A 72089-nucleotide genomic window follows, 5' to 3' on the forward strand; every position below is an offset into this window, starting at 1 on the left:
TTGAAAACAATATAGTTTACACACATTCATTAAATATAAGTGACATGTGACACTCACTGTTCATGATCGTTAATGATTTAAACGTGTTCTGGTTCAGAAAAATAATAAATAAATTCTCGGACCCGACTACTCGAGATCACAGCAACTGGCTCAGTTTCAATCCACTTTGTAAAATACTCTACAGCCACAATCAAAAACTTGAATTGTCTCACCCCTTTAGGAAACGGTCCCAGAATATCTATTCCCCAAGTGTGAAAAGGCCAAGGTGTATTAATAGAGTGCAGCACCTCTGGCGGAGCACGACTCCAATCGGCATGTTTCTGACACGATTCACATTTCCTGACATACTCCACACAGTCATTCTTCATAGTGGGCCAAAAGAACCCTCCCCGAACTATCCGCAACATCAATGCTCTCCCCCCCAACATGACTCCCGCAAATGCCCTCATGAAGTTTGGCCATGAGCCGAGACGCCTCCCTCCTTCCTACACAAATCATCAAAGGTCTGGAAAATCCATACCTAAATAAGTGACCATCTATCAGCGTATATCGACTTGAATTTTTCTTTATTTTCTGCGCCTCATTAGGATCCTCAAGTAATTTGTTATCTGCAAGATAGCTTCTTAAAGGTGTCATCCAAGATTCTTCAGTCGTCAAAATCTCCAAAACCTAATGCTTCTCCCGCGTATCTACCCGAGGAACTACCAATGTCTCTCTTATCACCGACTTATGCTGCCCCGGTTTCGAACAACTAGCCAACTTGGATAACAAATCAGCTCGGCAATTTTGTTCCCTCGGAACATGCACAAATTCAAAGAGAACAAAATTCTTCGCAACAAATTGGACGACCTCTAAATATTTGGCTAACTGTGGGTCACGAGCTTGGAATTCTCTGGTCACCTGACCTGTTACTAATGCGGAATCACTTTTGACCAACAGCCTAGTGATACCCATCTCTTTAGCCAAAAGCATCCCTGCTATCAAAGCTTCATATTCTGCCTGATTGTTACTAACTTTGAAAGCAAACCTCAACGATTGTTCAATTAATACTCCTTCTGGCCCTTCCAAAACTATACCAGCACCACTACCTCTTAAATTAGAAGCCCCATCCACTGATAGGATCCATGTTATCTCCCTTACGCTCTGATCCACAACAGGTGGTTCAGATAACTCCACCATAAAATCAGCCAAAAACTGAGCTTTGATCGGTCCTCGTGATTCATATTGTATTCCATACTCCGAGAGCTCTATTGCCCATTTAACCAACCTGCCCGATATATCAGGTTTTTGTAATATGTACCTGATCGGCAGATCCGTCATCACCTTGACACTATGATTCTGAAAATAATGCCTTAAACGCCGAGCGGACACTACTACAGCCAACGCGGCTTTCTCTATAGTGGGATATCTCACCTCAGCACCATGAAGCACTTTACTTACGAAATACACCGGTTTCTGCTCCCCATCGCTCTCTCGGACTAACACCAAACTGACTGCATGCTCGGTCACCGAAACATACAACGCTAGATCAGCGCTCTTTTCAGGCTTGCACAATACTGGTGGTTTGCTTAGATACTCTTTCAATTTTTGGAAAGCTTCCTCACATTGATCGGTCCATTGAAACTTTTCATTTTTCTTCAAGCATTGGAAGTAGGGAAAACCCCGATCTCCACTTTTAGCAAGAAAACGGGACAAGGCCGCCATCCTCCCCGTCAGTCTTTGTACTTCTTTAACATTACTTGGACTTCTCATATTTATGATGGCTGCACATTTATCGGGATTAGCTTCTATCCCCCTCTCGGTAAGTAAGAAACCCAAAAACTTTCCTGCTTTAACCCCAAAAACACACTTCTCGGGGTTAAGCTTAAGTCTGTATTTGTTGATTGTAACAAATAATTCCTCCAGACTCCCTTATGCTTCTTCTCTTCTACTGAAGTAACCACCATATCATCCACATACGCGTGGACATTTCTCCCCAACATGGACGCCAGAATTCGGTCCATTAACCTTTGATAAGTGGCTCCTGCATTTTTTAACCCAAATGGCATTACCCGATAACAATAATTAGTTGTTCCTCCCATAAACGCTGTCTTATCTTCATCTGATGAGTGCATCTTGATTTGATTATAGCCTGAATAAGCATCCAAGAAACTTAACAAAGCACAGCCCGATGCACTTTCAACTAAGGCATCTATATTAGGCAAAGGATACGAATCCTTTGGGCAGGCATTATTCAAATCCGTGAAATCCACACACATCCTCCACTTTCCATTGGACTTTTTCACCATCACCACATTTGCTAGCCAAGTCGAATATTGTATCTCCCGTATATGAGTCGCTTCTAATAACTTACATATCTCCTCAGTAGCTGCCTGGGCACTATCTCCGCTCAACCGTCTACGCTTCTGAACTTTAGGTTTAGCCGAAGGGTTAATGTTAAGCTTGTGACATAAAAAATCGAGATCTATTCCCGTCATATCCGTTACACTTCAAGCAAATGAAGAAAGGTTTTTCTCCAGTACTTGTATAAGTTGTTGCTCTTGCTCTAAACTCAAATCCCCTCCAATTCTTAACTTCTTACCCTGTATAAGCACCTTTTTCACCTCTCCTACAGGCTGAGGTCTTCTCTCAGGGTGTACTAGTCTAGGATCTAACTCGAGATCTATGACTACCTCCGTTGTGCTTACTGAATATGCAACTTTCCTCCTTAACCTTAGACTGTCTTCATAACATTTGCGAGCGACCTCCTGATTTACAGATAAAGTGAGCACCTTCCCATCATCAGAAGGAAACTTCATCTTCAAGTGTACCGTCGATACCACTGCTCCCAATTTATTGAGAGAAGGCCTTCCCAACAGTAAATTGTATGATGAAGGAGCGTTGAAACCTATATACCGTATAAATATAGTTTTTGCATCTTCTTTGTCCCTAAAGGTCGTTCGAAGATCAACATACCCTTTAACTTCCACCTGATCTCCTGAGAAACCCACAAGTACTCCGTCAAATGGCTTTAATTGGTCCATCGGTATTTGCAACCCTATAAAGGTATTCCAAAACATCACATCGGCAGAACTCCCCTGATCAACTAGCACCCTATGAACATTACTTCCCATCATAATCATAGACAAGACTATGGGATCATCCTCATGTGGGATTACTCCTTTTAAATCATCACTCGAAAATATTATAGCTGGAACTTTCTTCGGCCTGTCAATCTTGGCTGTAGTCATGACACTCCTTATATATCGCTTCCTAGCCGAGCTAGTCTGTCCTCCTCCCGCAAAACCTCCTGCTACCATATTAAAATCCCCCAGGACAGGTGTCTCATGCAAATCGGGAACCGTGCGAGTTTCAGATGGTTTCGCGTCTGTATCCGATTTCATGAATTTCTCCAGAAGTCCCCTATCTGCTAACATAGAAAGCTAATTATTTAAAGCATAACACGAATTTGTGTCATGGCCTCTAGCCTGATGAAACTCACACCAAGCATCCAGTCTACTGCCGAGTGCCCTCCCCGTGATATTAGGATAGCGCTAATGTTTTGATATTTCCGCATCCTCCAGTATTTGGGCGAGAGCCACCCTGAAACTTGGGATTTTCTGAACTCGTCGATACTCGGTCCTTGTTGTGCTACATAGGGGACAAAACGCCGATCCGACTTCGTCCGGGGTGGAGCCCTTCTCCTTCGATAAGCTTTCACATCTCGTTCACTCCGGGAATGGGCCAACGTTCTTTTGTCCCCTGCTTTTTTATGACGCATGGCCTCTTCGGTCTCTATCTCCACAGCTGCCCTTTGCCTAATCTCTGTTAAGTTCCTTGGAGGATATCGGTACAAGGATTCACCGAAAGAACTGGCTCGAAGTCCCTTCACGAAGGCCTTGACGAGCAAACCCTCGTTAGGGTCAATTAACCTCATACTAACATTGGTGAATCGATTGGGGAACTGCTTCAGTGTCTCTTCAGTTGTCTGTCGTATATCAAACATGTCTGCCATCTCCACTGGTTTGGCCCTGTTGGCTGAAAATCTCTTCAGGAAAAGACATTTAAAATCATTAAACGAGTTGATTGAAGAACTCAGTATGGTGTTAAACCATTCCAGAGCGATCTCGGCTAGCGTGCCCACAAACATTTTACAACGTATTGCGTCATTACCCCCCGATATCATCATCCGGGCCTGAAACGCTTTTTAATGTAACTCGGGATCAGAATTCCCTGTGAAAGGCGTGATTTTTGGAATTACGAAATTCAGTGGAATTGGCTCCTCCATGATCGAATCTGCTAGAGAACTGGCATCACCCACATCGGGGTTCAACCAACTAGCATATCGGAAACCAACCCTGGTGGCCTCCAATCGGTTTTGCATTTCTTCATTTGCCTTCCATAGCTGTTCTTGTTGCCGAAGCGCCTCTTCTAATCGCTGATGTGTTTCTTCGGCCTCTTTCCGCAATCTTTCTCTTTCTCCCAAAGCCTCTTCCCGAAGAGCCTGTAAATCTTCCTCTGCCTTCTTACGAGTTTCTTCTCTCTCCTTTTCTAGTTGAACCTGATCAGCCTCTGCCTTCAGTCTGATTTCCTCATTCTGTCGTTGCAGCTCCAGAATGCTTTGCATTATCTGCTGCCTGGTAGGTCCTTCACGCGCCGCTCCTCTGCCTCTATTCATCCTCAAGTTTGTCTCTTTTCTGCTTGTTATTCTAATGGGGTAAGGATCGAGTTTTACCGAACCCCACGGTGGACGCCAATGTTCTGGTTCAGAAAAATAATAAATAATTCTTCACCAAAACAAAAAGAAAGTTTTTCAGACTTACTTAGGTAAAAAAAAATCCTTCCTCCCTTGATCATGGGAGCAACCTTCTTATTTATAGAATAATCAGTTACAAAATATTAAATTCTAAAAATACCGAATAAAAACGAAATCTCTGCTTCCTAAAATATCTCCAAATATATATAAAAAACCATATTAGTTCTCAAAAATCCCACCAAACACGGAATTCAGTTAATATCCTCCTCCCTCGGTACTCTGCCGACCCCATCTATCACACGCTACATCCATCCTCTCGGCCTAAGACCGAGCCACCCCCTCTGGACCAGTACAAAACAGTATTAACAAAAAAAGACAAAATTAAACAAAATTGACGAAAATTACAATCTATTTGAGCACAAAAACAAATTAGAACTTATTTAACAAAATTTGACAAAAATTAGGACAAAAAAGTATTTTAAGCATATATATATATATCAAAAGTTGAAATGAAAAAATGAAATCCAGATTTTCTGCTAGATTTTATAGTGTGATCTTTTCTCGAACACTCAAAATATATCGATATATTAATTTTTTTGAATATATTTTAAAACATCCAAATCAAGTTCATAACTAGAATATATGAACCTATGTGCACATTAAAATGACTTTCTACTGGGCATAATCCATCAATAAATGAAGTTCATTATGACCAAGATTCAAAAATAATGATACATGTGTTTTTTAAGAGTGTTTTTAGTCGGTTAAGGAATTAATAGATAAACCTCCTCTAGATGGCTTCTGAAAGGAAAGTATCCTTGCACATCTTTTACTCCATAGAGTACTTTAGCAAGGTGTGATGATTTCCTAGTTGCTTAAAAATCCATTTTCCCTATAAATAAAAAAATCCCCTTCATCTTGTTCTAAATATTCACAAAACTCCAGCACCATATAAAGTAGGCCCTGACACCCTTCATGCATGTTGATTAAACTAGGAAATCACAAAAACGATAGATAAAAATACAGTACATGTTCATTCTTGTATCAGTGTTTGTGCTAATGGGTACAACTTTGTTTAACCGGCTGCATATAACAATGGTATAAGAACTAGCTGTTAAGAAACAATTAAGGATTTTAATTAATTTCTTTTGTTCTCTGCAAGAAGTAACCTATCACTACGACACAAAGCGCCATTTATTTTTCTGACACTGGAAGTTTATGATATCCCATAAAATTCTTTTAAGCTTTGTACGCCAAAGCTTGAAGGTTCACAGGAAGATCAAATAGTTGGGAAATTGAATCATGATATTACATGGACCCTTCGTCTGCTTGTGATGCAAACAACAAATCTGCCTCTGTTCACAACCCATGTCTGTTCGTGAAGCAATTTCGTCCGTCAACCAAAATCCCCAATTGATAATAGAGAAACTAATAACAACTCAAATTTACAACAAAGAGACTACACACAAAAACTCAAACTTACAAATAACAGAACTAATAATAACTCAAACTTACAACACACAAATAGATAATAACTCAAACTTACAACACTAAAACTGATTACAACTGATATTAACAATACAAGGACTAATAACAAATTGAATTTCATTAAAAGAAACAATACATAATAGACACATTTCATCACATGTGTGAACATCCTTGATGTTGAAACCCCGTTTGCTACATAGAATAAACTTTAATGTTGTAATTAGAGACCAAAATAGAAGGACCAAACAGCTCAAAGTTTTGAGTAAGAACCATTTTCAATTTTTTGTAATACTTTAGATACAAAAAGTATATTTATCCAAAAAAAAAATTAATACAATTAAATTAAAAAGATTATATTTATTTATTTTTAAAGTTTGAAAATCAAAATATATCAAGGTTTTTTTAAATGAATTTTATGTCAAAATTTAGAAATTAAAAAGTACTTAACCCTAAAAATAATACCATCTTAATATTTTCTTATTGTCATCTCTAGTAGGTTGAACCATTGTGAAGGTTAAGCCTTAAAAAAAAAAAAAGATAAGCCTTAAAAGAAAATAAAAGAGAAGAAAAAGAAAAAGAAAGCATGCAAAATGTGATAACATAATGGGCTCAATGGTTTTGCTGCACGTATCATGTTCCTTTAATTGGTAATTTCAATTCATAGTTTTGTTTGTTTCTTGTATCGAATTCTTAATTTGATATTAATCCAGAAAATCTTAATTAATATAAACAATTTTAATAACATAATTCTAACAATATAAATAAAAATAGTAATTTTAATTAATACCAATAAAAATTATTGATAGACATATACAAATCCTTTAAGGTTTGACCAAGAATATCGTAATATTAATAGAAAAAAGGTTAATTAATATTAATTAAAAAAATCAACTAAAAATATATAAATTAAAGAACAAGTATTTTAAACATGTGAAAAAAAGATCGTTAATGTTAACTAAAAAACTTAAAATATGATAAATTTTATTATGAAAGAAACTTTTAACATTTACTAATAAAAAATAATAACGTTATTCATTGATAAATAATTTTAAAATTATGATCTCAAATCTTAATGAAGCCAACAATATGAATTTTAATCAAGTTAAGACAAAATCAAATGAAGCTAAAAAATTTTAAAAAGAAAAAGTAGATTTTCTAACTTAGTCATTTCATTAACTAATCCAATTACTTTTATAAAATTATAAAATTTCTTTTTCCTTTAAAATTCTCATCCAAACAACATAATATATCGTTAAAGTTCTCTAATCAAACATTCTACGCCATCGTAATTGAGATATATTTTTTAAATTGTGACATTTCAATACTAGTGTATTTTATTTTCAAAAGTCAAAGCACATTTTTTAATTTAATAAAACATTAAACATTAAAAGAATTTATTAATATTTTTCGATAAGCTATTTAAAATAAATTTTAAAAAGAATAAAGAAAATAGAATGTATTTAAAATGTAAGTCACTCCATTTTGAACTAATTTTTTAAAATTAAGTTTACAAAAACAAATGTGCAAAATGGTGTAGTTCTCCCCGTAGTAAACCATCTTTTTAATACAGACTAGTAAAATCACATAATGAAAAGGGGAACTGAATAACATAAACTTCCCTCACTTAAAAAAATGGAGTATTTCTACCTCAAAATCTTGAGATTTTAGCTTTGTTTGACGGGTCTGGGAGGTCCAAAGTAGTTTGTTATCAATCCCATTAGAGAAAACCTGAGGTTCAGATTAACATAAAGTCAATAATTTAAAACTCAAGAAAACCTGTCGAACTTTCTATTAGATGGAAATTGAGGACAAACTATTTTATGTTCACATTGCCACAGAAGAATGAAGAAAAATAAAATGCTGCAAATCACCATGTCTGTATTTGTATGTATGCATGTAACTGTTAAAATACTATCACTTACTTTTAGAATACTACTTCAGCAAGTTAAACCTTTGGAGAATTTCAACATACCCAAATCGTATACTTGTAAAAAGGTGCAAGTAACCAAACTGCATGTGTTTAGTATATTATTATGGGAGATTATTTTCCTAGACGACCTGTCTTAAAGAGGATCTCTTGTCCTTCGAGTTTTAAGGAGACGTGAACCTATAAGCATGATTGATGAACCACAACTATGACGAAACTTCCATCTAATGCTAGCTCCAAAGAAAAGCAAAATGACATTACTATCCTACCAGTTTCCTAAGCTCTATGATTGCATTTATTCCAAACAATGTTAAACTATTCTCCAAAAAAGCAAACAACACAACATTCTCAACATTTTGAACAAGTTTTCACAATCTTTGGGGCATTTTTTCTTTCTCCAAAAGTACAATTCCCATGTTTTCATTGACCTTTAACCCTGCCATTATGGACGGATATGCAGTTTTACCATGACATGGGAATGCAAGTAATTTTCTGCCGGACTATTGGCTTCCTCACTTCTTTATACTAGACATTCTTTCTCCAATTATTTGAATTCTGAAAAAGATTCCTAAAACTACTAAACGCTATCCATATATACTCATTTATCCAGATGTAACGTTACCTGTCTTATAACTAGACATTTCCCTCCAAAATCTCTATGTACTTCAAATACCCCCTTAAACATGTGCTATCCATCTCTAACTATTGTTCTGTGTTGCTTGGAATTTAGCCATGTCATGTGAGAAGTATCAAACTCAGGAAACAAATTCAAGGGCCAGCCATTTTTTAAGTCAATGAGAAAAAAAATTTCCGTCATCAGGGTTTATAGTAAAGAACGTGAAGAACTTGCACGCATTACAACAGATAGAAGCAGAATAAAAAAGAAAAACCTTGAAGAGTTGAAACATGCTTCAGAAAGTTGCAGGGTCGTTACAAAGGAAAAGAAGTTTGCACCACATATAATCTTGGTTACTTTTTAACAGTCCATACACAAGAATGTTGTTATTTGATAGGAATACCTACATAGTAAGCAGTTAAAAATAATGACGATGCACTTAAATGACTATGGCCCGCAATCCTATAACTATTTTAGGTGAAGGAAACACCTGTGAGAAGTAGATGTCCTATCTACTCGACAGAACAAGATTCAACATTTACTCAGTTTTTGCATTGGAGCAAAGCATATACTCCACTAAAGTAAAAATTTCTGCAGTAAAAGGAATCTATCAAGAGTATTGATTGGAATGAAAAAGGTTGGGAGTGCCCTGAAGAATTGAAAGAAAAAAAATCAGAAGCTTGTCTTCTCTATGTAATGGGTAGAGGGAAACAAAAATGACACTGAAGGAAGTTATGAAATAGGATCTCATGGTGGATAAAATTCATGAGAATTTAATTTTTTGATAAAGCCCAATAGGCTGTTATTCATATAACCTATCTGGTGAAATAAGGTCGTCGTTGTTCTTGTTGTTTGTTGAGAGCTATGTTTGGAAAGCTGGAAATAGAGTGAGTAATAGAGGGTGAAAGGGAAAAACATATTTAAACATAGTTGTGGAGTTAAGTAACAGAAGGGGGCGGAATGGAAAGGGAGAAAATTCTACTCCCGTTCCTAGACAAAAAAATAAGCAACCAAACAACAGATCAACATGTTCTATTCCATTGCATTCCATTATGAGCCATTCTTCTTCTTTTCTATAAAACACCTAAACATTTTATTAAAATGCATTTTGAATTGAATTGAAATGGATTAGTAAAACATACATCATTAAAACATCTAAATTTTATAATCAGTAAAATGAGAAAAGAAAAATCAAATTCATCATCTATGACTAGTTTGATAAAAAAAACCTATATTGTATTTTATTGTTTTAAAATATTTTTAGAAAATAATGTTCGATATTTATATACATTCTTACACCCTAATAGCCTTTGAGTCTCAGACTCATTCTCTCTATGTCCAACAAATGAATTTTGGAATATCTGATGCTGATCCAATGGATTATAAAGCATGTGGGATAGTTGGTGGTTCACTATCCATGCTGATCCGTCCTTTTAGTTTTATTTTAGAAATAGATGGATTGGTGAGACGTATAAACACCGGCAAATAATTTCAAGCGAACAGTTCAGATATCAGAGGCCTGATTAATCTCATCAATTAGCTTGTCGAACATCTAGAATTCTACATTAAACATCAATTCTCTCATCATGATCCAATCCCTAACAAAGGCTAATATTGAGTGTCATCTGTTTAGCAGGTTCCTGTCTTCAAATCAAGACTGAATCTTATACAAAATTAAAATTTCATTTGATTCTACTACTGGCACTTCTGGAACAAATGACTAAGTAAAATAATACTAATTTCCACAAAAAAAAGGAAGGGAAAGATCCTCACTGCTGATTTTAGTTTCCTATTCATCAAGCCATAAAAATAAGCCTCCAAATCTGACTTAAGAACGGATGTGCCTATTCTTTCGAGCCCTAAGTCTATACGAAATTCAGAAACTTGAAAAAGAAAAAATAACTGAAACCGTGGAAAATACACTACCTCCCAAACCTATGGACATTTATTCAACCTTTTGCTACGCTTCTATTTAAAACAACGGCTCCCGCAATCAGATCCACAAATAAATCTCATAAAGAAAAAGCAAACAGGAATCGAACAGAGGAAAACGAAGAAACTCACATCATAGCCATCATAACTTGTTTGAGATCGTTCTCGACATTCCGCATGTTCGCTACGGATTGCGCGCAGAATATGAGTGCCAGCCAGGAGCTCAGTTTGTACTGATTTCACAAATAAAAGAATAAAAAAAAAAGTGTTAACGCATCGAAACGAAAATTCAGTAGTGAGATCGATGGCGAAGAGGTGCTTCAAATACAAACCCTAAACATAACGCCGGCAACGCCAAATATGACGGCGATGAATCCGGCGTAATCGATCGGCAGATCCTGCGGTGCAATCTGCGGTGCCACGTAGGGTCTCGCCGCCGATGGCTGACGGGGATCGTTAGTGTGCGATGACATCTCCGATTTCTCTCTTCGCGTGCCAGAGACAGGTGTGGACGAGTTTCTCAGTAAATTTTTATTGTTTAATATTTATAGTGTGAAATCTGCAAAATATAAAGGATTAGATTAGAAAATATTTGATTAATTAATCTGTAATTTTCTCTCTTATCTTACATATCAAAGTAGGATTTTATTTTATTTTTTCACTTTAGAAACCCAAAATTTGTTATTTAACTTTTACAATATTTCATTCCTTATACTTTAGTTAATTAATATAATATGTTTAGTCAACCTTAATTAAGAGTTGGTTAAAATATTTTTTTAGTTCCAATTTTATTTATGTTTTATCAAATAAGTCTTAAGTTTGTTTTTGTGTTCAAATAAGTCAAAATTTTCGTTAATTTTATTCAATTTGATTCTTTTTTGTTAATATCGTTTAAATCGGTCATGAACATTTGTTAGGTGTCACTTCGTGATTTTTTTTAATTTCTAATTATTTATTTAATTTTTTTTAAATGTACATATGTCAATCCAGCAATATGTCACGCATAAGTCAATGTTTTATATTCAATTTAATCCCTATATTTGTTATTTTTGTTCAATTTAGTTCTAATTTTGTTTAAAATTGACCAATTTTGTCCCTCTCACAGATAAAATCAAATTTAATTTTTATATAAAAGTTATAATGATGTGAATTTTAATATATTATATAAAATAAATAAATAAAAATGTGAATTTTAATATAAAAAATAAATTTAATTTCAATTTGGAGAGAGACAAAATTGGTTTATGTTAACACAAATTGAGACTAAATTGAACAAAACTAACGGAACTAAATTGAATATAAAACATTGACTCTAACATGTGGCACGTTGTTGGGTTAACACGTGGCACGTTTAAAAAAAATTAGAAAAAAAAAGGAAGTGACACGCGACAGTCCTATTCGTTAATGATTTAAACGGTATTAGCAAAAAAGAACAAAATTGAACAAAATTAACCAAAGTTATGACATATTTGAACAAAATAAAATAAAATTATAACTGATTTGACAAAACTTGACGAAAATTGGGACCAAAAAAATATTTTAACCTAATATAAATAATTTTAATTAATACTAATAAAAATTATTAATAGACATTTACAAATCCTGTAAGGTTTGACAAAAAAAATTGTAATATTAACTAAAGCTTAAAATACGATAGGTTTTATTATGAAAGAAACTTTTAACATTTATTAATTAAAAAGAATAACGTTATTTGTTGATAAATAATTCTAAAATTATGATCTCAAATCTTAATTAAGCCAACAGTATGAATTTTAATCAAGTTAAGACAAAATAAAATGAAGCTAAAAAATTTAAAAAAAAAATTAATATATAACTATTAGTATTTATAACTATTAATAAAGATTATAAAGATGATTGGTTTTGATAATTGTTTTGTAACCATATTTTTAATATAAACTATCCTTATCAAGTGTAAACACATTTTTTTCGTACATAATTAATTTAATTTAAAAAATATATAAATGTTATTGTTTTAATTTAAAATTAGTTTTAAATTTATCTTTCGGATGTTTGTTTGTGTGTTTATTAAAAAAGATTTAAAGGTTGAAAAAATAAATAATAAACATTTTTAAGTTTAAAATTAAGTTTTAAATGAAATGAACTTGAAAAATGATTTATAGGTTTAAAAAATCAATTATGTATGTAAAAATGTAAAAAGTAGACTTTGTAAAAATATAAAAGATAAAATGTGTAGAAATATAGGGTAAACTCTCTAAAATTACAAACTATATACAAAAATATATAGAGTGAACTCGCTAAAAATACAAATTAGTGTATGCACTGACTAGTTTAATCTGTATTGTTGTACTCGTTTAATTAGTGCAATGACATGTTGATATAATATGTATTGCTAAATTCATCTAATTGGTACATGGACACACTCGCTTGATCAGTATATGAATACACTCGTCTAATGTGTATTACAAAACTCATTTAATCAAAGAATGAATATAGTTTGACTAATGTATATTAATATACTCGTTTAATATCTACTATGTGTATGAACAAACTCACTCATTTAATGTATATTGTTAGACTTGTCTAATCAATGTATAGATAAACTCATTTAATGTATGTTGTAATACTCATCTAATCAATGTATGGAATGAATCGTGTAATATATATTCCTAGATTCGTCTATTTAATGTATGAAATGAATCATCTAATGTTTTTCACTAAGTTTAATCAACGTTGGACATACTCCTCTAATGTATATTGCTATACCCATATAATGTCTTTGAGTACACTTGTCTAATTCATGTATGAACATACTCGTCTAACGTGTATTACAAAATTCATCTAATCAGTGAGTGCACACACTCATATAATGTGGATTAATAAACTCATCCAATGTATCTAGAGACAAACTTGTCTAATGTATATTGCTAGACTCGTCTAATTAATATATGAATGACTTGTTTAATATGTATTGTTAGACTCGTCCAATCAATGCATCAACATACTCCTCAAATGTTTTTCCTATACTCATCTAATTAATGTATTCTTAGACTCGTTTAATCGACGTATGAATGACTCATAATTTTTTTCTAATACTTGTCTAATTAGTGTATGAAAAATTGCATCTAATGTGTGTTACTAGACTTGTGTAATGTTTTTCATTATACTCATGTAATCATTATAAGGAAAGCCTTGTCTGATGTGTATTACTAGACTCATTTTATGTGTATTTTAAACTCATATAATCAATGCATCGACAAACTCCTTTAACAGGTATGCTAGACTTCATCCTTCAGATTATAGTACTTGAACATTTTCCGAATTGGACCACGAAAAATCGTTGTTGCATTATGGGTCACATGAAACTCAAACTTGAAAGTTTTAGAATTTGGATCAACAAACTCCATCTCCTGGTCAAAAACTATTTTCTTCTCCCAAAATAGGTGGAAATAAGGATCCAAGCTAATTGTAGACTGCATTCCGAAAATCATACAATATTAGACTAAAATATGAAATAGTTATTTTTACACAAAACAAGAATGATAAATGCTACACATTTACCTCTTTGGAAGTTAAGAGAATCCTGAAAGAAGACAAGAACCTAGACCACACCAAATCTTCCTCTGCAATGTAACTATCAACTAGACCTCGGTATTCTATTTCAGTCCATTGTAGGTCGAAAATCCTCAGTCGAAAATATCTATCACCACAAAATACAGTACAAACATAATGTAAGTCTCTCAGTTCATAAAATTCCTCGAAATAAGGTGGTATTCGAAAAATTCCCTTTCTTATCAGATCTTCCTCAAACTCTAAGTTCATAACATTGCCCATTCGGTCAGTAAAATAATTGGTCCCAAGAGTCAGTTTGTTTTCCCATTCAAGCATAAAACCATCTTCAAAATCCCCAAACCCCTGCAATGTAATATATGCGAGGAAACGACAATATAAGACATGCATGTAAGACAAATTAACAAATAATGCATCAATAATATTTCAAACATCAATACAAACAAAATACAAGTACCGATCACAAAATAAAAACTCACAAAAAAGCTATATAACTATAATAACGCAAAATCAACTGCAAAAGTTAAATACTACTTACATCACTCGGATACAACAAGAAGATGGAGTTTTGGAACAGATTTTGAAGCTGTATTTACCCGAAAATGACATCTTCTCCCACACCCACACAGCGGACCAGACAAGGCAAGAACTGTGACTGAACTGGGAATGAAAGCAAACAAAAAGTCTAATGTTGTTCCTTAAAAAAACTGAAGCAAATATACGGTTCCGAAAACATCTGATAATAATTAATTACCTCTTTAAATTAGAATTATATTATTTACAACGAAAACAAAAAAAAAAATTATTTATTTTTAATACTAATTAATGCAAAACTATGATATGAAGTTGAAATTTATCATGCATAATTATATTAGGTTCCTTAATATAATTTTAAAAAATAAACAAAATGCAAAATATATGATAAGTTGAAATACACACATTAGTAATATTTACTTTTATTATACTTTACTAATTATTATTATTTATTTTTATTAATTAAAGATTACTACTTATTCGTTTTATAAGAGAATTATTATTTTTTGTGTCTAAATATTACTGATCTAAAATAACACATTTAAAAAAGGTAACAATTTTTCATACTATTTATCATATAATGTTGTCTGTTATCTTAGAATCCAAATAAATATAAGAATTAAATATCTAAATTCCTATAAAACGAAATTTAAATTACATATTTTAAAACATAACTACGACACTTAAATTCACTTTAACGTATAGAGTTCATATATATTAATTTTCCCAACTATAATATTCTGTAACGATATTTATGGAAAAAAAATACCCATTACATAAAAAATTAACATTTTTTTCTATCAAAAATACAACACTAAAAGAAAAAAAACCACAAAACACCACCCGTGGTATATCACTAGTAATTCTTAAAAATATAATAAATATAAGATTGTTTTCGAGTGATTCAAAACTAAAATCATATGTATTAAAATTTTCAACATAAAAATTATAAATCATTGTCATCATAAAAATATTACTAATTAATAGATTAGATATTTCATAAATAAGTATCAGTAAAGTATCTTTTAAATTTCAGAAACAGATACATGTTGAACTAGGGATGTCAACGGGGCGGATAGGGTACGGGTAGTAGCTCCCCCGTACCCTATCCGCTGGATAAATATTCACTCCGTACCCGTACCCATATCTGTCGGGTATCCGTTATGCGGGTACCCATCTATTTTTTTTCATACCCGCGGATATTCATGGGTACCGCGGATATTTACAAAATTATTTAAAAAATAAATATTTAATCATAAATTCAAATAAAATACATAACTGTCATAAATTTTAAATAAATTTCAAACTAACTCAAGTCCATACAAGTTCAAATAATTGTAAAAATAAATATAAAATGACGTTCAACACAATGAAAATTTTTTAATTAGTGTTTTGATCAACAAGCCCACTCTCTCAAATTGATTCTTGAAAAATAATAAAATAATAAATCTCAACTGTCACGTGCCAAGTATTCTTATTTTGATTTCATCATTTGACAACAAGCATACCATAAACGTCACTATCTATATATGGTTTGATGTATATGTCCAATTTCAAAGAAGGGAAAGAGAAAAATGTCAAGGGATGTACTGGGAAGAAGACAACGTACCAACACTTGAAGTTGGAAGAATGAAGACAGAAGACAAGATGTGCAACTTATAAAAAATCAGGACAAAATGTTTTTTACTAATATATATATATATGGGTATTTTTGTGAATTAAGGTTTAGCGGGTACGGGTATCCACGGGTACGGATACTATGATACCCGTACCTGCCCCGTTAACATGCGGGTATCAAAAATATTCGTACCCACGGGTAACGGGTATCCATTTTTAATATCCATTTCCTACTCAATACGGGTTTTATCCGCAAATACCCACGGGTACGGATATTTTTGACATCCCTATGTTGAACATTGATACTTGATCTAAATTGAAATATTGATACTCCATAACTTGGAATGAATCAGACTTAATCCAAAGTGATTAATTATCGTAGAAATAAAAATGCTTTGAGAGATCAAGTAATATATTTCGGGTAATTTGAATTGAACTTGTATAATTGTATGGACTTATTTTCCCTTTAACTATTTTGTTTAATTATTCTATTTTAATATCTGATTTAGTATGTTATTTATAATATTTTTAATAAAGAATTTTTGCAATTTTATACGTCAAGTTTGCAAAACTTTTACAAATTTTTATAACCCGTCAAGTTTAACAACCTTTTTAATGATAATTCACATGTCAGATACTATGATATATCAAAAAACGAATAATTAAACACTTATACGTATACCAACAAATATCATTAAAGATACGAGATCTTAACAATTATAATAATTATAAAAATATACAAATAAAGTTAAATATTTTAAATAAAAATAAAACAACTTGTTAATTATAATTTAAAGTGTTCATTTTATTTTCTAAGAAGTAAGTGTAAGATATATTATCTATAATAATTTAAAGAGATAATAGAATATTTTAATAATATATATAGTTAAAATAATATTTTAATGTAATGATTAATATATAATGTAAAATATTAAATGTTTTAATGGAATATTTTAATTTATAACAATATATAAAATAATACATTTTTTGTGTCCATATTTTATTATTTTAATTTTATCTTTAATTATTATTTTAATAATTAATTATTTTATAAATAATTTATTTTTAATTGTTATTCTAAAAATCTATGTAGTCTTTAACAGTTATTTTGAAAAAAAATATTATGTACATAATTTATTTTTAAAATTTTACATTTAATTATTTTAAAAATTAATTATATATATTAAATTTTTATGAAAATTAAAAAATACATGTGCGATATGTTTTCCCTAGTATACAATAAAGTAATATATAACATAATATAATAAATATATACATAATGTATAAACGTATATTTATATATTTTATTATATGTAAACTTTATAAACGTATATATTGTATTATATGTAAATTGTAGTGTGTAATATATAAACGTAAGTATATATTTTGGATGTGAGATTTGTTACTAAAATCTTAGTTAGTTTGTTATAGTATCTTTTGTTCCTTAAATCTTAATTAGTTTGTTATAGTATTTTTGTTCCTTAAATCTTAATTAGTTTGTTATAGTATTTTCGTGCCTTAAATCTTAATTAGGTTGTTATAGTATTTTTGTGCCTTAAATCTTATAAGAGATAAATTTGGTTAAGATAAATTTGGTTTCTTAGTTTAAATGTTACCCATAAGTATAGTAAATTGGGTGAAAGTTAAAACATTCAAATAATTGAGTATTCAAATTGGTTTCTTAGTTTAGACGTTACCCATAAATACAGTAATCTGATCGAGAGTTAAAGCATTCAAATAATTGAGTATTCAAATTCAAGATTTTTAAGTGGTTTAGAAAGTGAAACATAAGGAATTCTTTGAAAGAGAGACATGAGTCTTTTAAAAATTAAAATGAGTTATTAAACTTTGAAGTATTAAGGTAAAGAGAACTAACTATTTTAATTGTTTTAATTTTTTTAGCTTGTGTAAAGTTGCTTTGTATCTTAACGAGATTTGGTGAGAAAGGTCTCCTTTGTTGTGCGTGTCTTTTTGTTTTTGTATAGTTTTTTAATCCATTAGACAATATGTTGAAGGACCATCTGATGGTTAGAACAATGTGTTTTTGAAGAGATTTTCTTCAAGATTTTGTTGGTGTATTGGTGTCTGAAAAGCCTTGTATTGGTAGGAGATGATTGTTGACATGTTTGTACGTGTGTCAACACGAGGTGAAAGACTCTAGAAGTAGTTTTATGATATTTTTTTTATGGTTTATGCATGTCTCTACACATTAGTGATTCTTTTAAATTATTTAAGTACATTTATCCTTAATTTAGTAGTTTGTTATTTTATGTAGAACATGAGTTTGTTATGATTTAGTGGCTTGGAGATTAGGAGTGAATTTGTTATGTATAAGCCTATAAAAAGGCTTTCATCTTTCATGAATAAAACAAGCACTAGCTTCTTTCAATCTAAGCTCTCTTTATATTTTATATTCTCTATCATTCCATTTAATAGAGCCATGGTCAAGAGTTAAATTCCTAGTAAGCAATTTTCAAGGGGAAAATTGTGAGTTGCACAATTGTCATGTACTATCAGAAAGTTTGTTGTTTGTTATCTTCCACCTGCTATCGGACCACTATCGAACTACTCATTAATGTCTAGTCCCACATACCAAATGTATATATCTTGACATGTGTTGGAAGTCCTACATTGACTGGTAAAGCAATTTCATAGTATATAAGTGAATACAAACCTCACCTTATAAGTCAGTTTGTTGGGTTGAGTTAGGCTTAAAGTCCACTTCTTAGCAATTGGTATCAGAGCCAAGGTCACAAATTTGATTTTTGGTGGGCAATTGTTAAGGGGGACCGTGGTTGCATAATGGTCACGTGGCAAAGGCCAGGTGAGCCTAGTCATAATCCAAGAGTGAGATTCCTAGTAGGACAATTGCTGAGAAAGAGATTGTTACACATGGCATCAATTGTCCCATGGCAAAGGTCAAGTGGGTTGGATCACAATTGAATCATGACGCTTGGGTTGCTACACTCTTAAGTAAAAAGAGTTGTATCATGACTAATGACTATAGTTTTTGGCTTAATGATAAACACTCGATCCTAACAAGTATAAGGGGTTTTAGCTTCGAGGGAACAAATGACTAGTAAGCTTTACATAATAGTATGACAGATAAACTTCGTTTGTAAGTCTTTTTAGGAGAGCAATAAGGAGTGGGTTTTGTCCCTAAAACTTTCTAGGAGTAGTGATAAGTTCTATCTTTAATGGTAAACAAATGATTGGTAAGCTACGTGCATGAGTTGCAGTTGAAGTTGCAGTTGAAAACCTGATATTTGCTTAATTCTCGAGGAGCAAAAGATTGAAAACATTGTAATAAGGTATAAAGCTACAAATCAATCATGTCAAATACTCTCAATAGAATTCTTAAAATCTAGCATCTGGCTTCATCATCACTAGTGTAAATTAAATTATCCACAATAATTAAATCATCATCACTAGCACTTTACCTTCATTGCTCATCTTGTTGAATGAGGTCTGATCATTTTGGACACTTTTGGAAACCATCATTAATTAAACGTGTTTCAATATGATTAAAAAGCCTTTCAAGGTTGCTTACCATACAAAGTTCTGTGAAGCTTGTACACGTTACGCTCACTTCACTTCTTTTCGCAACGCTTTGGCAGCCCCACATATAAATATCCTTGCTCACCTTGGAGAGATGTTGATTTAATATTTCATACTGGTAAATCTTCCAGCTCCTCAGTGCTGCAAGTGTCAATATCCTGTTTTGCGTCCATTCAAGCCATTTAAGTAAATACTTCAGTGAAATGTACTCCTTGTTGTGAAAATACCCTTTGGTCACTGAATGAGTCTTGTACTTGTCAACTTCTCCAACCTCATTCAACTAATCTTTTAATAATCCATTTGACTCCAATGGTTTTGGTTGCTATTGGATAAATCTGATTTTGTCAATGGAATTAATTTCAGAATCCAGAATCCATTGCTAATTTCCACTTCGAACCCCTCACGGCTTTTAGATAATTTCAGAATGGATTGCAAAAGCTACTAAAGGCCACATTTAGCTTAACTTCCTCCTTGGATAGACTTTCACCACTCACAAAGTCCTTTATCAGAGTGCGGACCTGTGTGATCATTATTCCTTTTGTACTGAACTCTTTTGTATTCATAGGATTGTCATTTCATGTATTTTGATCTTCTCTACTACCTTCATCAATTGACTCTGGTGTTTTCATCCATTTATACCTCAAGTTCTTCCTCTATATTAATCTCAGCATCACCCCATTCAAGATCTAATAATATTTGTTTTTCAAAGCTTGCATCCCATTCCTATTGTTCATCTTACTCAAATTACATCTCTACTAGCCACCATCTTAGGATCATTCACCCAAATACACGTTCTCGCTAATTCCTAAAATTACACACCCAAACTCTCGTTCTCAAGCTTGGTCCTCCAACCATACGGTACATGAACATGTGACATACATCCTCAAATACTCAAAATTGGTCCACTAAAGGCTTCACCTTGGACCATGATTCTTCTAGAGTAACATTCTTCATAGCTACCGTGGTACTTATATTTAGAACTATTAAGATATCTTTAATATCTTAATTTCTATTTCTATTGTTATTATTCTTCGTATGTATTTTGGACTTAGCCGATATGTTCTTTATTATAAATACAACCTCTATGTGTATTTTCTACACAAATGAGATTAATCTTAAACCATATTTTCTCTATATTCAACATGGTATTTAGAGCTTAAGGATTTTTTTTTCTGCCTCTGTCTCTGGTCCACTGCCAGCGCTGCCTTCCACCGCTGGCCGCTGTCCACCACCACCGATCGTCATCCATCGTCGTCCACCATTGTAGGCCGCCGGCCACCGGCCATCACCGTTGCCGGAGGTTCAATTTTGATCGGCGACCACACGATTGTACTCACCTCCCCCTCAGCGTTCCAGATCTGGGCTTCGTGTTTCCATTTGAGCACTTTCAATTTTTAGGGTTTTTTTCTCTCCTCCATGGCATCTTTCGCTGCTGCTTCGTCCACTTCCATCGCCTCCATGTTTGATTCGTCCATTTTTCCTCCAAATATCAATGTGTACTTGCCCATTGATAAATTAGATGGCACGAATTATTCGACATGGGCATTTGACGTTAAACTTTGGCTTGAGAGTCAGGGGTATCTTGATCATCTTACCCTCAAAGTGACTAATGTTGATACCACTAAGTTTCCTCGTTGGAAGAGAATTGATGCTCACATATGCATGATTCTCAAGAATACGATTCACACTTCTTTGAAACCATTGTTTCATGCCTACGACACATCTTATGAAATCTGGGAACAGGCCAAATTACTATACACCAATGACACTTAACGTCTATATGGTGTTTGTCACAACCTGCTTAATGTGGTTGCTTCTTGTACTCAAGACCCTGTGGGAGATTATGTGGGTAAGGTGACTGATCTTTTTCATGAATTTAATGAAGTATTACCTCCTACCTCTACTCTTGCTCAGGAAATCGAGCAATGATCACGCTTCTTCATGGTTGTGATGTTACACGGACTTGTTGAAAAATATATTCATGTTTGTGATCAGATTTTGGGTTCACTGTTATACCCAATTTTACCTCTACTTGTTCCACCCTTTTGCATGTGCCTTGTCAACCTTCCGTTGATCCACCTGTCCATGCCAATGATTCCTCTACTTTGGTATCTCAGCGTGATGATCGCCACCGCTCACGCAAGCTGTAGAAAGGGCATCACAAGTGTGATATGGCAAGTTCGACCACAAAATTGATCGATGTTATGCCTTACATGGTTGTCCTCCTCGATCTATAGTTGTTGCGCACACTAATCCTTCGTCACAACCATCTTTTGTGGATCCTCAATCTTTTGTTTTCGCCAGCAACAAATCTACTATCTTCAATGAATTTCTTAAATGGAGTAAGGATCGTAAGCTTTCTAGTTCCACGGCTTCTGTTGCCTACATATGTACATCTTTTGCTGGTTTGACTTAATCTTCGTTTGTTGGTCCTTGGGTGTTCGATTCAGGTGCCACTGATCACATTACTGGTAACAAATCTATGTTTTCCTCTTTGTCCTCTCTAGATAATTTACCCTCTGTTACAATGGCTAATGGGTCTCGTGTTTTAGCTCATGGTGTTGGGACTGTTGATCTTTTTCCTTTTTTATCCATTGGTAATGTTCTTTATGTCCCTGAGTCTCCTGTTAATTTATTATCCATTAGTCGTCTAACTCGATCTCTTGATTGTGTTATTTCCTTTACTCAATCATCTGTTTGTTTATAGGACCGGAGTTTGAGACAAGTGATTGACACTAGATGTGAGTCTCATGGTCTTTATCATTTTCGCCCTTCTCATGTTGGCGCAGTTATGGAGTCTCCACATCTTCTTCTTCATGCTCAATTAGGCCATCCTAGTCTTGCCAAGTTATCCAAGTTGATGTGTTAGTCGTGTCAGTTAGCAAGCATAGTCGTAGTTCTTTTCCTCGTAGTATCACACACAGTGCTTCATCCCCTTTTGCCTTAGTTCAATCTGACATTTGAAGACCTAGTCATGTTGCATCTAGTCTAGGTTTTCAATACTTTGTTACTTTAATTGATGATTATTCACGGTTTACTTAGTTATTTTTAATGAAGAATCGTTCTAAGTTATTTCATATCTTTCAATATTTTTTTAATGAAATTCAAACTTAATTTGGTGTTCCTATTAAAATTTTGCAAAGTGATAATGGTCATGAATATCTTCCAATTCTTTTAAACAATTTATGGCTTCGCGTGATCTTTTGCATCAAACTTCTTGTGCATATACACCTCAACAAAATGGGGTGACTAAACGGAAAAATAAACATCTTATTGAAACCGCTCGCACTCTTTTAATTCATAGTGAGATTTCTCATTCTTTTTGGGTTGATGTTGTTCTTACTGCATGTTATCTTATTAATCGCATGTCTTCTTCAATTTTAAATAATAAAATACCTCATTCCATTTTATTTCCTCATGAACCTCTTCATCCTTTACCTCTCAAGTTTTTAGGTCTACATGTTTTGTGCACAATTTTAGTCTTGGGCTTGATAAATTGTCTCTTCGATCACACAAATGTGTTTTTTTAGGGTTTACGCGATCCCAAAAAGGATACAAGTGTTTTTCTCCTTCAATGAGTCTTCATTTTACTATAAAAGTTCTTCTCATTCCATTGAGTCTCCATCTAATACCGTCGATTTTCCTAGTCTTGTCAATATTCCTATGATTTGTGATCTTCCAAGTGTGCCTTGTACGCCATCAATTTCTGTTCCACCACCTCTTCAAGTTTATAGTCGCCGCCATCGTCCTCAACAACCAGCAAGTGACTCACCTCAAGTGCCAACTATTGTGTCTCCTCTAGATCCGACAACTGAGTCTCCCTTTCCACCGAGTGACCTTCTAATCGCACTCAGAAAAGATATATGTTCTACACGTAATCCTTCTATTCATTATATTGCTTTAAGTTACCATAAATTATCTTCACCTTTTTATGCATGTCTTTCGTCTATTTCTTCTATGACCATTCCAAAATCTGTTCGTGATGTTATAGCCTATCCTGATTGGTGTCAAGCCATGCTCGATGATTTGAGTGCTCTTCATAATAGTGGAACTTGGGAGCTTGTCTCATTACCGTCTAGGAAATCTATTATTGGTTGGAGGTGGATTTTTGCTATTAAAGTTGAACCTGATGGTACTATTGATCGTCTCAAAGCACGTCTTGTGGCCAAAGGTTACACCCAAATCTTTGGGTTGGATTATGGTGGTACTTTTTCTCCAATGGCGAAGATGGCTTCTATTCGTTTATTTATTGCCATGGCGGCTCTTCAAAAATGGCCTTTTTATCAATTGGACGTTAAAAATGTTTTCCTCAATGGCGATTTGCAAGAAGAGATTTATATGCAGTAACCTCCTGGATTTGTTGCTCAATGGGAGTCTTCTGGGTTGGTATGTTGTCTTCGCAAATCTTTATATGGCCTAAAACAGTCTCCAAGGGTCTGGTATGAAAAATTTAGCAATGTTGTTCAACAATTTGGTATGACTCAGTATGAGGTAGATCATTCAATTTTTTATCGTCACTCAAGTGCTAGATGTGTCTACTTGATAGTGTATGATGATAACATTGTTCTTACTAGCAATGATAACCATGGCATCTCTCAAATGAAACATCTTTGTGATCATTTTCAAACCAAAGATCTTGGAACACTGGATTGATAAATTCAAAATCTATTGACACACCCATGAATCCCAATACTAAACTTCTACCAAATCAGGGGAAGCCTATGTCAGATCTCGAACAGTATAGAAGATTAGTTGGGAAATTGAATTATCTTACAGTTACTCGTCCTGACATTTCCTTTGCAATCAATGTGGTAAGCCAATATGTGCGAAGATCATTAGAATGAAGTCATTTGTATACTGAAGTATATTAAAGGATCTCAGGGTAAAGGGTTGTATATGGTTCTAATAACCATGCAAGAGTTTTTTGTTATTCAAATGTTGATTGGACATGATCTCCTTATAACAGAAGGTCTACATCCAGATATTGTGTCTCCATTGGAGGTAACTTGATCTCTTGGAAAAGCAAGAAACAAAGTGTTGTGGCAAGGTCTAGTGCAGAAGCAGAATATAAAGTCATGGATTCAACCACTTGTAAGCTTGTTTAGCTTAAGCAATTGCTCAAAGAATTACAATTTGTAACATTAATCAAATGATACTTATATGTGACAATCAAGCTACCTATTATATAAGTTCTAATCTTGTCTTTCATGAGAGGACTAAACACTTTAAGATTGACTGTCATTTCATTCGAGAAAAGATTATGTCTAGAGACATCAAGACTGAGTTTGTTAACTCAAGTGATCAATTAACAGATATTTTCACTAAGTCTTTACGGGGACCGAGAATTAGTTATATTTGTAACAAGCTTGGTATATACGATTTGTATGCACCAGCTTGAAGAGGAGTGTTAAGATATCTTTAATATTTTATTTTCTGTTTCTATTGTTATTATTCTTCATATGTATTTTAGGCTTAATCCATATGTTCTTTATTATAAATACAGCCCTTATGTATATTTTCTACACAAGGAAGATTAATCTCAAACCACATTTTCTCTATATTCAACAAGAACATATTAAATCCAATTTGTTGCCTCAAGCCACAAAGTTTTGGGATAAACAAACAAAATTCACCATTATGCGATTCTTTATCTCAATCAATCCATTCTATTACGGAGTGCAAGCATTGCTAAGATTCCCTTTAAGGCCACTTTATTTACAAAACTGAAACTCTCGTGAGTGGAATTCACCCCGTCGACGTGTAGGCACTTGATATATATACCTATCTACTTCTCAACAAGATTCTTGAAACATTTATATGGTTAAAGCGTCTAATCTTTCTACTAAGTAAACCATGCTTTTCTGCTAAACTTGATATAATTTGCCTCTTTGTCTCATGTAGGACATCATACTAAAAATGGCCAATTTGGTGATATAGATAACATCCCACAGTGGCTTTATTAAAAGCACAAGGCCCTCTTTCTCAACATTTTCCTCTGAAATTTTCTCTACCATGTGACCTCTTCCTCCATTTCTTCACCGATGGGTCACTTTCAAGGCATGTTCTTCTCCATTGCTCCAATGAAACTTTTGTTCATGCACTATGAGTGAACTTTGAAATTCAACAATTGTGAGTGCATCAATATCCTAGATTATTTTATTGAGACTACAACTTAATTGAAGTTTTCCGTCTATGTTCTAAGGATTTTATCGAGAATAGAAACATCTTTCAATTGTTTTCCACTCACCCTTATCTTGTTTGCTACTGCCAGACTCGAGCAAAATATTCATTAATGCTCTCGCCTATCTACATTCCCAGAATTTCAAAATATCTCAAAGGTTGACGAACTGAGCACTTCACCCTAGCACTCCCTTCCAATATAGTTTCAAGAATGCTTGTCAATTGATTGGAAAGGCAGTTCCTCACCTTAAGATTCAATTCAGTTTCAGTTCCACAAGGCTTTTAGTTGCACCTCTGTCACAGCTGCTCCCGCTGCTTGCCCCTCACGCCCTGTGTTCAACCAAACTCCAATATTCTTTCAACCTTAAGATCTCCATAAGCATATTCCAATGGTCGTAGTGACCATCAAAGAGCAGAATAGCTGGTTGGATGAACGACCCCTCACTTGACATCTCCATGAAAGCCACGTGTTTAAACTCTGGTGTCTGCAAGTCAAACTTAGGACTGCAACTTCCTTTTCTCACAAGCCCAGTTGACGTTCTAACAGTACTTACTAGACACATTTCAAACAATCTACAAGCTCAAATGGAGAGAATGACTTGTGTATGGCTTTATAGCCACATTACAACAGCAAGATAAAAGAAAAAACTGCAGTAAACATAGCATTATCTTAGCTGCACAATTTACATAACAAACTAAATAAAATATATTTGTAAAGACTAGGAGTTTTCAAAACAGAAAAATAACCAAGTAAACCTTAATTTAAAAACAACAAACTTCTTCACTTGGAGTAATTGTTTAAATTGATATATCCAATGACTAGATGTCCGCAAGACAATCATCTGTACACAATCAACTAATATTAATAATTAAGTGCCAATTTTTATCCAAGATTATTTTAGAGACAAGTTCTATGAGTAATAAATGGAGATTTAGTAACAGCAAATTGGTGTATATAGTCGTCAATCAATACTGATTAAATACCAAAAGTAAATTATGTCCACAACTTTTGACGCACTTACATTTGTTGATGGCAATGTAACATCCCTGTCAAAGGGGTTTTGCAATGGGAAGAACTACAAGGAAAGTGCAGAGAAAATGATTTGATATTGAAACAAACAAAAATGACAAGTGAAGACCTATGCTTAATCAGACAAAACCAAGCCAAATGGTATGGTTAAACCTTAATAGACTGCATATATAATTTGCTATATACAAATGGCTTGGAACCTGAAAATCATAAGATAACTAGATTGAAAAGATCTACACATACATACAAATATATAGATTGCAAGATCTACAGCCTCCGGCGATTGATGAGGCAATCTAACATACCATTCTTCCCCTACATTGCCAGTTGTATGGTTCTATGGTGATGAAGTGCAATAATAGAAGTTGAAAGAAAAGGACCAGAAACAGGAGGTTGTGGAGTCAGTTGATCAAAAAGGATAGAAAAATGAATTAATAAATTATCAAAGTGAGAGACATTGTACCCTGTCTGGGAGATTCCTAGGCAATGGAACTGCAGTAACATATTTAAGGGGGAACGATTTTTGAGCATTAGTATTTGCATCGGAAGATGAGGCCTCTGCCCCATCATTTTGTCCCCGCCCATGGAACTTCGCAAATCGATTGATGACTGAATATCTTTCCAAATCTTGACATTCCAGCCTCAAGTCCAAAATTGAGGCCTTGTTATTTAATCTACATCACCAATATGAAATGACATAAAAATAAGTACAACAAATTGTAGCTGTCATGTAAAGATTAATTTAAGAATTAGAATGAAATACAACACAATGATGTAACACTAGCAGCAGGTAACCAACTTAGAGGACAACGTGACGGCCAAATTTTCCACATGCGCTCCATGAGTTATAGATATTGATATACCACCATTAAAAGGGTAGGGAGGATTAGGACAAAGAAATTTTGAACAACTTCATGGTGTAACAAGTTACAAAAGCATTAGACATGAAGAGAAATAGACATGAAATTTTATGTAGCTAGATCTGTGGCAAAAGATTGTAAGCCTAATTGTACAGGTGTCACGGAAAATTAATAATATTAATGTAATAAGTTATGGTGAATAGCTTCCCAAGCTCATGCAGAAAACAAAATACTCTATATAATGATCCAACATTCAATCACAGATATCATAGTATATATTTTCAATAGTAGTCACTATCACAGATAATAGAGGGGAGCCCCCAAAATCACTACAGTGAGATGCCCACTACAGTGAAAATAGACAAACTACGTATATATTTTCAATTATTTAACGAATAATGTATTTGCTTAATAATATTTTATATTCTTCTGCTTATTATTATTATTATTATTATTATTATTATTATTATTATTATTATTATTATTATATATATTTCTTCTTAGTATATTAGATATAGTTATCAATTTATATACATTCTGTTTATATATTATTTTATACTATATATTTGTCTCTATTACATAATATTATGCTAAATATCTTTTAAATATTATAATTCCCTATAGTTTTTTAGTAGCATAATATATGGGAGTAAGGTTAAAGTGAAACACCTTGAAAGGTGGTCCATTATGGACCTCAATTTAGAACTGCTGGATTAGAATGACAAATCTATGCCAACCTTCAAGAGTTCAATACCAAAGCACATGCTCATATTTGCATGCATAGAAAGATGAACCCATGCATCAGGTTTGCTACTTGTATAGACCAGACACCCAATGTAGAAAATAAAAAAAATGGGTATAGAGCATAAAAATATATACTACAATAGTACCTCAATATATCGTCTTCCAGTTTCCTTGTTCTACCGACAAAGTCCGTAACTTTCAAAATGTACTCATCAATTTTATCAGACGACTTACTCTTTTCATGTAGTCTACAGAAAACATCAATCAAAAATGTTAATTGCTATATAAGGTAGAATGTAAAGTAGAGAATATTCGGTTTACAACACATCATTCAATGACTATATTAGAATTTGATTTTCTTGACTTACAAATATTGATCTATATTAACAGGAACTTCCAATCCTATGGTAAATTTTGGGATAAATTAGGAGGTATAATGTTATCCGAGTGATTGACCTACACCAACGTAAACACAGATCCCTTATACATCCATCATTGTTGTCAATCCTAAATAACAGTACAGAGTGGCTGATCCCGAAAGTGCTACAGCAGGTAGCGGGATGGATCTTACCCAAACAATTAGAACACAAAGACAAAAGCCTTCCCAGCAGGTCAGGTCAGCTACATGGATCACAATACACCATTTGCCGAGGTTAAAAACCAAAGCTACAGGAGAGATGCTTAGAAGAGACCATATGACAGTGAGATAAACAACCTGGAATAAAGACTGAAAAACCAGACCAACACTAGAACAATACTGAGTAAGGCAGCAAAGGTCATGGTTGGCCAGAACCAAAGACAGGTTCACAAGAAAATGGCCACTACAGTCTCGGGGATTTCCAGAAACTACGGAGAACAAAGGTTTGGGTAGCCAAAAACTGTCACATATAGTCAGAAAATGCTAGAAATGCTGCCACAGATGGGTAAATGTTTGTCAAAAAGTAGAACAGTATACTTCATAGGAGTCAGCAAAAAATAAAGTTTCAGTTCTGATTCAGAGGGCCAAGTCCTGATTCGACCACCTAAAACAGCCCTAAATGACACTGATTCATGGTTAAAATAGGATTTTTGAGATCCATTCAAATAGTTCCCCACTTTATTTCTCTAGCAAACTCCAATCAACAGAACCACTATTTGGTGCTATTAACAACTATGGCATGCATACATAGATGCACAAGGCTTGGGGGGTCCACTTACAAGTTCTTACTGCCGGGAGCCAAAAGTGTATCACATCTGGACCATGAAATTGAACTGCATGCTTCTCCTGAGGCTAATCTGGCAACTGAGTAGACCATACTCTCATGATGCAACTTCACATCTGCTATAAGAACTGAAGCTGGAGGAGGACCAAGTAGCTGCTGCATCAGCTGTGTAGTCAAGACAAGCCTTCTTTTCGACTTCACCACTGCTGACAAATCTTCAACTACCTCCACACTGTCTTCAACCTATAATTATAATTGTACAGAGTAAAGTGAACGTATTAATTATAGAATTATAGATTCATGAGTGTAGACTAATTTTATTGGAAACAAACCTTCTCAATCAGTCTGTTTGCACTTCGCGCCCAGTCTAACTCAGACTCGCTGCCAAAAATAAGATAAGAAATTTAAATTATGGGAGAACAAAATACTTGACATATTAATAAACATACAACAATATTAAATTAGTCACACTACCAAAGGAAGTACTAGGCATTTTTCTCACAAAAACAACTAAAACAACATAATATCAACCAGTGACACATGATCTTTTCCTACTCTAACAGCAACAACAAAAAATTAGCACATTAAATCACGTAGTTTTGACAAGCACCTAATATCTCGAAGCCTTTCAGAACCTTCTAATATTTCTTTATGCCATGGTATAAATTCAGATGTGGCACTTTTTCGCTTCTTTGGCCTCACAAAAAGCAATTCAGGCTCACTGGCAGGAGTCGATAACTGAGAGTCTACAGGCTTACTTGCAACTGACAGAGACATTGAACTTTCCCTTGGGTTACTTATCAGAGAATCGCTAACATTTTGAGTTTGCTCTATTGATTGGTTTGGTACAATGAAAGGCTGGTCCATAATCTTAGCAGCAGTAATCTTCTGTACATTATACATTGGCAACATCTTACCATTCTTATAAGTTCCATATCGCTCAAACCATGATGGTGCCATCTGAGGATTTACCAGAGAATAATCACTTTTAACAGAAGTTGCTTTATTACTGTCAGCAACCTCAGCTTTTTTACCATAACCAATCTCCTCTTGAGAAGATGCATTAGTGTCCTGTCCGTCAAAGGGCTTTGTTGGAAAGCTGAGCATATTAGGATTTGGTGATAACATGGAATTATTACCTGTACCATCTTTGACCACACTATCATATCCATGTAACAGTTGTTGCCCACGGTTGGAATCTACCAGCTGCTCATCCACCACATTATCAGATACTTTCAATCTCTTCACATCTCGATTACTAGGATCAGCCTCTGTGTTTCTTGTGGGTTGAACTTGATCCAACAATGAGATATTATTATTCAAAACAATGTTTGCTCTTAATGATCGACCAAAAGCCTCAATATCTCTGGGAGTAGCACCTGGGCTAGGTTGAGTTGCATCAAATGTATGTTTCCCAGCAGGTTCCTTCAGGTGTGATGCACCTGCAGCCTCTTCAGCAGTAACATCATTCTCAGGTAATGTCTGCTGCACAGAAATTTCTTTAAGCAAGTTTACCCCAGAGCTGTTGGAGTAAGCAGCACAAGGACCGGTATCAGTGACATCATTACCATCTTTCTCAAAACCATCATCACCTGGATTTTGTGAGCCAGTGATCATTTCACGATCATTAATTTGTTGGGGTGGGGATAGAAACCTCGAAGCATTAGGATGCTGCTTGCTAGAAAAACAGGTCCATGCATTGTGTGTAACTTTTGAAACAGTGCCTTGTTGAGATGCACTAAAAGTAACAGAAGATTGAGTGGCAGCCTCAGCTGTCAAAATTTGGTTGCCAGGATCTCTAGGATGATCTTGGTCTATACCATTCAGCTGCGACATATCCTGAGCAGGAGCCAATTCAGATTGACTAGTTTGAGCTTTTTCACAGTACTCATCGGTATGATTCATGGAAGCAGTGAAAGTTACATTGGCAGATTGAGTATTTGCTACTTGTCCACCAAAATTTGCCAAACTCTGATTTTGAGAATGGACCCTGGAGAAAGGAAAGCCAGATGTAAAAGCCTGGGGAATGCTTCCCAGCACATCATATTGTGAGGCCTTATCAAAAATATTTCCTTGCGTGCTAGAAATATTACTCCTAAGCTCCCCATGAGATGGATCTCGAGAAGTAAAAGTCTGATTAGTACCTAACCATGTTTCATCCTTATCCCTGGTCTCAGACATGTGTGGCGCAGTGTGATCTTTCTCTATTGAGCTACGAGAAGATACCACAGGAAGCCTTTGAGTAGGAGGAGCCAATTGTAGACCAAAGCCCTGAGACAAAAGACTTTGATTCTGCTGATGATGTGCAACCGACCCATCAGAAGATTCAGTTTCAGGCCCCCTGAAAAATAAATGGCAGTTAGAAAAACTAGTGTTTCTTGCAATTCCACGACCCTTGACTGGTCCACTTAACCAAACATCGAGAATATTTTTACTACAATAGTTTTAAGAAATTGAAGTAAACAGCTGATCTAAGGTCATCTCAGTCATGCAATAGTAGGTGAAGGAAAGAAAGGAAATGAAAAACAGGTATCAGCACCAACTAGACCTAAAGTTTAGCACATGCAAATGTAAAAAAAAAAAAAATGCATGTCATGATTACCTTTCACAACAGCAAGCAGAATTTTTTACCAAAAGATGGAAGTGGTAAATCATCATTGTTATTTGGCCTCCCAATGTTGGCACCCCAAATAACAACAATCATTTGCAGCACCCCAAGTACCATAAAAACAATTGAAAGAGTTATACAAGCAAGAAGGGGGAACTAGGCCAAAAGCCACAAAGAAAACCTACAACGTGGCAAATAAAATCTGTCTTTAAAGAATTACATAACTTGAGAAATCAGGTATATTATCCCACCAAGCAAATAATTTTAACAATAATTAAACATACCACATGCAAAAGTAAAAAGAATGCATACCATGGTCACCTTTCATGACAGAAGAGATTATTTCAATAACAATTAAGCAGTATCACATGAAGGCACTGAATTTATACAAGTAAACTAAAGCATGAAGAATTTTTCAACATTCAACTACCTGGGCGAAATAATCTTCTGTGAGGCATAATTCCCAACACTTCTATCAAATGAGGTTATTTTTTTTGGCATTTGACCCGGGAGTATGCTTTTTGAAGCATTTTTATCCAAGCTTATTGAGTCACCCTGAAAATTAGGTACGTGTTTCAGACACGTTGTAAAGGAACAGGATACAATCGACTCAGGATTTTTCAAGACAGGAAATTTTAAGCAAATAATAGGGACAAGAATAAAAGTATATAACAAGGTAACTAACAAAGTACCTTATTTATTTCATTATAATTCCTGTCAGAATGACCATAATTTGACTGTCCAAGATAGCTTTGGTCCTGACCTTTAAGCCCTCCAAAGGGCTGATGGGCCATAGGCTGTGAATTTATGGCACGCTTGTTTCCATAAGGTTCCACTTCAACACCCAGATCCCCCATTGGGTGATACTGAAATTTACGAGTCACAAGAGGTCTTCGATTACCCTGACCAGATAACTTTGGACTATGCAAATCATTGCCATCAAAACTACTATTTTCTCTCATACCACCAGCTCTAGGATGCGAAGGATTAGAGCCAAGACTATCTGCTGATTTTTCCTTTTTGTTAGAGTCCTCTAAATCATGTGTCTCACCATCCACCTTTCCATTCTTTGATGATTCCAAAACTAAGGGGTTCTTATCCATATGATGCTTATACTTTCCTGAAATCTCATTTCTTCTATAGCTCCCTGCTGACTCTGCATCCCTCCATACATCAACATTAGGAAGCTGCTTGTTGATATGCTGGCTGAACCATGGAGTGCCAGAACTTGGCAATCCAGCAATACCATTTGTGCCAAAATCCTCCCCACAAACCTGCATATTACCAGCAGATTTTACATGTTCCATTCCAACAGAGGAATTTGCATCAGAATCAGGTTCCCATATAGCAGGAACTTGGCCCATCTCCTCATGCACGGCCTTCTCATGATGAGGTTGCAATGAGTTTTCATTTTCATGGACTTTGAAATTTGAACTCCTGTCAAATGGTGGTGATTTCATAATATCCCATCCATTAGATTTATTGAAAGGATCACCACTACCATTTCCTGACAATATGGTTTGTTGGTTTTTCTCGAATCCTGAAGAGTTAGCAGCATTTCCGTATATATGACCACCTTCTGCAATTCGTTTTTGCTGAGGACTGCAATCTAACCATTTGCCTCTTTCTAAAAACTGTGGCATTGATCTCGAGGAATTACTCGGCAACCTGTTATGCTGTTCATGCAAAGTATCAGAACCTGACTGATGAAACCCAGAAACACCAGAATAAGTTTCAGAGGCATTTGGCCTATTAACATCATCAGGCCGAAGGAAAGGTCTTGAATTTATGTTGGGTGCAGATGGCACGTTATTGTCAGTCCAAACAGATTGTCCTTTGCTGCCATCAATAGTTGAAGGTCGCTCATTTCCATATGACCGTCCTGTATTCTGGAAACTTAGGCCACTAGACTCCTCTTGTTTGCCTATGTCACCACTAGAAGATTCTGCTACAGCAGACTGCATAAGTGCACTCCAACTCCCACTCTGAATAGATGGAAACCCGCTAAAACTATCTGTACTATCTAGCATATTGAAAGCACCTGAATTCCTGCCAAATCCATCCCACAGGCTGTCATCTGAACCAAACAAAATCTTCTCTTCCGTTGGATCTAAGGTAGCCACATTCTGGGAAGTAGGAGTCTGCACTAGCATTTTGTCCTGTGACATTTCCACAGATCCAGCAAGTTCTTGTCTCCCATGAAAATCTTGCATTGGAACAATTCGTTGCTCAGAATTCATTTGCTGCAAGTTCTCCATATTCAGTCCACTACTTATACCGCTAGAAGTAGAACCAAACATACTTTTCCCCTGAAGATCTGGCCTTGAAACTGAAGTCCCATCATTTGTGTTAATTTGGTTTGAAAATGCAGCATATTGATGAGGAGAAAATGAATTATCACCAGCTGATATGTGCTGCAGTGCAGGTTTGTCCCCATGAACATGAGAATACTGGTGGGGTATGGAAAGCTGAGGTGCTGCAGGCTTATCTGCTTGAACATGAGAATACAGGTTAGGAGTGCCCCTTGAACCAGAAATTGGAACCCCATAAAGAGACTGATCACCCTGATTAGGAGACAGACCCATCAGACGCAATGCCTGTCCTTGTTCAGGGGATAACATAAGTCCATTTGAGGCCCCATGAAGAATTGGAGAGGCACCATGCTGGAGCCAATTAGCATTAGTTGGTAATACTTCAGGCTGCCATATAAGGTTAGATGTCTCATTAATGGGAATGCCACTGAGAGATGCAGAATGGCTTCCAACTGCCTGTTTTGAAATGGAGGAAGTAGGAGTCATAGAATTTTGTTGCTTCGCTTCTATTTGATGAAATTGTTGTTGCCTCTGAAGTTCATGCATCTGGTTAAATACTGCTTGTTGCTGTAATAAATGCATTTCAGTTATTCCTGACTGCTGTCTAGGTAAAGGTTGAAGCATTGCACCATGTCGTCCAGTCATTTGCTGTTGACCTCCAAAAAAATCAAAATTGACTGGAGATTCAGTAGCATCATTCCTAGCCAAGTTTTTCTTGTAGAGTTCAAGACCACTCCCTTGGGACTCCAGCACTGGAATTCCCCTTGACAAACTATGCCAATCAGATTCTGTTTCCATTCCTAAAATGTTAGCTTCATTCTGCCTGGTCTGAAAGACCTGTTGTCCCTGTATATAGCCATTCACAGTTGATTGCTGGTTTCGCAATAAATTTCTGCCAGACTCATGCCTAAAACTGGTCTGCGATAGGTTCAAACCATGTCGCAAATGTGGAGAGCTTGTGTCCCCCTGCTCAGGATCTTTGTTCCAGGAAAGATAGATTGATTAGCATTCAATAAAGACAACCTCAAAAACACAAGGAAAAGTCTACAATTACTTATATAAAACCAATGAAATCATACAAAAATGGAAAATACAAATGGATAAAATATCATCATCAAACAAATTGAAGCTAAAAAGTCAAAGTTCATTGAACCTTTACCTGATTGTTGTTGATTAAAATTCTTCAAATTGGAAATAAAAGGCCCACCAATCGGTCTCTGACTACCAGCCCACAAATTGTTGCTTAGTCCTGGCCAGTTCCCATCAACCGCTTGAGAATGATATTGTCCCTGGGACAAGTTCTCTTGACCAAAAAAATTATGGACCCTGTCTCCTACTTCGTTTCCAGGCATAGATAACCCAGCCCACAAATTTTCAGCACACAACTATTTATATGAAGGTATAACTGATCAAGGGAAAAAGTTTAAAATATTTGAAAAACTACATAGCAGGAAGATCAAGAAAAGTATCTCCAAGTATGTATCATGCTGTCCAAAAACACACCTCTGAGCATCTACCATTTAACCCTTGAAATTATTAAAACATTCCTGCAGGTAAAAGATCATATGGAGTAAATTAACTACCGGAATAATTGCACAGAAATGTGACAGGTTAAAAATAACATACATGTCATACTTGGGGCCTTTTAACCAAAGCTCTTTAATGCATTATGTTAAATGTAACAGGCTTTAGGCCCATGTCATTTTATTTTCTTATTTATAAATGCATATCCCTATGTGCTCTAAACACATTAGGGATTTAGCCTATGCGTCTCTCTCTTGTAGTCAAATACACAAGAAAGAGTACATAGGACTATACACAACAGTGACACCTGGCAAGCATGGCCAGTAATATTAAATGCAAAATTAGCTTTCCAAAAGCAATGTTTCTAATCTGCACTACCTATTAGCAGCCTCTGCCCTATATTTGGAAATGGGTGTTGTTATTAAAGTTAATCAAAATAATTCATGTTATTTGATTCTGCCACCCACTATATATATATATATATATATATATATATATGTGTGTGTGTGTGTGTGTGTGTGTGCATATTTATATACATATACATATATGTGCATATTTATATACATACATACATATATTTATATACATACATACATATATTTATATACATATATATATATATATACACACACACACACATTGTGGCACCATACTACCAGGCAGCTGTTCTGCAAATAGAAAATCAAAGCTGCAATTAATTGCAAACACATAACCAGTTAACAGCCCTCAAGGAGTATCCAAAAACTTCAAATCAGCCAAAATCTCCAAATTTCCCCTTTTATACTGCATGTACACACACAAATGAAGAGCAAATATGAATAAAACATTTACCAAAAGCATACATCATCTCTGTTCATACTTAACTAATTTGTATGGCATCCAAAGGTATCAAATTTTAGGAACAAAACCTATTTTTAACAACTAACCCTAAATTAACTAGATGTATTCTATACAGTTCAGATGAGTTAATGTTTTAATCTTAACGACATGGTCATATAGATGAAATCATGATAATATCCAAAGTTGAGTAATGTTCTAAAGCCATCATTTTTCACGTGTGTTGAAAAAAAAAAAGGTCATACCAAGTAGTTTTACATACGCATATTTCTGTGTGAGTATGCACATAAAATAGTTGCATGTTTCATTCATACGCATACCAAGTGGAGTTTAAACCGAATTCAACCCCACTATTAACATGGTATCAGAGTCATTGTTTAAAAAAAAAGTCTATCCTAACGAGATTTCTTGCACACTCTGTTTCACCCGCTATCGAGCCACTAACGGACCACCCATTAATTTCTAGTCCCACGCACGAGTTGTATATACCTCGACGTGAGGAGATGTATTGGAAGTCCCACATCGACTAGAGATAAATAAGGTGCAAATCTCACCTTACAAGCCGGTTTTGTGGAGTTGAATTTGGCTTAAAGTCCACTAACATATGCTAATAGGTACAGCAAGCACTAATGTCACAACTCAGCAAATGACTGAACTTGCCCACATCTGCTGACTAGTTTTGAAGCTAAGCCAAACCAAAAACTCAATACATGTAGAATAATCATACAAAATTTTTAATAGCTCCATGCAATCATTTCATGTCATTGACATAATCTTCCACCCAATCTCAATTAGTAAGAAAACTGCAAACCATGCAATTCGACCAAATGACTGAAGTTGCACCAGTATTGTATTCAAAGACCTTCTTCTAACCCTATTTCCTAAGTTGTACCACCAATATAACAGGCGTCCAGAAGAGACAGACAGAAAGAGTAAAGCAATGAGCGAAGTTGCACCAGTATTGTATTCAAAGACCTTCTTCTAACCCTATTTCCAAAGTTGTACCACCAATATAACAGGCTTCCAGAAGAGACAGAAAGAGTAAAGCAATGACCGAAGTTGCACCAGTATTGTATTCAAAGACCTTCTTCTAACCCTACTTCCTAAGTTGTACCACCAATACAGCAGGCGTCCAGAAGAGGGAGAGAGAGTAAAGCAAGCAGATATATTAAAGCTTCGACCTCTAAATTTGTTATTTCAAGTTCTCCAAATTGAGCTGGAGAAAGTACCCCATAAATATCTTATAGAATTCTAAAAACTCAGTATATAAATTGGCATTAGAAAAAAACCATCATCACAGAAACAAAAAAAAAAAATCAAACTTCAAACTGCACGGTGTCATCAGAACTCCTATCCAATATAACCTTATCATATCTAGAGATAGGCTTCCATGGGATGCCAAGAATTGGAAGCAGCAAAACAAAAAGCAATGAAGGATCCAGCGCCAAAGCTAAAATCTAATAAAACAGGTCATCAAAAGTGATTATAATTCCATTTCTTTCCTTCCAGCTCTCCTCGATACAGAACGGGCCGAAACACACCAAAAAACAGTGAATTACAAATTTACAATTCCTCCTGTGAGCTCCTGCACCAGCTGAGCTGAAACCAAACAAGAAAACGCACATTCACGCTACAACACGCAAGATCGGAAGCACGTGCACAATTCCATTTCTAAAGCAGCATTCGAATCGACACCACCGCGCAGAACAGCTGAATGAGCTTGGGAGATTACACACGCGCACGCGTAGATTCGCTCCGTCTTTATTTTCATACTTTTCTATTTTTCTATGGAGAGAGGAAGAGGTAGCTAGGGTTTCTAGAGATAGAAAGAGAGGGCACGAACTCACAGTGACATTGAGAAGCTCCATTGAAGCACGGAGCTGATCCTCGAACGGCGAGCATCTAGGGTTTGCAGGAGCAGGAGCAGGAGCAGCAGCACCAGCACCAGCACCGAGGAGAGGGACGCTTTGTTTCGTTCTTGCTCGGACAGATAAAAAGGAGTGATCGAAATAGTGAGTGAAATTTTCAACGAACAAGAGGGGGACAGGTTCGGAGAAAGAAGCTGGGTGCTTCGGATCCGAGGCTGGGCCGTTTCTCGCAATTCGGGAAGCGTTTCAAAACGGAAGAGGGTGTGAGAAGAGTTGTTGGGGGTAAATTGGGTAAATGGAAATTCGGGTAGCTATCCAATTGGCTGTTGACAGGTGGCACCAATGTGGAGGGACCCGCTGCACCGTTCTTTCTCAACTGGTCTTTGTTTGTTATTTTTTTAATTTAACTTACATATCTAGCAATTTCTTACATAATAAAATTAATTTTTTAATATATGTGCATTATGACTAAAAGAGTAATGGAAATATATTTTATTTTTTTACATTTTAATTATCATATTTAATAATCATTCAAATTGTTTTTTATAATTTTAAAAAATATGAATATGCAATGTGACACTACCTGAACTTTCAATGGTAATAAACAAAACAAATTTTATTTTTGTAAGTAATTGAGACATGAGTTATAATTTCGCATCCTATAAAAAATTTAATCTGTAATATTTTGACATGTTAATAACGAATTCAGAATATTTTAAAATTATTCAAACTTTAAAATAAATTCATAAAATATTAGTTAATTTTTATTTGGTTTTAAAAATCAATTAAATTTATTCTGATATTTTTATTAAAAAATGTGCATAAACAAACACAATTTGAATATATATATATATATATATATATATATATGTCGAATGTTCTAATTTCCATCAAAAATAATTTTTTTCTTCATTAAATGTCAAAATACTTCATTACAATATATATTTTACACCTTAATATATTATATTATAGATATTATTTCTTTATTCTGTAATATAATATTAGTCCTTAAATTGATATTACTAATTTTGAGTGTGATCAAGTAAGTCTCATCTATTATAAAAGTATAACATGTCTATAAAGTGTTTGAAAAAAATTTAAGAGAATTTTACATTTTTTTATGTGTTAGGATAAAAGTTATTGAAAAAAAAATGAATAGGTTTATTTTTAATAAACTATTCTTGACAATAATGATCTAATACAATTTTGATCATATTTGTTCATTTTACATATTTTAATCATAATAAATAAAATTAAGTTGAGTCACTTTATCCAAGTGATTTATTATCGTACAAGACAATCTATCAACTAGTACAAGACAATCTATCAACCTTTGAAGTTGTCAAATTATCAAATTTTGTGTATTTTAAGTCAATTACAAGAAGCATTGAAAGACAAAAAGACTGAAAAGATGAATTTCTTATGCATATGAGATGCGACTTTGTTTAAAAATGTTTAGAATTGTTAAATAGTTTAATGTTTACTAATTTTAGTTGAATGTTGATTATGACACATTAGCACACTTAATGGTCAATGTAAGGCCATGTTCTTTTATGCCTTTAACTTATAGGGCTGTCCCAAATCTAATGGGCCTAAGAACTGGCCCAAAGGATAAAACTGACCCTAGTCTGCCCTAATGCGTACGCTTTCACTCTTTCAGAAACCAGCTGTCATCCCCACTGCTCTCAGAGGTCTGCTAGGGTTTCTCCCCAAGCCATTCTTTGAACTAACTTAAACCCAGTTCTTACTCCACGTAAGTCATCTTTCAGCTCACACTTCTTCTCCATGAGCATCTGTCCGTTTATACTGTAGGGTTTCACCGTGAGCTTAGTTCCTAACTCTGTTCCACTGTCTTATTCAGCTCGCAAGTCCCCTCCTTGAGCTGTCGTGCTCCGTTGGTTAGAGTCGAGGCACCTTCTAGCTACTTCCAAGTAAGGGAAGTTAGAACCCTATTTTTTGGTGCAATGATGATAGTTTTGATGGTGTTCTGTGATTTTCGTGCTTATATGTGACTATGAGTGTATGGAATGATTTGCGTTGTTGTTTGGGCATGAACTGTGCTGATGGCAGTGAGGAATAGTGGCGAAGTCTGTTAAACTCGCCTAAGCGAGCCTGCCTCGCCTAGGCGAGATTAACAAGGACTCGCCTGTGTATTTCTCCACGAAGGGTCGCCTAGGTGACCCACTGTACTTCTTGGGCGAGCGAACGTCTTGCTTAGGCGAGGAGGATCTCGCCTAAGCGAGAACGCGTGCAGGGTTCTCATACTGAAAGTCGAGCTCTCGCCTAGGCGAAGGGAGCTCACCTGAGCGAGGGTCCTTCTCGCCTGGGCGAGACCTTTCTGCCTGAGCAAGATGCTGGGCGAGAAAGGGGTTGGTCTTGATATTTCTTTGATTTCAAAAAGTGGACAACATGCTTATATGAGTATTACCTTTAAATTCATGAACTAAATGGCCTGTATGAATGAGGTGGGGTATGAGTGTGATTTATTAGTTTTAACATGATGTGAACATGATAATTGTATGAGATGATTCATGAAATTGAAATTATGAGTTTGGTATGAGTTCAACATGAGACATGAAAGGGTTGGTATCAATGTGGCATGGTAATGGTATGAGACAGAGCTCCATATTTTGGGTTCGAGAACAATGAGTTGGCATGGTTTGGTTGGGAATACGAAAGAGGTGGATTACGAGAAATTTTATGTATATGTATATAGGTTGTGTGTATGCATGCTGAATTTGTTTGGTTGATTAAGAAAGTTTGGTCTGTGTCAGTGCGTAAGTCCTTGGGGATCTCTAGGTGAGATTCTCAGGGCCGCGCTTCAATAGTCGGGACGTAATTCCATGGTCCCTGTTAGTGGGTGTCCATGGTGGTGCCCCATTTGTATAACTAGGTAAGGATTCAAGTTAAGGTTGCATCCTGACACTCTAAGGAGTCAGTTAGTCTCACTTAGAGCGGACTGACTCATGTGGTGAGAGTAGCAGGAGGCCCGGAATTCATTAAGGGCTAACCTTGTGGTGAGGGAAAATTGATTCGTTGTAACACTTGTAACACATAGCTCGGGGGTGAGCAGCTCGGGGGTGAGCAGAGGTATCCACCACAAGTGCAAGTATCCGCTGAATCCGACCAGGTTATACGTATCTGGATGAGCCAAGTCGCGTTGTAGTGTATCGATTGAAAGTGATAACATGCTTGGTTGTTGTATGGATATTGAATGGTGAAAATATATTTGATTGTATGATGAGAATGTTGTTGGCTCTAGCTTACCATGTTTGTTGTATGGTTGTCTTGTATGTGGTTATTCTTTCATGTTCATCAATTTAATTGATGGGAGCAGATGGGCAAGGTTCCCGCGGTCAGCAAGGAAATGGCGATTCCGCTGCTTAGCCATCTGGGTTGGACTTTATATTTCTTTCCTTCATGGTTTTCGTTAGGGCTATGGTCCATGTATTGTTTTACGCCTTGCTACCCTTTTTTCTCTTTTGCTAGACTTGTATTTGGTTTCCGTTGGCATCGTGGTGTGCCGAGGTTGTAGGGGTTGTGTTAAGGACCCCATGACTATGCTACAGTACTATTTTGTGTGACATTTCCTTTAATTCCGCGCTATAATTAAATGGGACGTTACAGTCAATGGATTCTGCATGTGTATTGATGAATGCACAAATGAAAACCAATAAAATTTACAAGAACCTATCTTATCAAAAGATAATATTTTTAGAAACATATAAAGACAAAATATTTTTGTTACAATAAAAAAAGTCTTTATTTCCTTTATTTTGCATTTCTTAGACTTGTATTAATTGTAAGTTATTCATTTTTATGCACACATATATAGTAATTTGAATAATGGGACTTATTCGGTTATTACAAGTCCAAATAGAGATACGTTGTGTGTATATGAAATGTACTTGGAACTTGGTAGGTCAAAAAATAAAATAAGGAAATGATAAACAAGTATGCTCCTTCTAACTTGACTTGAATCACAATGAGTAGAGATTTTAGTTTCAAAAATCAAAATTTTCTCTCCAACTCTAAGTCAAAGTGGGATAGATAACTATAAAATAAGATATTTTATTATATTACATTATGATTAGCATTTGAATTTGAGGATGACTTCTTCACAAATAGTCATGTATAACTTTTGTAAAACAAGTTTGAGGATATTAAATGAAAGAGTATTTTTTGTTGGCACGTGGAAGCAATTTTAATATCTTATCTTGGAGGAAGCATGCAGTTATATTTCACTTCAACAAGTGACACCATTTTTTTCATTCCCTTTTGAGGTCCTTTCTTCATTTCTATTACCTTTTTAATTCCATTTAATATTTTTGCAGTTAAATTTGACTCTTGTTTAAATTTATATAATTTTTTTGTTCTTACTATATTATACATCATGATTGAAATCATTGATCCTAAGATGATCATGAAAACAAATAATGATATCATCATTTGAGGAGATTCAACTCTTGTTCAGTTCATGTTTATGTGCATATATGTTGTTTATTGATATATGACACATACCAATGTGTATGCTGAATTAATGTATATACAATAAAGGAATTATGGAAAGGAAAGTTAATTCATGCATAACAATTTGAATGCACCATACAAAATGACATCATGAATGTAAAGTTCAAACACAACTAAAGTTTTGATTAACTAATGTTATTTTATCTAAGTAATATTACATTAAGCAAAGATGTCATCTAGAAAAATTAATTTGCTCTTTATTGGACCCTCAACTTTTAAAATGTTTGTTATATTTGGGACTTCTAGATTACACTCATAAGAAACTTACTATAATACCTTACTTCTAATAAATTGTACTATTTACTTTATCCTTCCTTTAAAAATAAGAGTTAGAGAAATTTGTGTTTTTACTGATGTTTTGTATTATATCTAGATATAATTTGAACATTAAAAAATAAATCAAGTAGTTTTAAGAAATATTATAATTAAATAAAATGAAAATAATAATAAAAGTAAATGATAATATATATATATATATATATATATATATATATATATATATATATATATATATATATACACACACACATGTGTGTGTGTGCCATGTGAAGTAAATAAATGAAGAAAAAAAAAGACAAATGACACAAAGAGAGAGAACGAAAGAAATTGAAGTAAGACATTAGAAGAATTTTTAACTTTCTAAAAGTATTGCTAATGTGTCCCCCAACTAATAAGGTAAGGAGATAGTTATGTTAACTCATTAGTATTATATTAATATTTTATTTATTTGAATCACATATTATTTTATTTACTTCCATTTAACTTATTTTTATTTAGGCTTAAATACACATTTGGTCCTTATTTTCATTGTGTTTGTTCAATTTAGTCCTCATTTTCGTTTTGCGTTCAATTAGATTCTCATTTTCGTCACATTTTGGTCAATTTGATCATTTTTACTAACGGTGTTAGTTCCTCGTTTTTTTTATTTTTTTTTTATTTCAAAAAAATTGACCATGTGTCAAGTCACAATTGTGTCACATGTTAATGTCAATGTCATGTGTCAGTTTGTGGTTGTATTTTGTCTTCTTGTTCAATTTAGTCTCGAAATTCGTGTCATTTTGTGTTTTTTTTTAATTTTTTTTTTAATTTCAAAAAAGTTGCCCACGTGTCAAGTCACAATTGTGTCAAGTGTCAATGTCAATGCCACATGTCAGTTTGTGATTGATTTTTTTTTCTTGTTCAATTTAGTTTTGATATTCATTATATTTGTTAAATCAGTCCCTATATTCGCTATTTTTGTTTAATTTAGTCATAGATTTTGTTAAAATGGAACAATTTTTTCCCTTTCGGTTGAGACCAAATTTAACTTTTTATAAATATTATACATTTATTTTTTAACTTGACATTATTATTAGTTATTTTTGAAATTCAATAATAAATTATAACATTTAATTATAAATTGAATATAACTATTAAATTCAATTGTTAAATAAAATATAATTATTTAAAATATTATTGAAATATAATTATGAAATATTTTAAAAATATATATTAACATTTCTAAAACTGACATTTAAGTATAAAATATTTAATATTTTTATTTAATTTTAGATATTAAAATATAATATAAAATATTTTTATTTTTATTTTATAAATATTAGTTTAATTTTCTAAAAATTTTCTAATATTTGAAATATGTTTAAATATCAATTTTGAAATTATCAGTATTTTAGAATATAATTATTAGAAAAAAACATTTAATAATTATAGTCCAATAATGTTTTAAATAATTGTATTCTATTTAACAATTAAATATAAGAATTTTATTCAATTTATAATTAAATTTAATAATTTATATTCAATTTTCAAGAATAATTAATAAAAATGTCAATTTTAGGAAAAATATTAATATAATATTTATAAAAGATATTAAATTTTTTGTCAATTTGAAATGGACAAAATTGATTCATTTTAATACAAATTGGGACTAAAATGAACAAATATAACGAATATAAGGACTAAATTTAGCAAAAATAATGAATATAGGACAATACCTCAAACTGACACTGACATGTGACACAATTATGACTTGACACATTGGACAATTTTTTTAAATTAAAAAAATAAAAAAAGAATCAAAAAGGCAGGAGTTGACATATGGTATGTAATGATGTAATGTTAAAAAACGTTAACTATTTAAACATTGTTAGTAGAAAAAAAACAAATTAACCAAAATTTGATGAAAAAAAAGACCTAATTGACACAAAAAGAAAATGAGAACCAAATTGAATAAAAACAACGAAAGACTAAATGCATATTTAAGCATTTCATTTATTATCCTCTTTATTTATTTATATTTATATTATTTGATTCATCTTCATTTAAACACCGGTCTAATTTAGTTATTTACTTAATTTAATTTACCTTTAGTTACGCAATCCTATTTATTTATTTATGTATTGGTCATGTTTAATTATTTATTTTAATTTTTCGACAAATACGCACGGGTCCAATTTATTTATTTCATTTAATTTATTTCCAGTTACGCACGGTCCAATCTATTTTCATTTATGAACTAGTCTAGTCCTATTTATTTATTTCATTTAATTTATCTTTAGTGACGAATTGATCATGTTTATTTATTTAATTGCATTTTTAGTTAATCATTGGTCTTTTATATTAAGTTATATCTGTATTATTATATTAGTTTATAACATTTTAATCTATATCCATTTTTATTTAAATTTTTTTGCTTTGATTCTTATTTTATCATTATTTTATAATTTGAAAAATATAAAAGTAAAGTAAAATTAAATATTATTTTATTCAATGAGCTTGGATAAAATAAAGTTACATGTATGTTTTATTGTTATTTTATATTCTTTGTGTATGGTTTATATAATGACATAACGTGATAGTCATCACATTTTATGATCTTTGAAAATGTCAAAGAGTATGTCAGTTAAGAATGAGTCTTAAGTTTGGTTGCCATGAGTTCAGACCAAACCAATGTCAAAGTATTTTGTATTTGGAAAGTCATAGTTTGGTACACTACGTGATGAAAGACAAGGACCATGGTGTGGTCTAAAGAAGTTTTACCAAGTAGGCGAATATCTAGATAGTTCAGAATAACGCCATGGACTAGGATATTCATAGGTCAAACTTGGGACTATCCGATACCTGCTCAGCATCGCCAAGGTTAAGTAGTAAGTATATATCTCTTTTATGAGCCGATAAGTGACTAATATTATCAAGAAATAAATAGTTATGAAATTACCAAGGTTTTTATGAGAAATAATCAACTACCTAATCACTTCCCAAGTAACTTTTGATGTTCATAAGTATGATAAAAAGTGGAATATGGATACATATGTTTGATAAAAAAATGAGATTGAGTCGTGTGGTTGTAGGTCCAATTATAGGCCCTCGATGTATGTATTGTTTGTTGAATTTATTATTTAAGGCTTATAAAGACCTCATTCCTTTCATACTTTTTTTTTTCTTTCACATGTATCTATTGTACGAGTAGAAGAGGAACCTGCTTAGTGAGAGTTGTTTGAGAAATTATTGGGGGATCTTTTGAAGATTGACTCGTGGATAATTTTCATTAATATCTTTTGGAGATATTAAAAATTTAAATAATCTTCTATTTTGATGCAGAACTCTTAATGTTATACAAAATACATATTTTTGTAATATTTTAAGAACAATTACAGATATGTAAATTATTGACACACACATATATACATACATATACATATAAATATATATATATATATATATATATATATATATATATATATATATATATATATATATATATATATATATATATGTATATGTGTGTGCGTGTGTGAATATGAAGTTATTTTATTGTTATTGTTCTCTCAGGTAGAATCTTATTGCACATAAAAAAAATCCATCTTTTTATCAAATAATAATTATTCATATAAAAGGCGGGGCGTTACACTTACCATAGAAAGACACAATGTTCAAGATACGACCAACATAATAAGATGCAAATTTGGCTTTCAATTTGTTACACCATCTTAAGATCCATCAATGGTTGACTCATGAATCCCCATTTATGACTTTGACACAACAGGTCAAACTTCTATGATATTATATGTTGAATTCGATGATGCCAATACAAGAAAAATATGTTCAATACAAAAGGTAGTTTAAACTTAATAAATTAAGTGTTATAAAGACCAATTCAACTAAAATGTTACCAATCTGTAATAAAAGTAGAGATCGTAGTAAACTTAACTCATTTTAGGTTAGGTCATATAGTAGTTGTAAACATTATTTAGTAGAGCCATTTGATAGTTATAAATGTTGCTTTTACAACATGGTTATCCAATGAGTCAAAAGTGTGGTCGTCTATAAGTATTAATTTAGGTAATTAAATTTTCATTTTATACATATAACTAACTTGTAACTATTTTGTAGCCTTTTATCATAATGGGTAATGTTTATTCCATAAATACGCAACAAATTAGAGATACATTACAATGTAATAATTCTCGTAGCTAAATGCAAAAGACATTTCATTCTTTTATAACTTTGAATTTGTTATTTGTTCATCATTTCTAGTTGATTTGATTCGCTTATTTGTATATCACATTCCTTCATTATCAATGGATTTGTTTGTTGGCACTCTGATAACAACAAACGTGTATGAAAGCCAATTTTTTAATATTTTTTCATGTTATTGATAAGTTTTGGCAAGAAGATAAGTATCAATTACAAAATAAAATACCTCATTAGGAATAATAGTTTAAATCACTAAAGAACAAATTGTAAGGATCGGTGAAGGAGTAAGATGTGTAGGTCCCACCTTTTGATGGTATGTTATACATGGGGAGAGTTGCTCCAAAGTAAATGAAGGAAACCATTTGATGATCCTTCCATTGTTGAGAGATGATGTCCTTTATGAAGTTGCAAAGGAGAAGATTTGAACAACATTATGGTTGAGGTTAAAGAAACTTTTCATGATAAAATCCATTTGTTATAAATTGTTGTTAGAGAGAAGAATATTTGGACTATTATAAAGGATGATACACCACTCAAGACTCAACTTTATTTTATTGAAATCCTAAGATATAAATATTAAAATAGAAGTTAAGATGTAATTATAATTTTGGTAAATAGTTAGTCCATGAAAACGTGTTTAGATCATTTCAACTCTAATAATCTATGTGTGCCAATTTTGTTATTCAAGACCTTTATCATTTTTTATTATAATTAATGATTTGATATGGTGTAGTTTTATTGCTTATGAGGTAGTAGTCAATGGTCCCTACAATGTCTCAAAAGTTAGATGTTATGTCTTCTTTTGATCTTATATTGTTTGTAAACTTGTCCTATTTTGATGTGTAAAAGAAATTTGGTTTAACCAAAACATGCATTGATAATTTTAACCTATAAATGTAGGCTATAAAAAATCTAGCAACATTTTAAAGTTGATAACTTTGATCATAATGTAATCCAATAGATTATATAATTGATCAATTGAATTGGTAGTGTAGTGATTCCAAACATTCCCTTTCACATGATTTTCTTAAAATCTTTTTGGTTACCTTTTTGTGAATCCCAATAATGTGCATTATCCTCTCACCTTTTTCCTTCTCGTTTGTCTTTATCATTAAGGTCACTACTCATTGAATGAAAAGACACAAATGCAAAAAATAAGGGGAACTTATTATTGAAAATAATTACACAAAAACCTTTATATAAAAGGCAATAAATAACAAAACAGAAAAAATAATCATAAACAACCAAAACTGATATAAGCCTAAAACAGGAAGCCTAACCCCCACCCCCCACCCCCGACCCAAGATGGGAGAAAAATGTAATAAATTCTCATATTGGAAATGGTAGAGAAAAAAAGTGTGGTATTGGTAAGGATTGTATGAAAACATTAACAATTTGATGATGTCTTGATGTGAGTAAGCTTAATAATGCCTTTGTCAACTTGTTCACAAACATAATGGAATGGTGCGTAAGGTTAGATGCAATGATGATAGATGCCTTGTTGTCACATTATATCGCAATATAAGAATATGAAAATCGATAAGCAAAATTCGTATCCAAGTAATTTAAGTTGTAACAGATGCAAAAGATTCGTACTCAACTTTAGCTAAAGATTTGCTAATTGTTGTTTGCTTTTTTTGTTTTCCATGAAATTAATGAATTGTTGAAAAAAAAAATCAAAACCTAGTAGTGGATTTTCTATTTTCAAGACATGGACCTCAATCAACACCCACATATGCATGTAAAGAATAATTAGAATTTCATTTAAATAACAAACCTTGATCAACAATATGCAACATTCACATGTTTTAAAGCAAGGATTGGAGACAAATTGCTTGTTTTATGAACAATATAACAAATATCAAGTTTGGATATAATTAAATAAAGTAATTTATATGAGACGTCTATAAATACTTGAGTAAGGCAAAGGATCACCTAAATTATAATGGAACTTAACATTGGCCATCATGGAAATGAAAGTTTGCTTACAACCCATCATGCCACAATAAAAAATAGGTTTAATTACTCGGATGATACCTACTTTGGTAAGAGTGTGTCAATTTGATACCCGCAGGAAAAAAAGTGTCAATTGTGTTCCCACTTCTTCAAAAGTGCCTCAAGCAGGTCCTTTTCAGAAAAATATAATTAATGTCGTTAACGGCACACCACGTGCCACTCTCTGATTATTTTAATTTTTTAATTTTTTATAATATTTTTTTGCAAAATTTTGTTGTTGTCACGTGTCAAGTCCCTGTTATGACACGTGGCAATATCAGTGCCACGTGACAAGATAATACCACGTGTGACAAATGTCATTGTACTGATTTCAATTTAGTACCCGTATATACTTGATTGTTTCAATTTAGTCCCCACTTTTGTGCCTTGGTTCAATTTTGTCCCAATATTTTTTAATAATTGTGGAACATTTTTTAAGTCATTTTTTATAAGATTAAAAATAATTAAGTATAAATATTTTTACAACATTAAGTACTGATATTTATATTAAAATTTAGTTGTAAAAAAATGCTATACTAATAGAACAATATAATCATCAACGTTTTTTTTCAAAGTAAAACAATATTGTTTTTGTCCAATTCAAAACCAAATCTATTATTTGTATAAATGTTATACTAATATTTTTTTTATTAAAAATGAATTTTTAGCATATTACGTTATTGTATATTATTAACACATATCTTGTCAATGTATTCTTTGACCACTAAATTTTAATATAAATATAAGTACTTATTTTTGTAAAAATATTTATACTTAATTAGTTTTAATCTTATAAAAAAATGAATTAAAAAATATACTTCAACTATTAAAAAAAATTGGGACAAAATTGAACAAAAGACATAAAAGTGGGGACTAAATTGAAACATCGAGATAAATGTAGGTACTAAATTGAAATCAGTACAATGACATTTGCCACACGTGACATTATTCTACCACGTGGCACTGACATTGTCACGTGTCACAATAGGGACTTGACACATGGCAACAAAAACATTTTTGCAAAAAATAAAAATAAAAAAAATAAAAAAACCAGAGAGTGACACGTGACATGCTGTTAACGACGTTAATTAATTTTTTTTCCTGAAAGAAACCTGATTGAGGCACTTTTTCAAAGTGGGGACGCAATTGACACTTTTTTTCCCGTGGGTACCAAATTGACACACTCATACCAAAATGGGTACCATCCAAGTAATTAAACCTAAAAAATAATAGACAAGATATAATGTCTTTGACACATAGATATATCGTACTTCGACCAAGAAGGTTCCAAAAAAAAACTAAGATATCCAATATCTTATAATTTGTCATGATTACTCAACATAGCAGTAACAAAATGAACGATAATTAAACAGGAACCACAAGCACATTGTCATCAACATAAACCAAAACAATTATAAAATTAGAATCAATCTCTTTAGTGGAGAGAGAATATTCATATATGGATTAAGTGAAACCTAAGGAAGTAACAATAAGAAAAAAATTATTAAACCAACTTCGTGAAGCCTATTTAAGACCATATGTGGATTTGTTTAACCTAGATACTAAGGGTTGATTAGTGGTAAAAGAACAATTATGATTATATCCTTGAGGAATGTTAACAAATTTTCTTCACTAAGAATACCATTTAAAAAATATTGTTTGTCAAGTTATGCAAGATTCTACTTTTTAGAAGTAGTAATAGAAGCAAGGAGTTTAAGGGTAGAAATTTTTTTTCTACAAGAGAAAGGGTTTATTAAAAATCAATACCAAATTGTTTAGAAAAACCTCTATCAACAAGTCTCATCAAATCCACCTGCAACATCATTTGCTCCCATGTACCGCGTACATGATCATCACCAAACACAAGTAGATAGGGTGAGCTAATAGAATAAATATATATACATACAACACAACAAAGGAATTCCATCCTTTGATTCAATAATACATGGCCACCACCATGTTAACCGTGTTCTACGTCTTCTAGTGAGTACCTCAAGAGGTCTTGTTGCCATACCTATCGGCCACAACCGATAGAGCACGTGCGGGAACCATGCTATGGATCACACACCGTAACGCCAGGTGGAGTTTCCAATACAAATATAGTTCGTAAAGTCCCAAGACTACCAAACTTGTCAGCTAATTATTGAGGAGGACAATCTATCTGGACCCATCCGTACTAGCCACAACCAGCACCTCACACCAGCAACACTCACTAACCCGAGCCACAACTCAAGAGTTCCTTATGTTCATCCACCATCTCGAGCCACAACTCGAGGGATGTCATTCTGAGCCACAACTCAAGGAATGTCACGTGCTTAACCCCTATCCCGAGCCACAATACTCTATCACCAACAGAATTACCAATCCAAGATTTCCTCAATTCAAATTGTGTTAATAGTCATTATTAGTATCATTTATTCCCAACTCAATCATATGCCTTCTATTAATGATATGAACCCCACTTGCCATAAAATTGAACCACTACTGATATCAACCCAATTCTCCATGATTCAGATTTACCTCAAGATATTAGTCTCTTCTAAGGTCTAACAAGTTTACTTGGATTCATCCTATTTATTATATATATTTGTATGAGCTCTTACTTCCCAAACCACTAGCACATTTGCAATAAATTCCCTATATTATCTGACTAGTCACTCAAAATCACCATTTACACTTCACTGAATATCACTCTATAATCCCTACGCCTATTGCATTATAGAATCCCTCACTTCACAAAATAATGAATTTAATTCTCCCTTCTCAATTGTACAAGTTCTCTCCAAGGCCTATATCTAAGATACTGTCTCCAACCCTGCGCTTATTGAGCACCTAACTTTCCAGGATCACAAAACCATCACAACCCTCGTAAATACGTGAAAATCCAACCTTCTGAGATGGCACCTGGCGGCAAGCCCCGTGCCACCAAGCGGTGCAAGTAGTTCTGGAAATTTTCCCTAGAATTTTAGTAGCTGCAAGGACCCTCTCTCATTTCTCCAATGCTTTTCTCCGCATTCCTTAGTTGTTTCGCACTCAAACATAATAATCGTGATACAATATTCAATTTTAACTATCTCCACCAACAATTCAAGTGCAACTAACAACCCTTACTCTCAATTTATCAAAACCCCCCAAATTTCAACTCTAAAAGACAAAGAAAATTTGCAATGGGGATAGACCTAAAGCCTTCACTTTTACGGAAGACAGGATAATATAGTACGGTAGTAATGGGCAGAATAAGTAAAGTAGGCTGGCTGGCGGGATAGAGGGAAAGGGAAGTTTTTTCAAATAAAGAATAAAATGAAACCTTACCACAATACGACCATCGGGGGATGAAGATATACCATAAAGCACATGAAATTGATCTACTAGACGGACTAAGAGGGAATAGACGGGAAGCAAGCATGGAAGCACTCAAGCTAAAGCAAATGCACCTTACGACTAATATAATTCTATGATTATATTATCACTTAACATGATCGAGCATATTATAAAAAACAATAATAAATTAAATAAGTCCTTTCACACAAGAAAATACTCTCAACCATTTGAGCTAGTACTTTTTCACGTCACACCAATCAATATTAAATGTCATAAAGGCTCCCACTACCTGCATTTATTAGTTAATTATTTATTTAATTAATTAATTTTCACGGGTCTTACAAAAATGTTTTCATAAAAGTGAATGTCTTTGGAAAAAATCTTGTTAGTTTGAATATCAAGCAGTTTATAAGTCTTATAATTAGGCGGTACCTTAAAAACAGAACACCAATAACTCTATGACTGAATTTACATCTTTGTGAAGAAATAGTAGAGGCATAACATAAAGAATAAAAATTATACAACAAAATTAGGAATTTTATCAAACAAAATCTCATAAGGAGATTTATTGCCTAAAATAGGAGTTATAGCGTGATTCATAGTAAAGTTAGTAGTCTTAATATAATCATCCAATATATAAGAAGAACATTTGACTACAACATTAAAGTGCGAGCAATATTAAGAATATAAAGATGTTTATGTTCAACAATACTATTTGGTTAAGGTCTTTCAACACAGGAATATTGATGTATCACAACTTTAAGGGAGAAAAAATATTTAAAAGATAATTCTTTAGCGTTATCCAAACAAGAATCTTCAATTTTAGTGTTAAATTGAGTTTCAACATAAGCAAAAAAATAGGATCAGATGCAATCAATCACTTTTGTTTTAATAAAATAAACCAAAATAAAGTGACATTTGTCATCAACAATTGTGAGAAAATAACAATAATTATTATAAGTGGTGGCATGTAGGACCTCAAATATCAACATGAACAAGGTCAAAAAACTGTGCACCAAATTTAGTATGACTCGAAAAAAAGAATTTATTTTGTTTTAAAAGATGACAAGTGTCACGATGAAAAGAACGATCATGACAGTCAAAAGAATTTTATATACAAAAACAGGAAGACGACCTAATCTTTTGTGCCATATCTCATATGAAAAAAAAATTACATGAAGAAATAAAAGTAGCACGAGAATAACATGGAGTCAAATCCATAACCAAAGGTCGCACAAGAGTTTAGCAATGCCAATCATCTTATGTGTTTGCAAATTTTGTAACAAAAAAAAATTAGGTTCCATAACAAAACGAAAAAGATTAGTAGCAACTAAAGGATACATAATTTAAACAAAAATTAGAAATATATAGAACATTATGAAGTTGAGTTTGATACTACCAATACCTTAAACTTTAACATGCATGGAATTAAGAAGTGACACATAAGAATCCAAAACAATAGTATAAGAATGATAAAAATTTGGAAAATAATAGATACGCGAGGTAACACCAAAATCTAAAATCCAGCGAGAAGAATTTTTTAATTGAAGAGAAATTGTTATTTGTAATTACATTAGAAGCAATAACTTGAGAGGTAGTGTCAGATAAAATTTTTGTAAAAAGAAAATTGATAAATTGTTAACATTGAGTTGGAGTTAAAACAACAAAGGAAGCAGACAAAGAATCAACTTGATTAACAACATTATTGGGATGATTCTTGAAATAATTGGGTGGTTAACCGACAAGCTTGTAGCATTTTTCTTTTGTGTGACCAAGTAAATCACAATGAATACACTTGGTCATTGTTCCTTTACATTTTTAGAATTAGGGTTAGCATTTTGGAATTTTTGATTATCATTAACAGAAAAAACAAGCGAGATAGTAGAAATGAGGGCGATAACCCGAGAGCTCTTCCCATATAGACTTCAGTTTAGTGTAATAAGCACTCATATGATCAAAATCTCGTGAGTAGTAATTGCACAAAAACCCTTATATAAAAGGCTAGATATAAATAACAAACAAAAACATCACAAGCATAAATGGCCTGTAGTGATATAAACCCAAAACACTAAGCACAATATTACGATTGAAAGAGTGTGAAGAATGATAAAAAAAACTCCACATTATAATTATTAGGAGATTGAACATATTTAGAATCTAGAATCGAATAACCAGAAAAACTCTAGTCTTCATTTTCGGGAACATTGGGTCTAAGGTTTTCTTAGTATTGAGAATGGAAAAGTAGATAAATACTTAATCCTAAGGAAAAATGGGAATGTAGATACACAATAAATATACAATCGTGGTTGTAGAAAATTAACTTAGGGGTGTTTTAGTTTTGAGAACTGAAAATACTACCCATTATAGGATCACCTAATGAAACCTAAAAGATTTTTTTTTTTGTATATTTAGCATTAAATAAACATTTATTTCTTTATTTAATGAAATTTCCATTTTAAGAAAAAAAATCTTTAATTTTTTAAGTCATCTAACTTATTGTTCAGAAATTAGGGATTAAGAGTGAGAAGAAGCCTTACAGCATGACACTTAATTTAAAAACGAACAAATTAACTACCAAAAAAAAAAAAAAAAACTAACGATATAATGAGTTTTTTAAGAGAATCATGAAATAAAAAATTATTAAAAAACCAATTTACAGTCGTTACCATTTAGGTTGGAATTTATATAGGACTTCCAAAGTACAAGATTATTTCTATCAATTTAGGTTAATTTTTTCCTCCAAGCCACTTGTAGAGGTAGTTTTTTCGATGAGGCCAGCCATTACCAATAAATAAGCATGGAATCGCATCATCGAGACCAGAAACGCGACTGATCCGGTGCGTTTCACGAGCACAGCACAAGAACCAACAAACGCAGGTTCACAGTTGAAGCGGTTCGGTCGAAAACCACTGGTGCTAGGGTTTCTTCTCTCGGAAGCCATGGGAGGTGAGGAGAAGCGCCACCAGATGATGCAGAACCTCTTCGGCGACCAATCCGAGGAGGAGGAAGAGCTCGATGTCGATTCCGAGCACGAATCAAACCCCCAACTCAATTACCCCTCCGTACGCCTCCAATTTCACACGCCTTTTCCTTGCACCGCGTTTAGAACCCTACCCTAACTGTTTTTCCATGTTTTGGCGTTTTGTTTTTTCAGGACGAGGGAGAGGGAATGGGGGAGCAGGAGGGAGAGGGCGAGGTGGAGGGCCAGGGGGAGGTGGAAATCGAGAGCGAGGGAGACGGAGAAGGAGAACACGATCGCGAGAGCGAGGGCGAGAGGGAGCAGAGCTCGCAGGAGGTGGAAGTTGGAGAGAGAGAGGAGAGTGAGGGAAGAGACTCGGATAGTGACGCCAAAGATGACGGTTATAGCCAGCGTGGCGTCACGAGCAAGCGCCGCGACGACGTCGTTGAGAGCGGATCTGAGAGGTCGGAGGAGAATCATTACGATCACCACGACGAGGAGGAGGAAGAAGTCGACGAAGCTAGAAGCCCCAGGTATAATGTTTCACGGGAAAATGTGGCTGAATGGGTTGATGTTTTCCAATCTCATGCATATTGAAACATGTTTCATTGATCAGGGCATAGGATAGACCACAGGGAATTACTGATGATCCAAGACTTTTTGTGCTTAATTATTTAATTATTCAATTTTTGGATTCTAGCGCACCCTAATTTGATCCTCTAACCTAGTACCGGTTGACAAATTCATCCTCTCTGCTAACTACTTCTAACATTTTCTAACCGAAAGGATGAACTTGTTGCACAGCGTATAATTAGAGGACCAAATTTAAACAAAAAGGAAGTTGGAGGACCGATACGAAAAATTAAATTAAGATAGAAGATCAAACGTCAAAGAACTAAGCTTGCCATTTTTTTTTATAATTGCTTCATGACATTGAAACTGATAACTTGTCTTTTTTCAAATGTAGTGTGTCCCCCAGAGATGAAAAAGAAGATGAGACTCGTGACTTGCATTCGGCCCCTGAAATTCGTGATGTATTTGGTGATTTGGATGATGATGAAGATGAGGAAATGGGGTATGCTGTTCAGCAGGACATTGAACAAGATTCAAATGTGAGTAAGGGTGCCAATAGTAGTGATATTGGTGTCAATAATGACATTATTTTATCTGTGAATTGCCTTGATATTAAGAATTGATGATATAATTGATTTCCTGCCCCAGAGGTATCCTGAGGAGGAGGAAGGAAGTTACGGAAAGAACCTGAGACCAGAAGATATAGTTGCTGATGAAGATCATCAGTATGAATCAGAGGAGGAAAACTTTGAGATAAAAACTAAAGAGAAGCCACTTGGGCCCCCTTTAGAATTGGAAGTTCCATTGCGACCTCCTCCAGCTCTTCCAGAAAAGGTTTGCTTCTAATTAATAAGTTTATTTTTTCGAGTGAGAACCCTTTATTTTTATTTATATTTTAATTTTAAAAATTTACTTTTGGTGGCTGCAAAACATGAGTAATGTTCACTCTTGTGTCATTCACATTGTTGTGATAAAGAAGTTGGCATGTGTAGTATTTATGCGTGAGTGACTCCTGAATTTGAAATGTTTAAGGAAGTGCATCTTTTAAGACAGTTTCCTGATAAGTTCCCCATGTCAAAGATGGTGACATTTTGCAAATTAGATGGGAATTGTACAGCTTCAGGTTATATGATAACAAGGTTATGATGAATACATTTTAATACTAATATCTCAGGGTTTTATGTATAGATGCATTGCCTTTTCCAATGATGTGCATTCTGGTAAGATATGTTGAATTTTATTATTCAGCCATTTATATATTAATCTCTCTCTCTTGGCAGATGAACATGATTAAAGTTTCCAATATTATGGGGGTCGATCCAAAACCATTTGATCCTAAAACATATGTGGAAGAGGATACTTTTGTAACTGATGAATCTGGAGCCAGAAAGCGCATACGGCTGGAGAATAATATTGTACGTTGGAGGACTGCTAGAAATCCTGATGGCACAGCATCTGTAAGTAATTGTATACTGTTTCTTATGCATGCCATCAATTGTAACTTCTTAATTGCTTTTACATCATCTGTATTCCTTTCTACTATCATTTACTCTCATATGTTATAAAATATTTGGGATGGATTCAGGATAGAATGGTCAAATGTATTCTTTAAGTTTCTGGAGTCTACAATGTCTTTTGTAGATAAAATCTGCTTTTTGGTTGATAAAATGTGATTTAGTTTTGATGTGCATGGATGGACATGATTTTTTTTAAACTGTAGTAGATTGATAATTTGTTAAGGAAGTTTATGATATTTTAAGGATTTGGGTTATCAAATTTCAAGCTGATCATTAGGGTGAGGAAGTACTTCAATTAAGTCATTAGTACTAAATAGGAATAAAATGCTCCATGTTCTATTATGTTTAACCTTTAACTTTGTAGAACAACCAGGTGGGTTGGTGATATGATGATATGATATGTCATTCATGATCAGGTTGCAATATATAATTGTTTGCAAAAAATGTATCATGGATTTTCTATTACTGTAGTATGAAAGCAATGCCCGCTTTGTGAGATGGTCTGATGGCAGCTTGCAGCTTTTAATTGGGAATGAAGTTCTTGACATATCAGTGCAAGATGCACAGCATGATCAAGCACATCTTTTCCTTAGACACGGAAAGGTGATTTTTGTTATTCCTGTGGATGTCTTGATGAATTACCGTTTGCCCCTAATTGTCTGTGTTTACATGCTTACAGGGAATCCTTCAATCACAAGGAAGGTTATTGAGGAAAATGAGGTTTATGCCATCTTCCTTGTCTTCAAATTCTCATCGGCTGTTGACTGCCCTTGTTGACTCAAGGCACAAGAAGGTTTACAAGGTTAAAAACTGCATTACTGACATTGATCCTGAGAGGGAAAAAGAGGAAAAAGAGAAGGTATAGTTAATAATTCAATAGTTACATGCTTAGTGTCTCTTGGGTACCATCATCTAATTTCTCTATATCTTTTACAGGCTGAAAGTCAAAATATCCGGGCTAATGTGCTTCTTAACCGAAAACGTGAGAAGGTGAGCCGGAAGTATACTCCAGCTGTGGATAGGAGGCGCCAACTTTCTCCTGGGTTTTTAGAGGATGCATTGGATGAGGTATAAAACTCTGTTTTTATTTTGGTCACGTATCTCCTGCAATTTTCTGTAAGCAAGCATATCTGCGTACATAAAACTATGACGGTTCCATTATTTACCCATCCTTCTTTCCTTCAGGAGGATGAACCAGAATACTACGATTCTCGTCGTTCCCAGCGCCGCTTTGAGGATGATTTGGAAGCAGAAGCCCGAGCAGAGAAACGAATTATGAATGCTAAAAAGGTATCATTTCTCAGTCTCCAGAAATTTGTTTGGATTGATTGTTTTGACATTTGTCATTGATGAGGGTTATTTTCTGGAATTTAGTCACAGGGACCTAGAGATATCCCTCGCAAGTCTTCTTTCCCACCTGCTAAGTCCTCTCGAAATCCAATGGGTTACCAGGATGATGAGAGAGAGGAGTCTGAGTATGAAACCGATGAAGAGGAAGATGAGAGGCCTCCTCCACGCAAGAGGGATGAGGATACTGAGCCAGAGTATGAGGACGATGAAGACGAGGAAGATCACTATGAAGAGGCAGAACAAGTTAATGAAGCATCAGATGAGGAGGAAGAGGAGGTACTCTGCATATTTTATTTAAAATAATACATATTTAAATTTTTGGTTGTTAGTCCATAGATATTTAGTTTCAGATTGCCTGCTTAACAGTCCCTCCTTATCTGTTGATAAGAAGGTATACTACATGTGATTAGTTCATGCAGTTTCATTGTTTTTAAACCTTCCTCATTTATAATGTTTCCATTCAATGCACTGGTTGTTCTTTGAAGATACTTAAATTTTTGTTTATAAGACTGCTGTACGTGTGTCCTCTGTGTGCTTTTAGATCTTGTGGGTAGTGTGAAAGTTCATAAGATGATGAAGCATTGTTTGTCAGATATTTTGTCCTCATGGACTTCTCTCTTATTGTCAGTTGTCACAACTGTGGATGAAATCCCACGACATTTTCAAAACACCCATCATGTTTCAATATGTTGATTATCCTTATTCCCCTATTTTTTGTTTTCCTTTAGTGTTCCCTAATTGTTGTACTTTTATGACTCATAAATTTAGGTGGAAATAAGGATATTCGATTGCTGTGCCGTGGTTTTAAAACTAGTTGGATATTTTCTTGCAGGAACCAAAGCAAAAGAGTAAGGAGTTTAGAGGCAGTGCCAAGAGGAAGGGATTTGAATCAGATGAGGACTCTCCTCCAAGGAAAACAACCACCCATCGACGGATGGCAGTTGTGTACGATAGTGATGAGGAATGAACTTCCTTATGCCAGATTTTCACGGTGAGTATTCTTAGTCTCTAGACTTTGATTAAAATACAGTGTAAGAGTTTTAACTATGGGGTCATGCATGTAAGATTGTTGCATTTGTAATAATTATTTTAATTTCACAAATGAATCTTGCAGTGCCCTTCCAGCGAAGGGTGTGCGTAAGACTGCAGCTTTCGGATGCATCAGAGGCTGAGATGACTCAATTTTTTTTCCATATATAGCTACAAATTTAATATTTCATCCTTGTATACATAAAGCAGAGCCTGATATATTGATTAGTACTTAGTCTCAGTCTCTCAGGTCACAATATATATGTTGATTCTCTTGATAATAGTTTTAAAAAATATCAGTGTAAATAAGTTTGTTCTCTGTATTTTCCGTCCGCAGACCTTTCGCCCTAGGGCAGGTAATGGAAACGGGATGCCCCTTCCCTTTTACTTTCTCAATTGAACGGTGTCATTATTTTGCGACTTTATATTTTATTTTGATAGAAAATGCATGAAAGAACATACACACTCATTGGTGATGATCGAGGTTTAGTAACTATTATGTCACGATTTTAATGTCTAAGCCCTCATAAATATGTGGTAATTTGATTTTGGAATTTAAAATGTTTAATTATAGTGTATTTTTTATTTCAAAAGTAAATGGTTTTGGTTTTGGATGTTTAATGACACTTTTGTTATGCTGATGTAAGTGTTTTCGTCGCGCACATCTTCGATTTTATAAGGTGGACTGATTTAGTTATGTAAGCGGATTGTCCCACGAACACAATTGATTAGGTTGGAATGTAATTTTAAAATCTTCTGGTATCTCTTCCTATACCTCATCATTTCAAAATCCAATGAAATTTTAAGCCTTCTGAAAGAACGACAACCCAAACCGCCACTAGGGCTATCAAGGAATAAGTGATTTCATTTGCATGAGATTGAATCCCGTCTCTGTATGATTCGTAAATTTCATTACTTTTAAGAAAATTTAAGTACACTAAATTTCAAATGTTTCTTTTTATTTTTATTGAATTTTAATTTTGTAGACTTTATGAAGTATTTCGATTATAATCAAATATAGTATTTATTTTAATATTAAATATATTTAATAATTAAAAAAGGTTTATTTTGTAATTATTTAAATAATCTTGGATGACCTTTTTTTTTATCAAAGATTGCATGAATTTTCTAGCCGATATTGATAAGGATTTTTTTTTTTCTAGCCGATATTGGCAAGTTTTAATTTATTAAAATTAACTAAAGTTATTTTTAGCTGATATGTTATAATTATTTGTGTTTATCAAATTTCTCCTATTTACTTGGTTAAAACAATCAAAGTTAAGGTTGGTTGAAAATATTTTCATTTACGGTAGAAAAGAAATCTCTAACCATATTTGGACCACAAAAATATTTGGTGTTGTTTGTTAAAATAGATGTTAAATAGGTTTTATTAGAAAGTTGTTTTGTGTTGTACTAGGATTCTAGATTTTAGATAGTGAGTTGTTTTTTACTCTTCTCTCTCCTCATTGAATTTATTAACAATAACTTTAATTTAAATATGAGAACGTAAGAGAGAACATTGAAGCTTTAAGTAATAATATCTCGTTCTTTTATTTATCTCATGATATTAAAGTTGGTCAATTTTGCTTTATTTTATTTTAGTATTATCTTGTCCATTATCCTTTTGACTACTATTTATTTTTATTCACTATTATCATTTTCTTCGAGGATTTATGATTTATGATTTAAGTAGTATTGTTTTATAAATTATAAATATCAAGGATTCAACATAAGAAATGATAAAATATTGTCACAATAAAAGTATTATTGAATAGATTAAATACTTCATCGATAAGTATTAGTAAAAGTATTAAATACATCTATGTGTTGAACAGTGATGAAACTTGGACAAAATATTTAGAGGTGACAAATTAGATTTTTTTTATATAAATTTTTTTTAGTTAAAAAAAAATTTTAATTTTCTCTCTTCACTTCTTCTTTTCATTTTCTCTACTTAAAATAAGCACACATAATAGTAAAATAAAAAAAATACTATTATTCATTATATCATGATATCAAACCACAAATACTATTTTAGACAAGTCATTCGTATTTCATCAATTTGATTTGGTCGATGTTTTCAAATTTGAGGACACTTTTTTCGGATCGCGTTTTAATGAATTCTTGATTCTCACGAAATTTCTCAAGTTTAGTTAAAAGAACTACATTTTTTTCATCTTTATCACAAACATTCCTCTTTAAAGAAAAATAATTCTTTTACTCTTTATCATAATCTTTCTAATATAAATTGATCACTTCTTACGTATTTAGAAAATGATAAAATCTATAAAATCTATCCTCACAAATCACAATTATCACATTGCAAAGCATAATAAAATTCATAACACTTTAATTAAATAAGAAACACTGCATAAATTCAAAACTTTAAAAAAATTTACTATAGGCAGCAGAAAACATAAAATTCCTAAATTTCATAATTAATGGTTATACTAATTTAATTTGAGAACAATTATAACTAGGGTTCATACCAATTTTATAAAAAAAAACCCTAAAATCATAATTAGGGTTTATACTAATTTGGGAGAAACATACTAAGAAGAATTATAATAAAATATTAACCTTGATATGTGAAAAATCATTCGAGAATATATATTTCAATCTCAATTTATGTGTTCTCCAACCTCTCTTCCTCAATCTATCTCCTCATAAACTTTCATACACTTTCATGATTACTTACATGGTAAAAAAATCTTATAGTCATAAAAAAAACCCTAATCTCTTTTATAAATCAATGGCTCGATTAAATTTTTTATTTTATCTATTTTATCTTTATTTTTTTATTATATTTTTTCATAATATAAATAATATAAATAATATAATAATATATAAATATAATTTTGTTAAATATATAAATATATAAACAAATAAATTCTACAAATTTTAGAGGAATATGACTTTCTTTGTCATAACAATGTTCCGTCCCTAATGTTGAACACATATAAGTGATTCAAATTAAAATATTGGTACCTTTATTACATTTATTACACAAATACTGACATATTTAAATAATCTCATTCATTGCAGAAGTTAAATTGCAATTCTTTTTAATTAATTCATATGTTGATAATTCACAATTCAAAATATCCATACGAGTAAACTTATAAACTTTATCTAATAAGTTAACCATCAATTTCTATCAAACATAATAACCCATTTAACTTTGAATCATATAATTATTTATATCCACAAACAATCTTTTATGTCAAACTATTATTCCTTTTAGACTGACGCATTAAGAACTTGAAATTTATACTTTGAATTACACAAATTAAAATGTAACTTTTTTACTTTCAATTTGGTCAATTCAAAAGTAAAACTTTGACTTCAAGAACTAAGTTACGAATTGAACAGTTCCAGATGAATAATTTGGCCTTCTAACAAACTTAAACTACAATTTTCTATTATTGCTCCATTAAAAAATTATGAATTACACATGGAAATTGTTTCGGGTGTAGGGACCAAACACCTACAATTAACACTTAAATTACCTTTTTTCTCCTCTTGTCTGACGTCCTCCTTAGTGAGCTTATACAGTTCTTTCTCTTGCCGCTCGGTCGTCCAGTCAAGCTCTTCTCGGATTTGCCCACAGTTAACATCTAGGTCCTGCATTTCCCTCCGTAGCTCGGCTCTCCTCCCGTTCGGCTGGTCGGGCGATTGGGGTACCTGTCTAAAAGGCTCCGATGTTTAAGTCAATTTAAGACCGATCGGTAGGTAGCAGTAAATGCTGTAATAAAATGTGAGTTGAAGGTGCTTACCAGCTTACCTTGGGCTTCTATTTATAGTTTTTGGTTTGGGTATGTGATTAGGGTTTCTTAATCATGGCCCAATTGCGTTTTAAACCTGATTATTGATCTAGGTTTTGGTGTGGCCGCTCGACCGATGGGTCGTGCGTCCTATCGGTTGTCTTCATAAATGAGGATCCGTCTGACCGATGGTCCTTGGTCCACTTGATCGATCGTCCGGCGGTTAGCCTGACCGATGGTAGGCCATATTGTACAGAAATAATTCGAAAACTAGATTTATTGATGTTCAAATAAATTAATAAAATCATTATTATAAAATTCAATAATGTACATATCCCTAAAATATTTTGAAATATCTCAAAGATATTTATAACTAACATCTTATCTTATTTTATGATATAATAACTTATTATCGTATTATGTTATATCTTTAAGATATTATAATTTCGAAGATGTTATGATATAATAATTGTTTATATAATATTTTCAAGATATAACACTTAATTATCTTCGAGTAACAAAATCAGTTTAATGTATTTATTTACTTATAATTTAAAAAACCTATAAATACATGTTATGGCAATATAAGATCTAATATTTACTCTTATATATTTACTTATCCTTTCTTATTTATTTCAGTGTTAGAGAGTATTTGCAAGTAGATATGTGGATCTTTTGAAATAAAAGCAGATATTCTAAAATGTTGATGCTTATATTAGATTACAAAATACATGTTTTAAATTACATAATCTGCAATATATTATGAATTGTATAATTTTTAATATATTTTTGTACTTTTGAAAATTTTAATTTGAAAATATATTTTATATTGTCTAATCTATAATAGACGTGTAGATTATTTAATTAAGTAATATATTTTGAATTATATAATTTAAAATATTTTAAAATTTTTTTGAATTGTATCATTTAAAAAATAATTTTTTATTTGTTTAATCTAAAATAAATTTCTGATTTATATAATTTATAATATATTTATTGATTTTTGAGTTGTCTACATTATGCAATTAAACATATTTTCAAAACGAGACAAGTAGGAAGTGGAAAAAGAAATATTCTTTATGAATCTCATTTTGCTATCATTTATTTAAATAAATGCTTGAAAATCTACTCATATTCTAATTTATCATAAATAATTTTCTTGAAACTATCCTTTAGAAAAATAATAAAGAAAAGAACGGTCTAGCTCATTCCTTACCAAACTCAAACGTGGATAATTAATTAAAAAATAAAGAGTGTAAAAAAAAATAAAAATAGTAGGTGATATTTTCTCCGTAACCGCTTAGTTCTTTCAATTAATCTCTTCCTAACAGTAAAACAAAAAATGGAAGTCTCTGGGAGCTTCTTCTCCTTCCTCAAAGAAACTCTCAAACTTTCAAGAAACATCTTTTCCCACTTCATATACTGGCTATGCTTCCATTCTCTCTCACTTCACACATCGATCACCGAAAAAACTCGATACTCCAAAACTCAAACTGATTCAAATTTTCTGTTAGTGTTTCGTCTCTTCATTCCAACAAATCATACCGATACAAATTCTGTTTGTTCGTTCCTTCAACTTTTTTCTCTCAATTTTCACGAATCAAACCTATCTTCTCACGAGCGATAAGAAGGTATGTAGTAGTAATCTTCCATATTTTTATTCCATTAAATAATTTATAAATAAATTATCATCATCATTATTTATTTATTATTGTTAATTGATAAATGTTAACTTTTAATTGTTAGTTGTTAATGATAATCTAATATGAATCATGGTTGTAACGGTGCAGGCGAAGTGATGAATCCCGAGAAATTTACGCACAAGACTAATGAGGCTCTCGTGAGTGCTCACGAGACAGCGGTGAGCAGTGGCCACGCGCAGTTCACTCCTCTCCATCTCGCGTCCTCTCTACTCTCTGACAAGGGTGGAATCTTCTCCCAAGCGCTGTCCAATGCTGCGGGAGAGGAATCGGCACGCGCGGCTGAGAGAGTGTTTAGCCAAGCGCTGAAGAAGCTGCCCTCGCAATCTCCTCCTCCGGACGAGGTTCCGGCTAGCACGAGCCTCATCAAAGCCATCCGCAGAGCGCAGTCGCTCCAGAAGACGCGTGGCGACACGCACCTGGCTGTCGACCAGCTCATTCTCGGTCTTCTGGAAGATTCTCAGATCGCGGAGTTGCTCAGGGAAGCCGGGGTGGCGGCATCCAAGGTGAAAACGGAAGTCGAGAAGCTTCGCGGCAAGGAAGGGAGGAAAGTGGAAAGCGCTACCGGTGACACAAACTTTCAGGTACTTTATTTAGCTTAAATAAGTTTTTTAAGGACAAATTCCACTCACATCGTCTTTATGCTGAATAATAACGTTAAATGCTAAATGTGAAATGACATTTTGACCAAACTAGATTTAATAAATGAGATTTTGGGTTTAAGTTTTCCGAATGAAAAAACGCAATTGTGATGATAATTTCGTATATTTTATACCATTTGAGTTTAACTATGTTAATTCGATAATTTCATATCGATAGGATAATAATTTTTTAAAGGAAATAATTTATTTAGTTAGCCTTGTGAAATTTGAGTTGTACTAGTTTGATGTCACATTTGTTGTACTAAAACGAGTGAACATGATTAGCATTTAACAAGTTCAAATAGCTCATATAACTCACCTCGTATATATATCTCTGTTTTCAGGCTTTGACTACCTATGGAAGGGACCTTGTGGAACAAGCAGGGAAGCTCGACCCGGTCATTGGAAGGGATGAGGAAATACGAAGGGTTGTGAGGATTTTATCTAGAAGGACGAAAAATAACCCGGTTTTGATTGGCGAACCGGGTGTGGGAAAAACTGCTGTGGTTGAAGGGTTGGCTCAGAGGATCGTTAAAGGGGATGTTCCTAGTAATCTTGCTGATGTTAGGCTCATTGCATTGGACATGGGTGCGTTGGTTGCTGGCGCGAAGTACAGAGGGGAGTTTGAGGAGCGGTTGAAGGCAGTTTTGAAGGAGGTGGAAGAGGCTGAGGGGAAAGTTATTCTGTTCATTGATGAGATTCATTTGGTTCTTGGTGCTGGAAAAGCTGAGGGTTCCATGGATGCTGCTAATTTGTTTAAGCCTATGCTTGCGCGGGGTCAGTTGAGGTGCATTGGCGCCACCACGCTTGAGGAGTATAGAAAGTATGTGGAGAAGGATGCAGCCTTTGAAAGAAGGTTTCAGCAGGTGTATGTGGCGGAACCGAGTGTTGTTGATACTGTAAGTATACTTCGTGGTTTGAAAGAAAGATACGAAGGTCATCATGGTGTAAGGATTCTTGATCGTGCTTTGGTTGTTGCGGCCCAATTGTCTAGTCGCTACATTACTGGTATGTGCTGCTCTGTTTTAGTGTATTCTTTAATTGGTAATTTAGTATGTTAGTTTTGATTGGACTTGTAAGTTTTAATTCCCGCGAAAAGTTTAGTCTTTCCATAGTTTTGGTTCTTATTGCTAAAATCAAAGAAAGCGCTTGGCTTTATAAGACTGCTACAGATGTTTTATGTTTAAATAAGGTATTTAAATGAATAGTTTCGGTTGTGTAGGTCGTCATCTTCCAGACAAGGCAATTGATTTAGTTGATGAGGCTTGCGCGAATGTGAGAGTCCAACTTGATAGCCAGCCAGAGGAAATTGATAACCTTGAAAGGAAGAGAATGCAGTTAGAAGTGGAACTTCATGCTCTGGAGAAAGAGAAAGACAAAGCCAGCAAAGCTCGTTTAGTAGATGTAAGTGTTGATTATCTTACTATGCTAATTGGTTGTCCTTGTATTTTTGGGTTATGTTTGTGTTACAATTGTTGTAATCATACTTTTATGTTCAGGTGCGGAAAGAGCTTGACGACCTGAGAGACAAGCTGCAACCTTTGATGATGAAGTACAGAAAGGAGAAGGAGAGGATTGATGAGATTCGAAGACTAAAGCAAAAAAGAGAAGAGCTGAACTTTGCTCTTCTAGAGGCTGAGAGGCGATATGATCTTGCCAGAGCTGCTGATTTGCGGTATGGCGCGATTCAGGAGGTGGAATCTGCAATTCAAGAGCTTGAAGGGAACACTGAGGGGAATGTAATGTTGACAGAAACTGTTGGACCTGAACACATTGCTGAGGTTGTTAGTCGCTGGACTGGCATACCAGTGACAAGACTTGGGCAAAACGATAAGGAAAGGTTGATTGGTCTTGCTGACAGATTGCACCAAAGAGTTGTAGGGCAAGACCAAGCAGTTAATTCTGTAGCAGAGGCTGTGCTGAGATCAAGAGCCGGGCTTGGGAGACCTCAACAACCAACGGGCTCCTTCCTGTTCTTGGGTCCAACTGGTGTCGGCAAGACGGAGCTTGCAAAGGCCCTCGCTGAGCAACTTTTTGATGATGAAAATCAGTTGGTGAGAATTGACATGTCTGAGTACATGGAGCAACATTCTGTTTCACGCTTGATTGGTGCACCACCTGGGTAAGTGGCTTGACTTTTTCACTTTTCAGCTTACTGTGATTTTTGGGTATGAAGTACGGATGATTTACCCACATTTCAAACTCTCAGGTATGTTGGACACGAAGAAGGTGGTCAGCTAACTGAAGCAGTAAGGCGAAGACCTTACAGTGTGGTACTGTTTGATGAAGTAGAAAAGGCACACATATCTGTGTTTAACACTCTCCTTCAAGTCTTGGATGATGGAAGGTTAACTGATGGCCAAGGCCGCACTGTGGACTTTAGAAACACAGTCATTATCATGACCTCTAACCTTGGGGCAGAGCACCTCCTTACTGGACTTTCAGGAAAATCTTCAATGCAAACGGCTCGTGAAAAAGTAATGCAGGAGGTATATTTCTAGGCTCCACCCTTTATTACGAATGACTGAATATTTTGTGTTTTCTTTGTTGTGACTTGTGAGTTCTGAATATGTTTTCAACAGGTAAGAAGACATTTTAGGCCAGAACTGTTGAACCGGCTTGATGAAATTGTGGTATTTGATCCTCTTTCCCATGAGCAACTAAGGAAGGTTGCAAGGTTACAAATGAAGGACGTTGCTTCTCGTCTTGCTGAGAGGGGAATTGCAATGGCAGTGACTGATGCAGCTCTTGACTATATCCTCAGTGAGAGCTATGATCCGGTTGGTATCATTATCATGATGTTGTAAACATTGTTTACTGCACAACACAAGATGTGAGTACTTAATAAGGTTTGTTTCTATGTTTCAGGTTTATGGTGCGAGACCAATCAGGAGGTGGCTTGAGAGAAAGGTTGTGACGGAGCTCTCTAGAATGCTTGTGAAGGAAGAAATTGATGAGAACTCAACGGTTTACATTGATGCTGGTCCTGCGGGTGGCGAGCTAAATTACCGGGTGGAAAAGAATGGAGGGTTGGTTAATGCTGTAACTGGTCAGAAGTCTGATATTCTGATTCAGATGCCTAATGGAGCAGTATCAAGATCTGATGCTGCTCAGGCAGTAAAGAAGTTAAAGATTGAGCAAATGGATGAGGATGAAGATGGTGAAATGGAGATGTGAGAGCACACGAGAGCTTCAAGTTGATGCTTTTGGTTCTTTTCAACAACTTGTCATACTTTTGCATCTTCTGAAAGTTTTTCTGGAGAACATCCTCTTGTAAATGCTGTATTTTGTTTTCGTAAGTTGATGTTTTTTTCCTTTTGAGCAACTAAATGTTGTACTTCTGCATGGGGTTGTCTAAGGATGAATACTCCTAATGTGAGTTTTGCTTTTGGAAATAAGCTAATTATAAACTGAATGTTATTTTTCTAATCCTGATTTCTCAGCAACTTTTTATACCTATTTTTCTGGAAAAGCTCTTCTTTACGTGACTGTCAGAGAAGGAGAGACCTGATGTATATGTTCAGAGAAACTAGAGAAATTTATATACCAAATAGAGAACTATAAAATTATTTTTACTCTCAGAAGAAAATACTATTTGACCTTTTATGAATTTAAGACGTGCGGTGAAATTCTAGAAAACACAAAAATAAATAATTATTAATTAACTATTTTGATTTCAATGCGCATTGTCACACTACATAATTCTAAAAAAATCTAAGAACAATTTGACTTCACACACAACAAATTAACACATCAAACTAAACCCTAGTCTTACTAATTCAAATTCAAAATCATCCTCGTTACATAATTCTAAAAAATCTAAGAACAATTTGGTTTCATACAGAACAAATTAACACATCAAACTAAACTCTAATCATCCTTATTCAAATTCAAAATTCGCAACGTTAAACTTCAATCATAGATATTATGATGTATAATTCTCATAATTTTACAAAAGGGTTCTCATATTTAAAGAAGTTACAAATTTAAAATAGTTATTGTTATCTGATAAAAAATGTTAATTTGTAAATGATTATATTTTCTATTTTTAATGTACATAAAAACATAAACCGACTCCAAAATGATTAAAGTGATCTGGTACTTGAAAGTTGACTCTATCTATCAGCAAGTGGGTTTCAATTACCATTTAATACATAAACCATTGAGGTAGGTAAGTGAAAAAGAGAATAAAAAAAAGTAAATTGTGGGAAGAAAAATATTTATGAACATTAAAACAATGTATAATGTATTAACATTTAATATATATTTAAATATATATTTAAAGTTAATGAGAATCATAGATTTATAAATTATAGTATATCATAACATAAAAAGGAAAAATAAACATAATAAAATTAAGATGTTTGTCTACTGTAAAAGTAGGGATTGAAGTTATCAGAGAAATAGGGGATGGCATTTTTACAGACTAAAAAAACACATTTATTTCAACTTAACTTAACAACATACTTTTTATTTATTTAAAAATACTTATTATAATATATAAGTAAATTACCAATTACGGATAGTTTTTTTAAAGAAGTATAAAGTATTATTTTCCATCCAATCTAGTTTATACAATAAATATACACAATAATACTTACAACAAATAAGTTTTTTTTTTCTTCAAAAGAATTAATAAACATTAAATTATATAAAAATGTATACCGTAACATTAAATAAATTTTAATTTTCATAATTTAATATGATTTTATTAGATAAAAATGTTTATAAATCGTGTTCAACTATAATTTATTTATTTAAAATACATAAACGGAAATTAAAATATAATTAAATAATTAAAAATAATTAAAAAAATAATAAATCCAGTGTTTAGATATAAGGAAAATGATTTTATTATTTAATTTGTTTTAATTTTTTTGTGTATATTAAATAAACTATTAATTATATAACACTTATAAGTATTTTTATCTTCTAACTAAAATAAAAAATCAACGATATAACACATATAAAAATTCATTTAATATCATGAATAATTATAAATTTTTTAAAATTTAATATTTATTAATTATTCTTAACATATTCTATAACACTAGATAGAACTTTTGTAATAAATATACAAAGTAAGAGAAGGAAGTACTAGTTCCTTACCAGG

General features: G+C 33.5%; 5 protein-coding genes across 7 annotated transcripts; 2 read left to right on the top strand and 3 right to left on the bottom strand.

Annotated features, from left to right (window-relative positions):
• Nucleotides 1-2489: 2489 nt before the first annotated feature.
• On the bottom strand, nt 2490-3416 carry LOC114162932 (uncharacterized). Its single transcript, XM_028046946.1, has one exon. The coding sequence runs from the start codon at nt 3414-3416 to the stop codon at nt 2490-2492; it is 927 nt and encodes a 308-aa protein (XP_027902747.1).
• Nucleotides 3417-5685: 2269 nt separating this feature from the next.
• On the bottom strand, nt 5686-11246 carry LOC114196238 (asterix-like protein). Of its 2 annotated transcripts, XM_028086822.2 has the most exons (4): nt 11031-11246; nt 10831-10931; nt 7871-7951; nt 5686-6107 (listed from the first exon to the last, which is right to left on the bottom strand). In XM_028086822.2, the coding sequence occupies exons 1-3, from the start codon at nt 11169-11171 to the stop codon at nt 7888-7890; spliced, it is 306 nt and encodes a 101-aa protein (XP_027942623.1). In that variant the 5' UTR covers nt 11172-11246; the 3' UTR covers nt 5686-6107; nt 7871-7887. The 2 variants fall into 2 exon arrangements, with proteins under 2 accessions (XP_027942623.1, XP_027942621.1); XM_028086820.2 differs by lacking the exon at nt 5686-6107 and having other exon boundaries at nt 7681-7951; nt 11031-11245.
• Nucleotides 11247-27082: 15836 nt separating this feature from the next.
• LOC114163390 (uncharacterized) lies at nt 27083-39369 on the bottom strand. 2 transcript variants are annotated; one of them, XM_028047697.2, is made up of 9 exons: nt 39101-39366; nt 36052-36439; nt 33273-35869; nt 33011-33135; nt 30583-32313; nt 30305-30353; nt 29968-30215; nt 28917-29018; nt 27083-27840 (listed from the first exon to the last, which is right to left on the bottom strand). In XM_028047697.2, exons 2-9 carry the CDS (start codon nt 36242-36244, stop codon nt 27609-27611), a joined length of 5277 nt encoding a protein of 1758 aa, XP_027903498.1. In that variant the 5' UTR covers nt 36245-36439; nt 39101-39366; the 3' UTR covers nt 27083-27608. The 2 variants fall into 2 exon arrangements, with proteins under 2 accessions (XP_027903498.1, XP_027903499.1); XM_028047698.2 differs by lacking the exon at nt 28917-29018 and having other exon boundaries at nt 39101-39369.
• Nucleotides 39370-56169: 16800 nt separating this feature from the next.
• VIP4 (leo1-like family protein) lies at nt 56170-61267 on the top strand. Its single transcript, XM_028048142.2, has 12 exons — nt 56170-56505; nt 56598-56935; nt 57370-57514; nt 57624-57809; nt 58256-58432; nt 58964-59095; nt 59172-59351; nt 59429-59560; nt 59678-59782; nt 59867-60118; nt 60675-60833; nt 60957-61267. Exons 1-11 carry the CDS (start codon nt 56383-56385, stop codon nt 60807-60809), a joined length of 1905 nt encoding a protein of 634 aa, XP_027903943.1. The 5' UTR covers nt 56170-56382; the 3' UTR covers nt 60810-60833; nt 60957-61267.
• Nucleotides 61268-65969: 4702 nt separating this feature from the next.
• On the top strand, nt 65970-70405 carry HSP101 (heat shock protein 101). The gene is made up of 8 exons (XM_028048139.1): nt 65970-66266; nt 66426-66919; nt 67321-67984; nt 68199-68380; nt 68476-69098; nt 69186-69465; nt 69559-69756; nt 69845-70405. Exons 2-8 carry the CDS (start codon nt 66434-66436, stop codon nt 70151-70153), a joined length of 2742 nt encoding a protein of 913 aa, XP_027903940.1. The 5' UTR covers nt 65970-66266; nt 66426-66433; the 3' UTR covers nt 70154-70405.
• Nucleotides 70406-72089: the final 1684 nt, after the last annotated feature.

The sequence above is a fragment of the Vigna unguiculata genome, chromosome 9, assembly GCF_037176805.1.
Source record: "Vigna unguiculata cultivar grain cowpea cultivar isolate G323 ecotype 2 chromosome 9, ASM3717680v1, whole genome shotgun sequence".
Classification (NCBI taxonomy): domain Eukaryota; kingdom Viridiplantae; phylum Streptophyta; class Magnoliopsida; order Fabales; family Fabaceae; genus Vigna; species Vigna unguiculata.

Excerpts from the sequence above, each read along its gene's own strand:
- LOC114162932 (XM_028046946.1), bottom strand. The coding sequence starts at position 3,416 with ATGTTAGCAGATAGGGGACTTCTGGAGAAATTCATGAAATCGGATACA.
- LOC114196238 (XM_028086822.2), bottom strand. The coding sequence starts at position 11,171 with ATGTCATCGCACACTAACGATCCCCGTCAGCCATCGGCGGCGAGACCC. Across the intron at positions 10,932-11,030 it reads TTGCCGGCGTTATGTTTAGG|TACAAACTGAGCTCCTGGCT; the intron begins GTTTGTATTTGA and ends TTGTGAAATCAG. Across the intron at positions 7,952-10,830 it reads CAAGTTATGATGGCTATGAT|GTTTTCTCTAATGGGATTGA; the intron begins GTGAGTTTCTTC and ends TCTGAACCTCAG.
- LOC114163390 (XM_028047697.2), bottom strand. The coding sequence starts at position 36,244 with ATGCCTGGAAACGAAGTAGGAGACAGGGTCCATAATTTTTTTGGTCAA. Across the intron at positions 35,870-36,051 it reads TTTTAATCAACAACAATCAG|ATCCTGAGCAGGGGGACACA; the intron begins GTAAAGGTTCAA and ends CCTGGAACAAAG. Across the intron at positions 29,019-29,967 it reads GCTCCCGGCAGTAAGAACTT|ACTACATGAAAAGAGTAAGT; the intron begins GTAAGTGGACCC and ends TGTTTTCTGTAG.
- HSP101 (XM_028048139.1), top strand. The coding sequence starts at position 66,434 with ATGAATCCCGAGAAATTTACGCACAAGACTAATGAGGCTCTCGTGAGT. Across the intron at positions 68,381-68,475 it reads GCAAAGCTCGTTTAGTAGAT|GTGCGGAAAGAGCTTGACGA; the intron begins GTAAGTGTTGAT and ends TTTTATGTTCAG. Across the intron at positions 69,466-69,558 it reads GTGAAAAAGTAATGCAGGAG|GTAAGAAGACATTTTAGGCC; the intron begins GTATATTTCTAG and ends TGTTTTCAACAG.
- VIP4 (XM_028048142.2), top strand. The coding sequence starts at position 56,383 with ATGGGAGGTGAGGAGAAGCGCCACCAGATGATGCAGAACCTCTTCGGC. Across the intron at positions 57,810-58,255 it reads CTCCAGCTCTTCCAGAAAAG|ATGAACATGATTAAAGTTTC; the intron begins GTTTGCTTCTAA and ends CTCTCTTGGCAG. Across the intron at positions 59,096-59,171 it reads TTTTCCTTAGACACGGAAAG|GGAATCCTTCAATCACAAGG; the intron begins GTGATTTTTGTT and ends ACATGCTTACAG.